General features: G+C 39.4%; 6 protein-coding genes and 1 non-coding gene across 9 annotated transcripts in view; 4 read left to right on the forward strand and 3 right to left on the reverse strand.

Moving 5' to 3' along the window:
- The first annotated feature begins 6,540 nt into the window (after positions 1–6,540).
- Positions 6,541–9,910, forward strand: LOC115037731 (alpha-1,6-mannosyl-glycoprotein 2-beta-N-acetylglucosaminyltransferase). The gene is made up of 2 exons (XM_029496436.1): positions 6,541–6,609; positions 6,728–9,910. The coding sequence occupies exon 2, from the start codon at positions 6,979–6,981 to the stop codon at positions 8,221–8,223; it is 1,245 nt and encodes a 414-aa protein (XP_029352296.1). The 5' UTR covers positions 6,541–6,609; positions 6,728–6,978; the 3' UTR covers positions 8,224–9,910.
- Positions 9,911–10,418: 508 nt separating this feature from the next.
- Positions 10,419–18,815, forward strand: brox (BRO1 domain and CAAX motif containing). The gene is made up of 13 exons (XM_029496351.1): positions 10,419–10,519; positions 11,025–11,144; positions 11,356–11,462; positions 12,897–12,993; positions 13,710–13,805; positions 14,024–14,096; positions 14,811–14,916; positions 15,401–15,490; positions 15,590–15,675; positions 15,805–15,886; positions 16,219–16,369; positions 16,917–17,076; positions 17,172–18,815. The coding sequence occupies exons 2-13, from the start codon at positions 11,044–11,046 to the stop codon at positions 17,253–17,255; spliced, it is 1,233 nt and encodes a 410-aa protein (XP_029352211.1). The 5' UTR covers positions 10,419–10,519; positions 11,025–11,043; the 3' UTR covers positions 17,256–18,815.
- Positions 18,816–19,439: 624 nt separating this feature from the next.
- Positions 19,440–20,706, forward strand: LOC115038123 (protein FAM177A1). The gene is made up of 5 exons (XM_029496972.1): positions 19,440–19,662; positions 19,915–20,073; positions 20,152–20,206; positions 20,318–20,412; positions 20,499–20,706. The coding sequence occupies exons 1-5, from the start codon at positions 19,648–19,650 to the stop codon at positions 20,688–20,690; spliced, it is 516 nt and encodes a 171-aa protein (XP_029352832.1). The 5' UTR covers positions 19,440–19,647; the 3' UTR covers positions 20,691–20,706.
- A 273-nt stretch (positions 20,707–20,979) lies between these two features.
- Positions 20,980–21,061, reverse strand: trnas-gcu (transfer RNA serine (anticodon GCU)). Its single transcript has one exon. It is a non-coding gene; the product is annotated as a tRNA-Ser (tRNA).
- Positions 21,062–22,972: 1,911 nt separating this feature from the next.
- On the forward strand, positions 22,973–39,265 carry LOC115038254 (meprin A subunit alpha-like). Its single transcript, XM_029497121.1, has 24 exons — positions 22,973–23,048; positions 25,660–25,700; positions 25,910–25,985; positions 26,205–26,322; positions 26,793–26,968; positions 27,109–27,330; positions 27,485–27,631; positions 27,725–27,940; positions 28,442–28,906; positions 29,379–29,552; positions 29,670–29,715; positions 33,011–33,027; positions 33,137–33,190; positions 33,282–33,319; positions 33,404–33,479; positions 33,569–33,686; positions 33,836–34,011; positions 34,595–34,816; positions 35,360–35,506; positions 36,200–36,415; positions 36,794–37,285; positions 37,428–37,601; positions 37,694–37,901; positions 39,118–39,265. Exons 1-24 carry the CDS (start codon positions 22,973–22,975, stop codon positions 39,263–39,265), a joined length of 3,843 nt encoding a protein of 1,280 aa, XP_029352981.1.
- A 79-nt stretch (positions 39,266–39,344) lies between these two features.
- Positions 39,345–54,834, reverse strand: LOC115038286 (adhesion G protein-coupled receptor F4-like). 3 transcript variants are annotated; one of them, XM_029497149.1, is made up of 18 exons: positions 54,682–54,834; positions 52,662–52,720; positions 52,517–52,541; positions 52,078–52,227; positions 51,082–51,234; positions 50,779–50,849; positions 50,606–50,664; positions 47,378–47,496; positions 46,436–46,666; positions 45,591–45,824; positions 45,331–45,471; positions 44,960–45,159; positions 43,844–44,029; positions 41,750–43,048; positions 41,008–41,049; positions 40,798–40,827; positions 40,636–40,722; positions 39,345–40,119 (listed from the first exon to the last, which is right to left on the reverse strand). In XM_029497149.1, exons 1-17 carry the CDS (start codon positions 54,722–54,724, stop codon positions 40,654–40,656), a joined length of 3,111 nt encoding a protein of 1,036 aa, XP_029353009.1. In that variant the 5' UTR covers positions 54,725–54,834; the 3' UTR covers positions 39,345–40,119; positions 40,636–40,653. The 3 variants fall into 3 exon arrangements, with proteins under 3 accessions (XP_029353009.1, XP_029353008.1, XP_029353010.1); XM_029497148.1 differs by having other exon boundaries at positions 39,345–40,123; XM_029497150.1 differs by lacking the exon at positions 45,331–45,471 and having other exon boundaries at positions 39,345–40,123.
- A 1,613-nt stretch (positions 54,835–56,447) lies between these two features.
- Positions 56,448–69,485, reverse strand: part of LOC115037650 (adhesion G protein-coupled receptor F5-like) — a 13,959-nt gene continuing 921 nt past the window's right edge. Inside the window, exons 2-24 of the mRNA XM_029496328.1 lie at positions 67,924–68,030; positions 66,875–66,923; positions 66,629–66,790; positions 66,383–66,556; positions 65,264–65,395; positions 65,008–65,181; positions 64,515–64,688; positions 64,250–64,432; positions 64,077–64,103; positions 63,877–63,987; positions 63,707–63,792; positions 62,661–62,722; positions 62,372–62,493; positions 62,060–62,272; positions 61,419–61,610; positions 61,129–61,254; positions 60,819–61,000; positions 60,285–60,461; positions 58,805–60,184; positions 58,630–58,671; positions 58,431–58,481; positions 58,260–58,323; positions 56,448–57,572 (exon numbers count right to left, since the gene is read on the reverse strand). Coding sequence (XP_029352188.1) covers positions 57,532–57,572; positions 58,260–58,323; positions 58,431–58,481; positions 58,630–58,671; positions 58,805–60,184; positions 60,285–60,461; positions 60,819–61,000; positions 61,129–61,254; positions 61,419–61,610; positions 62,060–62,272; positions 62,372–62,493; positions 62,661–62,722; positions 63,707–63,792; positions 63,877–63,987; positions 64,077–64,103; positions 64,250–64,432; positions 64,515–64,688; positions 65,008–65,181; positions 65,264–65,395; positions 66,383–66,556; positions 66,629–66,790; positions 66,875–66,923; positions 67,924–68,025 — 4,026 coding nt within the window. The 5' untranslated portion in view covers positions 68,026–68,030 and the 3' untranslated portion in view covers positions 56,448–57,531. The remainder of the gene's footprint in view (positions 57,573–58,259; positions 58,324–58,430; positions 58,482–58,629; positions 58,672–58,804; positions 60,185–60,284; positions 60,462–60,818; positions 61,001–61,128; positions 61,255–61,418; positions 61,611–62,059; positions 62,273–62,371; positions 62,494–62,660; positions 62,723–63,706; positions 63,793–63,876; positions 63,988–64,076; positions 64,104–64,249; positions 64,433–64,514; positions 64,689–65,007; positions 65,182–65,263; positions 65,396–66,382; positions 66,557–66,628; positions 66,791–66,874; positions 66,924–67,923; positions 68,031–69,485) is intronic.

Below are 69,485 nucleotides of genomic sequence, written 5' to 3' on the forward strand. Positions count from 1 at the left end.
TCTCTGGCAACCACAGAGATATCTTGTAACTCTTGCTTTCTCCCACATTTTTAGGTGGTCAAACTGGCAGAGCTGATGTTGAAGAATTTGGCTTTTAACTCTGCTGTGACTTCTGAAGCCAACATAATGTTCCCATTTCCAGGAAACCAAAGCACAAGCTGAATCCTACAAAGGCAGGATAAACCTCACAATAGGTTTAAATAACCTTTTTTTTTCCTAGGAAGAGGAAAAGCCCTTCCAATTCAATAAATCGACACAGAGACAGACCAAGCTGGTGGAGCAGTGACTGGAAGTTTGGTGGTAGTCTCCTGCAAGAATGTCAAATGTAAAGAAACAAGTATTTACATACGTTTCTTATGAGATTGTCATGGGTTTACTGTAGTACCAGTGTGGAAATACTCATGTCTTAGCAGTTTGTCCTCCATGCAAAAATCTTTAAAATCTTCATTTGACCAATGAGCAGCAAGAACCTACAACCAGTGACGTAAAACCTACAGCATTTCTCTTTTTGTCTGTAATCTTTAAAAAATTGATACTGTACACGTACTGTCCTCAGCTGCACCTGGTCCAGATGCAGCTTGCAGCTATACTATGTTCTGATTCAGACCTTTCAAAAAACTATTTTTGATCTGTCACAGATTTCATCAGTCGTACATCAGATTGCCGGTGTGCAAATGTCTCAGGCTCCTTCAACCGTGATACAGTCTCTGCCATCCCCCCATCATTTGGACTGAAGATGGGGACTGAAAGTTACTTCCCACCAGAGCAGAAATCAAATCTTTCTGATAATTTTTCACATCACTGGAACCTGCAGAGAAAGCCAAAGGGAGAAAAATGTGGCGTTCTTGAAAGCAAGTGATGTGTAATGTTTGATAAAATCATAAATCTCAGAGTGTTCAAATGTTATGTGATTCTTGTGAGAAATTGAAGGGCAAAGAAGTGTGGGAAGTTGGATGAGGCTCAGAGGGCTGCTGATGCCCCACAAGGGGCCCAATATGAGTAATGAGAAACCCCAACTGCAAAGGGACTAGGCAAAACCAAAGCCTGGGAAATATAGATATAATCACGTCAAACATGAATGAGTTTTTAAGTGAACCAGCTAGTTCCTGGTAGTCTGTCTACATGAGTGCATGTGTGTGGATGTGTAACACATCGATCCTTACAGAGGTATGGTGGCTCAACACAGCCACGCTGCTTTCACATATTACAAACAGCAGAGCCACTTAATTGCTGAATAATCTCTTATTGATTTCAAAGTGCTTTTACCCAAATTTGTTGGCCTTCTCCTCTCTCATGAGGTACATTAGCAATTTATGCATAGTGCTTCATACCAGATGGGTCACAAACCAGCACCTCCTGGAAACAAAATGGGTCTCAGCCTTTTTAAACCAATGGTAGTAGTTGGACAACTGAGAGGGCCACGGATATTCAAATCCAGTCTGCCTGTTAAGCCTCTGTAATAAACCAGAGCAGATATAATGCAAATGTATGTCCAGGGTCACAGTGCCAAGAAGCTGCTCTTGGGCGAGGAAAGAAGTCAAGCAATGGCCTGAAAGGCACACTGAGTCAGATAGTACTGTGGAAATGTTAATTCAGTCGTTCATTTTCAACCACTTATCTGTTTCCAGGTCATGGGGGGGAGCAGGAGTTCAGGAGCCAATCGGGGACTAGTATATATTTAGAAATATCTGTGATATTGAACTTCATGTTCATGTTCATGTTCACTTCAGATTGACACAAAGCATAAATCGTGCACTTCTATAAAAATAATTCAAGTAAAAGAATGAAATGAGCAGTCAGTACTTCAGTCGTGTTAGTGATCAGATTAATTGATCTTAATCTGTTACTGGGACAGGGAGGTTAGTCTGAGTTGGTTTATTGTAAACCAAAAAAAAAAGGAAAAACAGGGCAGGTGGTGGCTGTAGATGGCTGGCAAACAGAGGCTGCACTGGAGGCCCGAAGGAGAACAACAGCAACGGGAATAATCTGGCACAGGAGTGGAGACTTGACCAGGCTTTTATGGCAGGGATGATTCATGGATGTAAAACAAGCGAGCCTCATTACAGACCTGCACAACCAACAGGTGAGTCTTACTGCAGAGCCACACGAGCAGCCACGCCCTCCACAGCACATTCACTCTGCCTGAAAAACCGAAAGGGGAGGGGGGGGGAGAGAGAACAGAAAAACACCCACAACAAAACTACAACAATGACAGTATGTTCAGGATTTATTAGACCCATGTGATGTGCACCTCCCTATTCCAACTCTTTTATATATGTACTTATTATATATTTATAAATCAACAATAACTGAAATAAATATACTTGAAATGGGTGATTGTTCAAATGTACAACTATAGTATTAAAAGCTGGTTCTCGAAGTGCGATCAGCGAAGCCTCAAAGTTCCATGAGGAGGTTCCTGGGGTTCCCTAAACAAAAATAATTTATTTTCGCTGTAGTCCCATCTATAAGTAATGACAGGATGTGACTATTTAAGTCAAGGGTTTATAAAAAAAAACAAAAAAACATCTGAAACAGCTGAACTGTCAGATAAAGACAACTTTTTCAGTCTGAAAAACTATTTCCAATATTTATATCCTGTTCCCATGAGGAACACTATGGAAGCCAGTTGGACTCAATTGTCTGTATGTTTGTGTATATACACATGCATGCACAGATGCCAACACCAGTTTTGCATGAGAGGAAATGAATATTTATAGTACCTAACCATGTTTTCTAGTTTACAGATTATTTCTGTGAATGTTGTCTCACTCACAGGCATTTTAAACTCATGTCTGAGGCAGTGGTCATAAAATTATGAGATATCATTAAATATTCAGGTTTTGCAGAGGGGCCTTGGGTCTCATGAATGAAAAATTCACTTGGGTCATGAAGTCAGAGAAACACGTTGAAAAAAAGAATGAAATGCGCAGATTCAGAGGGGAATGACGTGCAAAAAAACTTCCTGGTTGTATTTGACCTGGACATGCAAAAGGTTAAATGGAAGTGACTAGACCTCAGAGGAACCCCAGGAAGCCCATTGTGTCTATTTGCCCTATAATTAGTCTCACAACATATTCTGTCTGAATGAATTCACAGTTATGTGTCAGTTCCTTTGTAGTAAACTATTAGGAAACAATGAGACCAATGAAGTAATGTGTTATTAATAGCCCCGTGTCTTATTTTTCAAATGTCTGCTGGGATAGACAGCTTTAGGAAACAATAGGTGTGGATCGAAAAATAGGTGCATAGTTTTGATGGTGGTTGTAATTTGCAGGAGAAGCTGACCACAATTATTTGCCCTTTTTTTACTTAATAGGTCTGTTGGTCTTGTGCTGATCACCATAGCTCATGTTAATCTGCTTTGCTGCTAACCAACCACAGGGAGGCCTCAGTTGACCCTCCCACTTCAACCCTTGACAAAGTGCACTAGAATGTCCAGTTTAGATAAAAGGCACTGATGCTTTAGGCTTTAAGTCACTGGAGAGTGTAAACGGTCAAATTACTTTCTGGTTCGATGTTCCATCTTCATTGCAAAAAAAAAAAAAAAAAAAAAAATTACAGCACAAAGCAGCGTTTAATAATTTAAACTATTTAAAGCATAAAGGTGTCAGTTAAAAGTCCAATACTATTTCATTAGAAACTTCATACGACAGTCATAAACATCTTGACAAAGCAACCACTAGCAACCCAAACAAATTTTGCAAGCCGTCCATTGATTTAACACTAAATCCCCTTCAAGTGAATCCAACTTTCTCTGCCAACAAAAACTGAGTTTCTGTATTCATCTAAAAAGATCATGCTTCCTCTTTCTACTTGTTCTTTCTTGTCTTTTAACAGTGATGTGTTCACAAGACCTAATTATTGTAGTTGTAACAAGTCAACATATAAATAGTCTAAGTTTTGTAGCCCACAGCTTGTCTGCGCTGCAGAGAGGTCATGTTGGTGGAAGTTTTCAGCAGATATCTTTGGTGTACCAGTCACCTGTAATAATCACGATCAACCAATGCATTTTTTATTTCGTTATAAAAATGTAAAAACTTGGATAACAAATTTGAATTTAACCCATTTCCTCCGTAAACATTGCATATTCATTACAGCATCCGCTTGGACTGGACAAGCTGATAAATACCGTGGGATTACAAAAACATGATAATGTGGGTGTCTTAAGAAATAGCACAGATATTCTCCAACACTACAGTGTCCTATTTGAACCTAATTCTTTCCCGTTATCTGATACCACTCCCAGGATCTCTAGTTCCTTCTCCTGTTGTAAAGTCCTCTCTGATTAGTGCTATTAAGTTCTCCAGCCGTGCAAATATTCAGGTTTAACACCCCCTGTCCTATTGTTACCTATTTGGATGAGACAACACACCCCATCCAGTCAAACCTGAACAGACAACCTGAAGGCCACAGGCTGGGGGCATGTTTTCTCATGTTTTGAGCAGTTTCTGTTGGAGTGAATTAGCAATGTAAGATATTTTCAAATCCTTGACTGAAGTAAAAGTACCAATACCCCAGCAAGAGTAATAATAGTAATAATACTAATACACATCACAACTACTAAATAATAAACAGGATAATGGTGTTAAATATTGAAAATAATGTCACGTAATACACAAAAATTATATAATAAACATATATAATAATATATAATATTATATACAGTACAGGCCAAAGGTTTGGACACACTTTCCTATTTATTTGAATGAGAAGGTGTGCCCAAAACTTTGGCCTGTACTGTATATATATTAATATTATAATACAATATATATTACATCATATACTATATAATATCTAGATCAGCATAGATAAGTCTAAACAAACATTAGTTTCATTTTGTGGAGGACAAATGCTGAAAAAACTAACTTCATAAGAATATTTGTTTAGTTTAGCAAATACTTAATGTCAACATGTAGAGTAATCACAGCTGTAGTTTTAATTAAAGTGCAGTTGTTCACACTACAATTTAACAGAAAGCATTCAAACCCTGGACTCTCTTTTGTCTGGCCTTTATAGTAGAGGTAAGATGGTGAAAGTTTGTAAAAAAGCACCTAAAATTCTCAGACTGTGAGAAACAGGGTTCTCTGGACTAATTAAATCAACATTTAACTATTAGTCCTCAACTGGTTGACCTTCTGGAGGTTTTCCCCATGTCTGGCTTATCCAGAGTGACCAATGGATGCTACTTTACTATTGAGAACATTGAATCCAGCAGAAATGTTTTTGTTTTCCTTTTCCTATCCGTGGTATAGAGATCTACACATTAACACAATCCTGTCACTCAGCTCCGCATGCAGTTCCTTCCCATTGTTTGGTTTTTGCTTGGACAGATAGTGTATGTCAGGTGAACATGCAGAAATATCTCTAAATTGAAGAAGGGAAATATGACTTCAAGTTCCATAGTTGTTCCATGATATTTCAGTATTTCATATTCACAAATGTGTGGAAGATTCAGTTACAGTGTATTAAATTGAATGTAGCATAAGGTTGCTGTTACAAAACAAAAAAAAGGTAGACGCTTCATTTATTTGGCAATTACTCATTGCATTCTAGAACATACACTTCAACAAGAAACAGCAAAGTCTGGTCGCTCTCAATTTTTATTTTATTTTATTTTTATACAACTTTATTTTTGTTGTATTTTTATTTTTTTTTTTGCCAATTGATGATGGATATTTCTGCGGGGAGAAGAGTTTACTCAAGAGAAGAGCTTCTTTCATTGAAACTGGGCAAATCTGGAGGATACCACCCAATTCCAGCTGAGACAAAGGGGTGTTTTCTTGGTTGTTTGCTGGTGCAAAGGTGAAGGCCAGGAAATGGAGATATAAGCCCTTTCTGCCAGCATTTGTCATGAGAAATGTCAACTGTCTGTCCAACTAACATGATGGAGGTATTGGTGAAGACTCAGACAGTATACCATGAGTGCAGCCTCGTGTGTTTTACTGAAACCTGGTTGAATCCACACACCTTCCTGTGTGATTGTTTTGTGGAGAGAATTCAGTCATATCATAACACTACATGTGTACATTCCACCCAAGACAACTACTGAAGTTCAATGTTAAGTTCTCCATGAAACTGTTGCCAGGATACAGACTAAACATTCTAAGGTACTTGTATCAACGTCTGCTGACTGGATTTTGTTTTTTGTTTGTTTGTTTGTTTGTTTGTTTTTTATTTTTATTTTTATTTTTATTTTTATGAGCTCCTGACGATGTGAATCTATAAAGTTCTATCTCCCTATCTATCTATCATTTCACACATATTACACTGTATATATATATATATATACTTATTTTCAAATGTGTCGCCCTGCATATATTACTCAATTACACCTCCCTATTGTGTTACATTTCTCTCTTTGTGAAACATAAACTAAATACTCATAAGGAAATGATCGTCACGGTGTATCAGAAAGTGTCTGATTTACATTTCTTTCTCGTGTTACACAGCCGCAGGTAGGACGGTGATTCGCAGAGCAGGAGCTCCGTCTCCCTCCCGTTGGCTGGACGGTACACGTCAGCAGTGAACGTGTTGCAGCCCAGATGTATCACAGCCCCGTCATCCTCTTCCTGGTGCGAGCGTGTTGACACATTACCCTTCGCCTCGGTGAGTCGATGGAAGCTAACTGCCAGTTAGCCTCAACTTTGATCACGCGAAACTTCGGTAAAATGCGCATTAACTCACTTCGCTTTTGTTCTCCCTCCACCCCTCCTCCCCTCCACAGGTGCTGAGCGACGAGCGGCCCACTCGGCAAATGAGCCGGTCTTTAAGAGGAAAAGACGACGATCCAGCGAGGGAGAGCGAGCCGTCGGAGGAGCGGCTGTCAGCCGGCGTCACGCGACGTTAGACTGTCTGAATTTGAGCGCACGTGGAAACTTGTGTTGCCGACGGGTTCGCGATGAAGACGCACGCGACAAGGTGAATGAACGCCGCCGCCACCGTCCAGTCCTCCGAGTCCGTTCGTACTCTGACAAAATGAGGTTTCGGCTGGTCAAAAAGAATCTGCTGGTCCTCCTGGGGGTTTGCATAGTGGTCTGCACTCTCCTGGCTTCTACGCGGGTGTTGATTGTTTCCGACAGCGGCGAGCGGAACGCGGCTCAGGTACACGGGCGTCCCGGCGAGGCGGTGAAGTTTAACTTTGCTTCGCCGTCAGAGCTGGCTCAGTCCGTTTACGCTGCCAACTTCAAGCAGTGGGTTCACAATGCGGACAGGTTTCCAGGGGACCCTCAGCTGGTGCTGGTTGTGCAGGTCCACAACAGGCCAGATTACCTCAGACTGCTCATCCAGTCACTGGAGAAAGCTGCGGAGGTCCACAGCTTCCTCCTGATCTTCAGCCATGACTATTTTTCAGAGGAAATCAATTCAATTGTACAAGGGATAACTTTCTGCAAGGTACTGCAAATTTATTTCCCCTTCAGCATTCAGCTGTATCCCAGCGAATTTCCTGGGCAGGATCCACGAGACTGCCCCCGGGACATATCCAAGGACAACGCTCTCAAAACAGGATGCCTGAACGCAGAACACCCTGACTCCTATGGACACTACAGGGAGGCTCACATCACTCAGACCAAACACCACTGGTGGTGGAAGTTGCACTTTGTGTGGGAGCGAGTGCACGTCATGCAGGGCTACAGTGGCTTTGCAATTTTCCTTGAGGAGGACAACTACATCTTACCAGACTTTTTCCATTTTTATAAGTCAATGATAGAGTTCAGGAAGAGCAGGTGCCCGGACTGTGACACGTTGGCATTAGGTAACCACAATGGGCTAAATGATTTTGTGAGACTGTCCAACAAAGTGTTGACCACTGGGTGGATGTCCACTAAACACAATATAGGTATGGCCATATCCAGGGAGGTGTACTATAAACTGATGGGTTGCAGTAATGAATACTGCACATATGATGACTATAACTGGGACTGGACTTTGCAGCACCTGTCTGGAACCTGCATACCAAAGCCCCTCAAAGTGCTAGTAGCACAGGGCTCCAGGGTTCTTCACACAGGAGACTGTGGTCTTCACCAGAAGGGGGACTGCAGGCCAGAATGGGCCTTGCAGAAGGTCGAGGAGGGGCTTCAAATGGTCAAGGCTAGCCTCTTCCATCAGTCTCTAGCCCTTAGTGGTGCAGAGGCAGTTGAGCACAAAGCACACATTAAGAACGGAGGATGGGGAGACATTCGAGACCATAGTCTATGCAATAACTACGCCAAACGTCTATGAATTCTACGTTCTTGGGTGTTTGCAGCTGCTTTACAAATGTGCCATCATACACAACATTGCAGGGGTTCTCAAGCTGTAATATGTTGTCTTCCAAGAAACTGAACCAAATGAAGTCCAAGCATGTTGTGTGTATGCAACTCAAGTTCAGTGTGTTTTTAAATCTTACATTTTTTAATCACCAAAGCTGCACAGGTGCCAAAGATATGGATGATATTTGTATCCATCTCTGGGTGTCTTTTACAAGCCAGTACAATAGGTTAGACTTACTGCACAGTGATGGAAAATAAGTGAATTATAAAAGCGTGCAGATAAAGACACAATGCCATTTCAATTCTTAGATGCACATACATTTCTGTGACTGGGGGCTCCACACAGTATGTCGTTTTATCACAAGCTCAGTGTGACTGGATGGTTACTTCCAATGTATTTGCTTTTAACGGTACGATTTTATGTGTAACATTCAAAAAGCACATGTAAAGTAAATTCGTATAGGTATAATCACAAAGCATATGACAACCTTAAATATAATAGAAGCTCTAGTTTTTAGAGCAGCCATTGTGCTTGGAGTTTACTGTTTTCCTGTCACCATGAATTTATACACATATTTCAATTTGTTGTAGCCAGAGGTCTTTATTCTGAGGTGAGATTAGGCCACACCATTTACTGCACCAGTCTCCTACTCTGTAGTGTATTGATCCCTGGTTGCAACAATGAGAACTTGATATGTTTGATTTTACTTTTTTTGGTTGTCAGTTTGTATTTGCTTTCTGATAAAAAGTGACCTTTTGGAGTCTTGATCAAGATTGTGTAACAAGAGTTATCTGTGACACTGCATTTTTTTTATTTGCACCTTTTTAGTTAGGGATAATTTTAGGATGTTATACACAAATTCAAATAGAATGAATTTGCAATGGGTTGTCATAAAAAGGAACAAGATGTTTCCTGCTGTGGCATTCATTCGGAACGAACCTTTTACGCCGGGAAGCAATGAGAAAGCTGACATAATCACAATAATGCTGTTATTTCCTCAAGCAAAAGTGCCTTTTGATAATTCCTTTATGTGCAGGTATGTGTTTAGATGTTAGATTTTTAAATGTGCACTGATGATATTATTTTTGACAAAGTACTTAAATAATAATAAATTTGCTAATGCTGCGGGCTAGTGTATCCTCATAGATATTCTTGATTGTGTCTTTAATCAAAGAGATGTTGAGGGAAATGTGAGTAGTAATTACAGAAAAATTCTTAATTATATACTTTGGTAAAACTGTTGCCTTACTATGCCATCTTGCTTCTACTCAAGATAAGTGCCTTAACCTGATTATAGTGTATCTCACTGTGCCTTATGGAAATTTCAATGCAACATGAAACAAAAGTGATATTGAAATAAATTAGCTTACATTTTATGGTGAAAAGCACAATACATTCTTAAAGAAGGTGGCGAGGATGACCTAATGACCTAACACAAAAATATTCTTATAGTGATGATGTTCTCTGACATGTTGTACAGTATGCTGATTGTTTGATGAGTCCTTATTTGGTCCTTATTTTGGTAAGATGTACAGTACAGTGTTTTGTTGTATTTGCTCTTGCTCCCTCTGATCGTCACTTGAAATACCTGTTTATTGTACACCTAATGTTTGCCAAATGGGAAAATAAAAGATGCTGAATGTTTGTTTAGTCGTCGATTAAAAAAACAGCTCCTTATGAATCCTCCCCTTTTTTTTACATTTAGTTCCAATTGAGAGACTTTAATTAGAAGACTTCAGCTTTTAGTCATTACATTAAGTTAGCGAAACAGAAAAAATATGTTCAACAATCTGCTATTTCAATAACGACTAGTGACCTTTTGAGGTAATTTCTCTTAAAGTGAGTGAATGCTGATAAATTCAATCCAGCAAACCAAACTCAAATAACTGTGAGAATATTTGTTAAAATCTGGACCAAATTATTGTTATTTGGAGGGAACATCCAAGAACATATTAATGTAATCACAAAACATCTTGAGAGCATTTACAGGAGGATTAGTTAGACAACTCAGCCCAGAGGTCGTACCCTGACTAGCTTGACAGCTGTTAAAAATAGATATACCATATCTTGAATCAGACACCGAAACAAAAGAAATGATGAACTGGGATCTGAGGAATTTACCGTGTGAATGTCATGTGACCACAGCGTGTCCTGTCATTGGTTAGCTTCTGTTCCCTGTTTATTTCCGGAAGTAAATTGTTGTTGGTGTCAGCCAGACTTTCCATCAGGACTATCAAACCCCAAGTCTTCAACGCCGCCACGACAGGTAAAAGTGTGCCCAACCGACCGCAGTCATTTTATTTAGCCCGATGTTCAGCCTGGCGTCTTGTCGTATCTGTTAATGTTTACGCTCGTAGATGTCGCCAGTGTTAGCCGTTAGCTGATGCTCTTTGTAGCTTACGTAATGGACTTTTTTCTTCAACAGACAAGCATAAATACATTTGGACATATATATGAACACCATTAAAACGTCATTAGTAGTAGCCGAAAGGGACATCAGAGGGTTTGTGTGAAATGTTCATTAACTTTGTGAAGGGGTAAAGGGAGTCCGGTCGGAGTGCTAATGCTGTTGCCAGCGATTTATAGCAACCGTATCGATAAAATGACGTTAGCCCAGATGACACATGAGCTAGCTAGTTACTAATGCCCTAAATAATACTTAAGTAATCTGTACTGGTCAGCCGAAGAGGCGGATCATTCCAGAGTGCACTAACAGCTAAAATAAAAGGCATTTATGAACTGCCTGTCACTGTCTTTCTGACTCTCCTCAGGAGTGCCCTCATCCACAGAATGGCACACTGGTTCCACAGAAACCCCCTGAAGGCAACAGCTCCTGTGTCATTCAATTTTTATGGAGTGGCAGGGAGCCCCGCTGCCAACAAGATATGCAAGTATGTTTATCTCCACTTAATATACAGTATTACCAATATTGTTACAATGGACAGCCTTCTTGCGCATGATGATGTCATGACCTCAACAACGGCATGCCATCACAAGTAGGCAAGCTTGTAATGGTTTGTTGGATAAAATCAGTAGGAATATTGTAATGATCTGTATAAATTAGAGCATACTTTCAAAGTTGGATTTCTTTGACACATTCAGTGACCTTAGGACAACTCGGGCACGACTGCTGGAGATGTTTACTGATGTCACCTGCAATTCCGAGATCATGAAAAATGCCACAGATGCTTACTTCTCTCTCTTACAAGGTATGTATTCTCCCCAGAAATGTAATCAATGTTTTTTCTCAAAACATGTGGTAGGATTTTAATGAACATCAGTGTTTCCCCAAGGATTTAAGTCATAATCAGCGCTGTTGTCTACCTATCCATGTGTGCAACACCAGACCTGTATTTGTGAGCATTGTTGGAGGAATAATTGGGATTTTGGGACCTCACTAGCTCTGGAGGGTCAGGGATCTGTTTGCAATGAAATCTATCAATTGTCACAAAAGGGTCTACATTATTATTGCTCAGGAATAAAAATAGCTAATATATCCAATATATTTTACAAACAACACTGGGTATTATCATTCTCAACCCAGCTGGTTGAGGCAGTCAGCCCCTTCCCCACCCCACCCCACCCACCATGACTCCAGTCCTGTCGGAGGTTTTTCACTGTGGAAGGTGAGTTTTTGCCTCTGTCACAAAGTGCTTGCTATTTATTGGAACTGTTGGGTTTCTCAATAAACTAATGTACAATCTTGGCCTTACTCTAAACAGTGCCTTGAGATCATGTATATTACTGTGTGTATGTATGAATAGGATATTAAACGTGTAATATCCTCTATAATTTTTGTTTGGATTGTGAACTGGTTGTGCTGTTCTTTGGAAATTAATCATTACATTTGAAAATATTTACCTATTATGTCAGTATCTCATTAATGAACAAAAGCCTCAAAATTGGTAATTAAATTGAACTGTGTAGCTACCAGTGACATTAATGTAAAGCAGGACAAAAGGATTAACTACTAACCAACTAGTTCGGTTTATGATAGCTGCTTCCCTTGGACCCTACTTGCCTACCTACACCAAAGTAGATATGAAAAGTGATAAGCTCTCTTAGGAGAGACAGAAGTCTACTTTGAAGTGGCCAATTTCTGCACATACACTGTTATTTGATGGAAGGATTCCTGTGTATTATTTGTGGGTGTGTTGTAGAGTCCCCTTTAACTTGCTCCTAGCATTTAGGTGCAGGTTTACAAAGTTGAGACTTTGACACAGACACTAAATAACGCAAGATGAATTTTAAAGACACATTTCTAAATGAATCTACAAAATGTGATGGAACTGTGTTTAAATATTTTGCTCTGTATGAAACATGATTATACTGTATTGGCCTCATTAAAGAATAGGCAGATAGAAAGACAGCACTGCCATCTAAAGTAATTCCTCAACCTTTTGGATACTTGAAGCAAAATCTAGATGTTTAAGGGTTAAAGTCGCTTGATTATCCTATTAGTTAACATTCATACATTTAACAAATATAAGCAGAAAATGTATTTTCATACACAAAGTTGCATGTAATTGCACTGAATTGTTCCTCTTTGTTTGTCTCAATTTTTTATTTCTTTTAAATTATTATTTTGCTTCGCACCTAACCAGCTGCTTATTTTCTTTAAACATCACTTTGACATGCATCAGGCTTTATCCTGCCCTTGGATGGAACTACACAGGAGAACAAGATGAGGTTCATTCAGAACTTCAAATGGACTGACACCTTACAAGGAAACACACCAAGGTAGAGAGTGTGCTCCATAAACAAAGATATCACAATCGTATTTGTACAATGACGTTAATACATAAGCTAAGAGCTAGCTCCCATCATTCTAAGCAAAATGCTACGCATCTTTACAGTACATGTTGCTACGTTAGGGAACTTAAGAAGAGGAATTCTGGATAGAGTTGATCATTTTCCAAAAAATCGAAAAGCATGACATCACAAGAAGGAGCAGTATTACTTTCATTATTTGTGAGTGACACCCATGTAGTTTTAAAGTAAAATTGAACATTGATAATTATTCTGAGCCCAGGACTTGTACACTTTATCCACTTTATTAGACACTGATAAAATTTAATATAATCCAATATAAATGTATGCCATAAAAGCCAATTTTTACCGATGTTCAATTTTTGTTGGGTCGTTAAGAGTGAGTTATATGTCTATTACTGAGATCAAAGGTGGTGTTATACTGGACAATATTATGCATTTACACACATGTGGGGGAGGGGGGTCACAATGTTAGACACACCACAATATAATGCTGATCAACACAACACCATCTGTGAAGTTGGTTAAAATGGGTAAATTAACACCTTGAGGACCAACAAAAGACCTCTGAAACAGAGTAAGAGCAGTAGTACAAATCTTCTAAAGGTGTCCCTAATTAATTGGACACTGTACAGTGGATAATGTTACATCAATCTGCATAACACATTGTCTTCTGTTCCTCCCAGTGCCCAGCAGGATGTAGTCTTTGAGCTGGTCTCCATTGCCTTCAATGTTGCTCTCTGGTATACCAAGTTTGCCTCGAGATTAGCAGGGAAAGAAAAGTATGTGATTTTCTATATTTTTGTATTCTTTCATGAGAAATCATATCATGTAACTTGTGCATTGCTTTGTTGTTGTTGTTATTATTATTGTTATTATTATTATTATTATTATTATTATTATTATTATTATTATTATTATTATTATTATTATTATTATTATTATTATTATTATTATTATTATTATATATCTGATATTGTCACAATTTCCTGTTTACCAGTATAACAGAGCCAGAAGCGAAAGATGTTCACCGCAGCCTGAAGGTTGCTGCTGGAATATTCAAAAACCTCAAGGTGAGGTGCCTGCCCTGGCACGCATGCCTTGTCCCAAAGTTTTTAAAGAATTGCGGGAACAAATTACTCTTGTTTTGTGCTAATATATATTATTTTTATTGAAGAACTAAGTACTCAGTTTGCTAGCATCAGTTTTGTTTTCTGTTAGAACAAACGATCACTATTGTATTCCACTGCTAATAAGAACACAAGTACACTTGAGAAACTCTAGTGACCACAACAATGATGTGCTGCTTAGCAAGTTTGTGTTTGTGTCTGTGTTTTAAAAATGTACTTCTATTTATAGCTATCATTCCGATCAGCCATTTACACCACATGGCAAAGAGTGATAAATATTTAAAAGGCCAGAAAGTCAAGAGAGTGATGGTGAATAGAAAAGTAATAACGCAATAGAACTGAGCTTCTCCTGCTTTCATTTCAGTCATGAATTCAAATGCTTGTTCTGATTAAAATAAAAACTGCTCCTGGAACATATTATTTGGCCTCTTACTGTTACGGGGTCAGATGTGAACCACGAACAGTTTTGGGTTGCACCAGAAGTTCTAAATGGTTAGGAAACACTTGATTTTAAAATGTTGGAACCAGAGGATTTATTCACATGGCCTGAAACAACAGTTCATCCTGCTGCTGTTTAATGACATCCACAGCTCCATAAAAACACAAAGGACAAGTTTTGAAGTAAAACAACTAATTTCCATGACTGTTTCCTAACAGGAGGTTCACATCCCTCGCCTCATCACCCCTGCTGAAAAGGGCAGAGACCTGGAGCCCAGAGTGATCGATGCATACATCATTCAGTGCCAAGCAGAAGCACAGGAAGGTGCAGCAGCTATATTTTCAGCCACTATAAAGCTTTAAAAATGTTTTATCCTTCAATAGAAGTAGCATGTGTCAGATATGTGTCTGTGATATTAGTATACTTATTTTTATTTCCCTGTGGAAACACAACAATAGCCATGATATCAGATATCATATAGTGTTCAAGTCCAAAGCAGAATGGCCCAATTATGTTTTCTTATCAACTGAACACACAAGATAAAACAATCCAGTTGGGATCCTCCAAGACATGACAAAGGATTGCAGATCAGGATTTAGAATACTTATATAATATAATATAATATAATATAGATACAGTACAGGCCAAAAGTTTGGACACACTTTCCTATTCATTTGAATGAGAAGGTGTGTCCAAACTTTTGGCCTGTACTGTATATATGATCTACTATAATATAAATAATAATCATGAAATTCATGCTACTGTCCAGTTTATTAATGGTTAATTTCACAATCACTCATTTCCATAGTGACGATTGCCAGAGCAATTGAACTGAAGCACAACGCCACACTCATTGCAGCGCTTTCCTTTGAAACAGCAAACTTCTATCAAAAAGCTGGTAGGTATTTCTTTTGCATTTGTGAGATTTTTGTGAATTAGGCCAGTTACGAAGACATTGACAAAACAGGCTATTAAAGTACATTCTTTCTGTTTTTAGATCACACACTGAACACTTTGGAACCAGAGTGCAGCAGCAAGTGGAGGAAGTATCTTCAGCTGAAGCAGCACTTTTACATGGCTTATGTAAGTTCACACAGTTTGCATACCTTCCTTGACGATATTAAGACCAAACTAACACAGGCCTTTTAACATAGTTTTGTATGCAAAGAGGACATTTGCATAATTGTTTGTTTATACTTATTGCGTTTGCAGGCTTACTGCTATCATGGGCAGACACTGCTGGCAAGTGACAAGTGTGGCGAGGCTATAAGATCCTTACAGGAAGCCGAAAAGTGTACGTATGTTTAAAAAAATAAATTAAAAAAAAAAATGACTTTTTTGTAATAATTGGTGCCATAAGACCAACACAACACCTCTGAGAACACACATAGAGATGGGGCAGCAAAATGGTTACTACAAACTATTTAGCATTATAGATCAAAAGCAAGTTAATTGTTGTATAATATCACATTCATTACCAACAGTTACATTTAAAGGAAATGCATTGAACCCCACAGTTCATGCAATTTCATGACAGATGTTTCCTCTGAGTTTGTTTCCTGTCTGCTGCTACAGAATTGAGAATTGAGACTTGTTTTGCATTCATACCAAGATGTTTCCCTGTAGGTTACTCCCGAGCTGAGGCACTGTGTAAAGAGTATCGTCAGACCAAAGGCCCAGGCACCACAGCCAAACCATCAGAGCAGCTGTTCTTCCTCAAACTGGGCGGCCTCATTAAAAACACACTGGAGAAATGCCAAAGAGAAAATGGCTTCATGTGAGTGAGTCAGGGCAGATGCACATGCTCACTGCTGTTGGTTGGCTGCAGGAAACCTTAACAAATTTTAACACTACACACACAACAAAACTCAAAAACAGCTGCTGGTAAGGACAATAATATCAGACAAATTGTTACTGACAAAAGTTATCTGTATTGCTTTCACCACTGGTAGTCAAGGACAACTTTGGAGTTCTGCACTTGTGCATCCAGACTACAACGCAAGCCTGGAGTTTTAGCACTATAGATAACCAGCCATAAAATGTAATAAGAGATTTTAGCAATCAATTAGTAGTAAGCAATAGTAAACGATTTTAAAATCTTAGTGTGGATGCAGCCTCAGAAATAATGCAACATGCTTTGCAATAGATGCTTACTATAAACAAAACATTATACTCCTCCACAGTTGCAACACATTTGGATGCTAAATAAATCTCTGAAACCTCTGTGATATATGCAGCAGATAGTGACATTATCAAAACTTCAATATCTCCTCCTCAACATAATTTCTCCCTTTTTGATTGAAACTCTGGATTTGCTCCTTCAGATACTTCCACAAGGTCCCAGCTGAGGCACCACAGCTGGAGTTGAAAGCGAGCTATGGCCTGGCTGAGCCAATCCTGTTCGAGCTGCCGCCCCTCAGTGAGCAGTGCACTGCTGAAGTCTATGCCACCTTTGACCTAACCAAGGGAGCCAAAAATGACAAGGTACCGTGGCTCAGCTGAAATATGAAAACAGAAACAAAATAAAGTACCCTGAATGTGTTCTTCCATATTTACTGATATTGCTGCTTTAACTTAAGGCAAAACCCAAGGAAGAAGAGGTAAAACCAATGAAGGAACCAGATCTGAAGCCTCAGAAGGACACAGGCTGCGTCATCTCCTAAACTTACTACATCAGTTCCAGCTTCATGCTTTAGTATCAATCATAATGATGGCATTCACATTTACTTCCGTTCCTTTTCCCACATCAAAATGCATTTTTTGTGTGATTAATTTCTGTTGGCTTACATTTATACGAAACTATGTATAGAAATGGGGTATAGCAGCCATTATCATTACACTTAAGCCAGAGTCAGTTAAACATCATCGTATGTGGCCACATCTACAAAAGATCTATGACATATAACACAAAAAGCATAACTATAAAATCAACCTGAGACAGATTTTTCAGGTTAGTAATTAGGTCCTGTTCATGAATAAGCCTTGTGGGTATTGTAGTTCTATTATTGACAGTGCCTTTGGCTGCAGACTGCTCACTGTCTATTGTACACAAGCGTAGCCTGATGATCGATGACTCAAACAGTGGGAATTGGCCTGTTACAACATACTGAAGCACCTCAGGATAAAGACATAGACAGATTTTTTTTCCTGGATTGAATATTTAACATCTCGGAAGAGTGAACATAAGAAGTGCAGTCACACAATCACCTTGTAAACTAAAATACTTACAGATGCTAGGGTTAAATTTTGAACTGTGTTCAGAGCTTACTTGTCAAAGAATAAAACTGCATGTGTTTTTGCTGATGCAGATTTAATTTTAGCTGTAGCAGTTTACAGTCAATAACTAATTTAGCTCGCCTGATGGATGTATTCTAGTTCTTTTTGTACATGTCAGCTGTTTTCTACTTTTACTTTATGTAAACATTATTCCTGGATAAGTCTGAATCATTCATTAACATTATGGTTTCCATTTGGGAATGTTATCCCTGATTGTTATAATTTATTTCTAGTCATTTGTAGTGATAGGTTGGTTGATAACTTACCACACTCATGACTGTAGAATTCTATGAAATTTTGGGTTATATGTTTTCGGTGATGTTGATTTTCATTATGTTTTAGTGGCTACACCAGAGCAGCCACTGTGTGTATACGATGCTTACTCCTGTAATCTGTTCTGTTGCTGAAAGTGCTGTTGTCAGTAGTAGACACAATGTATGTGCTTATGTACAAGAACTGATGTTGTTCTCGTCCTTGAAGACAACGATCGGGGCAGTATGAACTCACTGTTAAGCAGAAGTTGCTGACATTGTCAAAACTCTCCTACTTAATGCAGTTGCATCAGCTGAAGGATGACTATCAATTGCCGGAAACTGTATAAACTGCAATATAAGACTCTTACTCTTCATATATACACTACCTTACCTGAGCTATATGAGACAAAACGGACAAGCCTAACCTCCTCATTACACATATTCCACTACTGCACATTGTATTCAGTTGTGCAGGGATTTTATTTGATTGAGATCCTTCTTCTCCTTGTGGTCTGATTTGGTCTGATTTTGGTTTTAACCAACATGTTGGCTTATAAAGCCTTGAGCGGTGCATATAGAGGAGGTGGTGTCAAATCATCACCATCATTACAGTGAACGCTCCTGTAGCTCATTATACGCCCTCTAATGGTGTCCGTCATGTACAATGTATTTCAGATGGTATTAAATCATTCAAAAGAACTCCATTCTTCCTTGTCTTATTTTTTTTTGTGTGTGTATATATATATATATACACTATTATTATATATATATATATATATATATATATGCTGAGGGCCTCCACATATTTCATACATATACAGCACAGGCCAAAGGTTTGGACACACCTTCTCATTCAAATGAATAGGAAAGTGTGTCCAAACTTTTGTCCTGTACTGTACATCAGATTTAAACACTTGTAATATAAGTATACATGTATTACAATTCAAGGTCTACAATTACTGTGCATTGTGGATTTGTTTCCTGCTACAAATTGAATTATGTAAAATTGAGTTCAGATATTAATGAGCTTTCTGTTTGGTTTGAGCTAAACCTGCTACTAACAGGTTATCTTGGCCTCTGCTTGAAATTATATTTTTAAACTTTTAATCACAGCATCTGCTATAATCCTGTACAATTTCAATACAATGTAGCAGTTTTTCTTCAGTCCATATGTCTGTAGGTCATGGGATACATCCTGATACATATTTCACTGAGTACATAACTGGAGACATTATGGCTCATACACAAAGTTGGCAATAAACCTTGACATTCTACACACAGAAACAAGTCCTGCCCCTTCAGCTCAATATTGAAACTGGTTGCATTACGGGGACAAAGCAACACCTTGTGAAAAGGTTTGCTTATCTTTCTTTGGCGTCTCAGGTTTCAGGACTAATCCTGCATCCTGTAGTTGTTCCCCACAACAGAGTTAACGTGGATGGACTGACAGCACAACTGTGACATGAAAGACATAATCTACGGTGCTGCGTTGGAGTGCCAAAGGAAGACTTAAAATACCAGCAGAATGAACAACCAGGAAGTAGGTATTGTTATAATGAAGCAAGACAAACATAAATGTTATCTTTGTCAGTGTTCAGGAATACTCCAGCCAAAGGGTGCATTGACTTTTAACAGCTGTTTGTGAGACCAGTCGGTGGTAAATCTTCGCTGTGGAGCCTGATGTAGTTGGCCTATAAAAAGATAACACTCTGGACAAAGTTAATGAGCAACACAATTAACATAGCAGGTAACAAATGGAAGGAAAATAAAAGTTTACTATCTAATCTATTAGGGGACAGACACACAGGAAACAGACTTTTCCAGTCCAACCTCATCCACACAGAAGAGGATCATCCACTTTTCCAGCGGTGAAACTCTGGAGGAGGAAAACAGTGAGGAGGAAGAGGAGCAGTCATCAAGCAGACCTCCTTTCAGAGAACCTTCAGAAAAGGTGAGGTGGTGTTTTAAATGTCGTTAGTCATTCTAAATGTCAAGCAGCAGATATGTCACATTTGTTTCTCCATCTCAGCCTAGAGTTTCATTCAAGACTGTAGCTGTTCTCATTGGGAGAGTTTCACTGCTAAGTATGTTGTGTCAGATTTAAAAACATTCAAAGCATACAGATCCAATTGTGTGACTAATTTGAGTAGAATTGAGTAGATAGAAGTCTGACGAAGTTTTTCCATGTTGCTCAGCTTGTGATTTCCTTGGAGAAAGGCTGGCTGGTGCACTTGGCCTGAACACTGCCAAATATCAATATGCCATAGATCAATATAAGCACGATCACAAGGTAATGTCAAATTCAGCAGCAGTTCACCAATCATTTGTAGCCACAGACTTTTATTTCACCTCCTGTATTTCCTCTGTCTCGCTAAGAAAACAAGCCGCCAGCCCACAGATGTTCTTATGGAGGGACAGGCAGGGCTTACCCCTGGCACCCATGGGAGTCATTATGGAGCTACAGCAGAAGCAAGATGCCCTGCTGACCCTCAGGATAACACCCGCAAGAACACAATAGAAGGATACAACAACAGCAGTTATCAAGCAGACGAGCATTGTCTAAAATAAAGCTCAAAGCAGAAAAGATTGGGTGAGACGTGTGATTTAATGGGAGGCGAACATAATGCTGCTTTCAAAGTGTGGCCTGTTCAGTATGTTGACGTTCCAACATAAGCATGTGAGGAAGAGAACCCTCATCAGACAGACTGCAGAGGTCAGGGGGTGGGTGATGATGCAGTTTTACTCATTTAAATATATAGCAACTGGGATTTACAGAATGGTTTCTTAGATTAAATGTCCACGACGCTTACCGCTGTCCATCTAAAGTGTGGGAGGGGAAAAAAATGAGAAAATTTACCGACGAGGATGGGATTCGAACCCACGCGTGCAGAGCACAATGGATTAGCAGTCCATCGCCTTAACCACTCGGCCACCTCGTCTACCGTGCCATACGAAAAGATGTAATAAAATATGAATCCTATACTAATACAAACACGATTACTATAGAAGTGTACATCCAGATGTTTGGACGGCTGAACTTGCTAATGCACATTAAACAGATGATCATGTTACCGTGCTAGCTGTGCTAACAAGCCATGCTAGCACAAGGAAACTGCCAGTCCTTGGACTGATGAGGTTAACTAAGCAGCGAACTGTGTGTAGGCGCCATTATTACTCTCTTCTATATGTAACGTTAAACCTGTACGTGACGTGGCGACCGCGGTATGTTTTTCCGACGTGGCTAAAGTTAAACATCCATTTGTGCGAGGCAAGCATTACCCTTCTGTGAGTTAAAGAACGGCGTTGCCCTCCATCACGTTTACCCGTGTCCCCTGTTTGGTGGTCTGCGTGCTCAACACACAAAACACAACAAATCAAGACACAACACAACTACTTTCATGTGTCTACAAGCCTGCAATGTTTCCCCTGCATCAATATGGCAAATACCAATATTTACATTTGTTAATAGCTGCTACTTTTACCAATGTAAAATATATATGTCACTACAACTGTCATATGGAAACTGTCCCGATATATGAAGATTATAATAACATATCAAAATGTATACCCCTGTGTTATAATGTCGATATGATGATTTATTTATTTATTTTTTTTTACATTTTACAAATATACAAATATAATACAAATATTTGTATTTAATTTATATCTGCATTTTGATTAAAACACATACATTCACACTAACACACAATGTTCTTATTCATCACTTACTAATTCTACTTTCTATTTATTTTCACAATTTGATAAAGCGGTCTCAGAGTTTAGGAATCCACTGTATATAAAGTCCACATAATACTGACAGGCTTCAGGATGGATACACATTTAGAATGGAAAACTTTATCGTCTGTTCTTCAGTAAAAACAAAAAATTGTCTTCGACACGGCTTCATCACAAGTTAAAAACACACTTACAAACACAGTCACACACAACAAGAGATAGGAACATCGCAGCCTATTTTGTGCTGTTTAGGACAGTGATTGCAGAAGGGATTGATGATTTCTTGTAGTTGTGTTTCCGGGCCATTGGGGTTCTGTATCGTCTGCCTGATGGCAGCAGCATGGAGGAATGGTACAGGGGGGTGGGAAGGGTCCTCAGTGATGAGGGTGGCTTTCCTCACCACTGAGCCTGTACAGTTCAGTCAGAGGTAGTTGGGCTGTTCTGGTTATTATACTGGCCTGATTTATTATGCAGGGGAGTTTGGTTTTGGCGGTAGTAGCGAGGAAGTTTAACCAGGATGAAATTTATATAACATGTTGTATGTCCACAAGATAAGTAGACATAAACATCTCATTAATTTTGATTTATATATTGTTTGGGAGGGTTTGGGTTTGACATTTGTGGTTTATATTTTATATGCACTTATATATCATGTATGGAAATTCAATAAATGTACACATATTACATTTGTGTATGGGGAATGTTTCATTGGTTGGAAAGAGAAGCTCGCTGACACAGAACTGGGTTTTTGTGGCCATCTTGTGGTTGAATTAGGCCATTGGTAAAATAAAAGAGACCTACTTTTCACTCACTCATTCATTTTTGTTAGACTGGCAGATAATTGTAGTGGGAGCTCTCAGTCCAATTGCATTTGCATCTGTAATGCTTGACAAAAACCAGGAGAAACCCACAACCAGCACTGTGTCCAATTAAGTTTCAACTTTCTGTCTTTTCACCTTAGGTCGGTGCAGAGATGGGGACTCCAGTCGCACTTAGTTCGCACACTTCAGACTTCAGACTCGTGAATAATCATTGGGTTTGCTTTTTCTGGCGTATTAACAGTGAGGAAACGTCGACAAGTCTGACGAGCTTAATGACGCTACCTCATTTTTGTCATGCTAATAACCATATTCGGCATCGGGTGCACTCGCGCCTCGGATGACGGTAACTATGGCGACCGTCACACCTTCTGTAACGTTACCATTTGTAATTACGTTTGGATATACATTTTTCAAAAAAGATGGACGTAAAGAAGCGCAGATAGCAAAGTCTGAGGTACCAAAATTAAGGACGCTGGATCAACTTCGTGAAATTTTATCAGGCACCTGAAAACTCACTTGGATAACCTACGTTAAGTCGCATTAGCGCGCAGCTAACGTTAGCAAACATGTTTAGTTTAGCATCATCAATGTAACGTTAACTTAGTTTTCTACTAGCTCTGTAATTGAAAACTTGATTAAGAAGTTGTTTGCGTTTAGACAGAGTGGCGACACTGCCATACTCAGTTGACTCAGCTTTCTTCCGGTCTACTTCCGGGTATGCGGCCCCGTATAGTCCCACACATCATCTCCACGGCGTTGGACATCGTTCATTTGCGTTGCTGACCGTTGAGTAGCTTCTGAGGTAAGTTGATTAAATGGGTACATCTTTTGAATCGTCAACCGTATATATTTTAAAAGAGGTCCTTTATGATGCATATTATGATCATTATTTGCATATGCATAGCGTAATTATATTTTTTATCTTGGCAGAGGACCGATTGTCTGCTAGTTTGTTAGCGCCACTTTGCTAGCTGTGAAGGTATCTCTAGGGCCAGATTGATTAATTCACTTGCACTTTTTAAGTGTCTACTATTAATATTATATCAGAGGCCTTTTATGATTTATTTACTTATCTTTATTTGTATTTGTATGTATATATAAAACATTATATATAGCATCTATTCTCACCTTTTATGCTTCATGTACAGGACACAGGAAGAGGATGTCTCCACATACACACTTGTTCTTGATGTTTTCAATCATTGTGTAATAAAAAAAAAAATACAATTTAATTCATCCAAATGTAATTAGTTGTTTTTCTGTAATATGTTTGATATATAATTTCTGTATGGCTTAGTCTTAAAATTATAATTGTGTGGTCAACTCACGCCTCATCAGAAGTGGGATGGACACTAAATGCTGAATGGACTGTTGCTACTCTGCTTTCTCAATCATTATCAGACCACGGGTAAGTCAATAGGAATTACAAGCAAAATCAAGGAAATTCAATAATCCAGTTATGCAAAAAAGAGAATTTGAATCTTCTTGCATTTTGCCAACATAAACACGATGCTTTCCCTCCAAAACTTTGTAATACTTATACAGAGCTTTCAGTTGTCACCTTACCTCTCCAGATGTAAAACTGACATTTGCAAATATGGAATAATATAACAGTCAAACAAGTACTTGGATATGCGATTTTATTTATATTTGCCATGCAATGTTGCAATCACTGCTGTCTGTCCCATAGAAGAACATGACAGCGCAGCTTACATGAACTACGTGACCACCCTGTGGCGAACTGTCGCAACTCCTCTCTATCTAGGGCACTGTGTGAACTAAAGTGTGATGTTTTGCACTAATTGGAAGGATGTTAGTTACAGCATCTTTGACTGGGTGAGGTGTGACATTTTATTTTTATTATGGTCCCACTGAGCCTGCACAGTAGGGGTCAAGATATACTGCAACTGTATGTCAGTGTTGGAAGAATACAGTTTCCTTTAACGGGAAAGCTTTCAATGTGTGTTCTCTTCCTATTGCATTGCAATAGCCTGTTAAAAGTGATCATATTAAAAAAAAAAAGAAGAAAACAAGATAAAGGAGTGATAATAGTAAATGCATTGAATTTCTTAGATATAGCTGTGCAGTATTCTGAACAAACTGGATAGCAGCAGATTATAAAATGCTCATTACAACCAGAAGAGACATGAGACTTGACTTGGACTCATGACCGAAGCCTTGAGACTTGCCAAGTCTCACCCCACACGAATTTGACTTGAATTCGTGACCAAGGACTTGAGAGCTGACTTGGACTTGCAAAAAAAGACTTGTGAACATCTCTGGGTCAATGTGAAGCCCTGCACCATCATGCCAGTTATTTATTTTTTGTTTTACTACTCACATTTCACAGCTCAATGATAAGTAGTAGGGACATATCAGAATTTAACGATCCTATCAGGTTTTAAAAGAAGAGAAGAAAACATGTCAGATAACACACACAGGTGGTGTAAAAAAGCAATTCTGAGTCAAAGTCCTTTAGTCACTCTTTATGGCTGGAATAAACTTCAAACACCAAAGGTCATACCTTGTCAATGTGCACACTTAAAGCAGCAGCAAATACTTGTGACAATCAGCATGATGATGGAGCGAAGGCTATTATTGTTGGGACTGGTGGCTGTGGCCACTTCATATACTGTAAGTAAATTTATTAAATATCTGTAGCAAGCATTGCCAGTTTTTAATTGAAAGTGTGATGTCTTATGTTGGTTTTGTTTTATGCAGTTACCACTTTCACCTACAGTACATGGTATGCGAAACAATTCTTTTCAACAACTACCTTCCATTGCTAAAAATTTAAAAGACCCTAAACAGTGTCTTGGTTGGTTTTACAGAGGTTTTTGAGAATGGTGAGGATCAGAATCCCATCTTGAACCTGGGTGAGTTAAAATGCCAGTGCCAGTGACTCATAACCTGCTTATCAATACAGCGATGCTGCATTTCCCAAAATACTGACAAAGTGGTTTTTTTTTTTTTTGCTATAGGTTCAGATGCCAACCTGTTTGAGGGGGATATTTTAGTTCCAGTGAGTTGAATTTTGATTGATTTTCTTTAATGATGTTTGAGAGAAATGCTGTAGCTTCATGGTCATTGTTCCTTTATCATCACTTGTCACTAATTTATTGACTATTGGGACTGGTGGTCTCAGGTGATAATGTTGTGAGGTCTTTACTGGCCTTGAGTAGGTTTATGAGTTAAGTCAATTAATATTTGTATACTTCTTCTGTGCTACAGGAAGGGAGGAATGCCCTAAAAGACAAACGTTTCAGATGGAAAATTCCAATCCCTTACATTCTGGGCGATGATCTTGGTGAGCTTTCAATATTAACATTTACTACGGAATCTGAACACAACATTTTTAGAATTACAGAATCTCACTGTATTGTTAAGTCTGCATATTCATCTTCTCACACATTAATTTTGACCACTTTATGGTTTTGGAGTTCGTAGTATTGACAAGAATTGGTGGGATACATGTGTGGTTCAATCATACATTCACACTTTGGTGATTGTTTCTATTACTCCACAGATCTGAATGCTAAGGGCTGTGTCCACCAGGCATTTGAAATGTATCGTCTGAAGTCTTGTATTGACTTTAAGCCTTATGAGGGAGAGAAGACATATATCAAGTTTGAAAAGAGAGGGGGGTATGCCTCTAGCTTTCCTACTTGTACATTTTGCAGTACATGATATAAACAGCTGCTACAGAATATGATTCTACTTTTCTGTGTTACAGTATTTCTGTCATTTGAAATTAGCTTATGATTCAACTATAGTCAGATGTTCAAGTTCGAGTTTTCCAATGTTCCTTATTTAAGTTCTCCCCAGCCTGCATAAAAAAGTAAAATATAATTTAAAGTGAGAAGTCACTAGTTGCCAACGACCACACAAACGTCTCACAATTAACCATTTATCTCTGTTTAAGAAATTTTTGGTCTGGATACCCTAATTTAGAATTAAAAGTCAGGATTATTTAACCTCTGCATTTTTTAATTTCGACCATTCCTGTTTTTTAATCTCTCCACTGTGAGCCATCACACTTCTTGCAAATGCAGCTAAATCACTGGAATGTGTCTTGAACTTCATAATTTCCTGACTTCCGTTCTTTTTGTCACAGGTGTTTCTCAAGCGTTGGTGACCAGCAGACTGGTCAGATTCTCTCTTTGGGCTCAGGTTGTGACCACAAGGCAGTGATTGAGCATGAACTGCTCCATGCTTTGGGATTTTACCATGAACAGTCCCGCACAGACAGGGATGACTATGTTGACATTTGGTTAGATCAGGTTTCGCCAGGTATGTCTACCATCATCACAGTTGCTCATTGTCTTTCTTTTGTCATTCATGTTCCATAAAAACAATATTTTCTCTGAAGAAATGCTATAGAAATTAAATTTGCCCTATTCAAAAAGACAACAATGTACAATTCCCTGCAGGACTTGAACACAATTTCAACAAATACAATGACGACTTCATCACTGACCAAAACACGGCTTACGACTATGAGTCCGTCATGCATTACAGACCTTTCTCATTCAATAAGAACGAATCCATTCCCACCATCACCACCAAAATCCCAGAGTTCTACAACATAATTGGACAGTACCTTGACTTCAGCAAGATGGACACCCTGAGGCTCAACCGCATGTACAACTGCTGTACGTATATGATGACATAGTGGATTTCCTCAAGGAGTTTTTGATTGTAATATTGTAAAGCAGAAATATCAGTCTTTTATGAGTTGGATTCAGATCTGTGCAAAATGAGCTCAAAGCTTTGAATATTTCAAATCCTCATCATCTTCCACCCTAGCTGGGCCTCTTACTCTGCTGGACCAGTGTGCTTTTGAGTATGCCAGCATCTGTGGGATGATCCAGGCCTCCTCTGATGATGCTGACTGGGTTCGTACCAAGAGCAGTGTTGGTTCAGAGGATCACACGCTTCTGGGGCAATGCCGAGGTCAGAGTCACATGATCTTTCAAAATCCCAAGTCAACTCACAAATTAGCCTGCATGCTTTAACAGCTGGTTTCATTTTGCCTGATGTGTCTAGATGCGGGCTACTTCATGCACTTCAGCACAATGACTGGGAATCCACAGGAGTCTGCTCTGTTGGAATCTCGAACCCTTTACCCAAAGAGGAAGCTTCAGTGTCTGCAGTTCTTCTACAAGATGACGGGAAGCCCCGAAGACAGGCTGGTTATCTGGGTCAAACAGGATGATGGCACAGGCACGGTTCGAAGAATGAAGAAAATACAAACTTTTTATGGTATTTACTTATATTTTATACATGTTTATGGAAGAAACTGAATTTGTTACGAATTTCCCAGAAGCTGCTGGAGATTTGTATCTAAATGCCTTAAGAAAGAGCTGTGTATTAGTTCTTCCATGCTACATTAAGATAAGATACAATAATCATCATGTGGCTGTAATTTCATAAGTAGCATACATGAACAAAAATGTACATGTGACAGAATTGTGACCGTTTCTCGGCAGCTCCAACAATTTCCTATTTCCGGGCAACCTTGTTCAAGGCCAGCTTTCCCTATATGCTTACAGTCTTTCTGCTAGGCTAAAATAATCTCTTACTAGTTATAGATAGAGCTTTTGTGGACAAGCAGAAGCTCTATTTTTGAAAATGTGCCTTTATTCCCCTACAGTTAGTAATGCGACAAGGCCAAGGACTAATCTGTGCACTTCAGTGCCTCACAAATGCTTTTCTTAATGTGCAAATACTACCATATATCCTGTCTTTGTCTCTGTTACCCAGCTGATTCTGACCACACGTGGAAGATTGCCCATGTCCCAATGAATGTAGGAATAAAATTCCGCTACGCTTTCCAAGCTGTGCGCGGTGACCCCACTGGTTCCACCGGTGGCATCTACATTGATGACATCAGCCTGACTGAGACACGCTGCCCCAATGCTGTGTGGAGGATACAGAACTTCTCAAAGATCATGGAAACAGCTGACCCAGAGACAGTTATCGAAAGCCCTCGCTTCTACAGCCCTGAGGGCTATGCTTATGGCGTTCGTGTAATCCCTTTGTCATCTTACACTGACTACACAGGAAACTACACTGGGCTGTACTTCCACCTGGCCAGTGGGGAGAATGACATGGTGATGCAGTGGCCAGCAATAAACAGACAGGCCACCTTGGTGGTGATGGACCAAGACCCAGATATCAAGCTGAGGATGTCCACTGCTCGCAGCCTCACTACCGATATGTCGAAGAGTAAGTTTTCCTCATCTCCGTAGGGATTAAGACAAAAGGAAGCCACCCCGGTAACATCAAAAGTTTGCTTCTCAGATTAAGCATGTAATCTTGCTTTCAGGCTGCAAAAGTATTTATTGATTAGTGTTACACAAGGAAGTTTCATACCAAGTGTTTTATTATAAAAGTCTAAAAAAAGATATATATATATATATATATATATATATATATATATGACTGAGTTTCTTGGGTATTGAAGGAACCAAGTATTTTAGTTCAGGTCTTGGACAAAACCTGGGGATATATCTTATTTCTTCCTGTCGACAAGTGGTTCCCACTGATGATCTAAATTTTTAACAAAAACACTTTTCTTCTTTAGTGCCATTGTTTGGTACCATTATCAGACTCATCTTTCATTCACTGGTGTGAAACCTCCTGAAGAACCTAAAATAAATTAAAAATAAATACATTTTTTTGTATTTGTGTGCTGTAGCTCCAGATGGAAAGCTGTTTTGGGACAATCCCTCCAAGGTGGGAAATTATGACCCTTCTTGTGATTGCTACAGAGGTAGCTCAAAGGGCTGGAGGAATTTTATCAAGCACTTTGACCTCCGGCGACGTAATTATCTTAAAAATGATGACCTCATCATTTTCATCGACTTTGAAGGTTTGTGATCACTCTTCAATATTTGCATGTGAAATGACACACGTTCTGTGTCAGTTATTACCCTAATTGCTTTTGCAAGGACACACGTAAGGACTTAGACTTGATCTTTGTCCACAGACATCACATCACTGATCAAAACAGAAGTTCCTGTTAATCCAAAGGAGTAAGTATCATGGTAACTTTAATGTCATGAGGAAGTGGAGGTAAGACATTAGACACCTTCGAGAATTATATCCCATTTGTATGTACTCATAGTAATGACAATCACCTTTTCCAGCATAGCTAATGCAGCAGAGTGAGAAGGAAAACCTGTGAAGATCAAGAGAAAATCGAAGATTGATCACAATACACAGAACATCAAAACTGTAAAAACATTGAAGTCATATTTGGTAATAATAATCTGCATGTAAAAGTCCAAATATGTGTGTACAAGCTTTTTAAATGTGTTATTCTAACAACCTAATTCTTTCTTGTTGAACTCTTGTTTAAATAAAACCAAACTAAGGGCAAGCTGGCAATGTGTTTCCTTTGTTTTGTGGTGCATTAATGAACAAACCAAAGACCATTGTATCCATGACAATAGAGGGATAATGCAGTGTGTTGCCATTAAAAAAAAAAAACAAAACAAAAAAACATCAGCGTTTGTTCAAATAAGTAGGTGGAGAAACGAGTAATCTGCAGTGTTGGTATTAATGATTATCTCCATAAGAAAAGAAGTTTTGTTAATTTTAGTCATGATCCATTGACTGTGGATCTTCTACAACCACTATTTGCAAGTATAGATTCCTTTGAGAATATTTCCAATTAGGGAGTCAGGAGTTATTCAGTGCTGCCATTTGCATTAGCTAAGACTAAGAACTCACTCTGAATGAAGATGGATGCAGCCTCTGTGGCAAACAACAAGTTTATGAACTCCCAGCATGCTACACCTATGTTTTTTTTTTTTCTACACTCTGCTTTATTTTTCAGATTGAAATTTAATTCTTGGATCAATTCAAACGTTTGATAAATTTCATGATTTTATTGTGAAATTAGTCTGTGACTGTATAAAAACCTACCCTGGCCCTGAGAGCTTGGTGCACTGAAGCTTAACAAAAATCTATGCAAATGGATAAAAAAAAATAATTACGTTTTTTTTCCAACTAGACAACATAATGCACAAACCGAGCTTTGGCATTGGAGTAAATATTTGGTTTATATGTCACAAGGAAGACGTGACTCTGATGTTGCAGTTGATTTTGCTTTGTCGGACCATGTTGTGTTATTCTGATCTTTAGGTCTCTGTGGTGGAAGTGATTTGAATGATATGACATAATTAATCACCAATCTGATGTTATAATGTGAAAACTGCTTGGAATGTAAACAGCTCTATAGTCTTTGGAGGGAACTTTTTCAAGTTTGAGCAAACAAAACAATCCGTTTTAAAATCTTGCAGTCCAAACTTACGGAGCATTATAACAAAAACTAGAAAAATTCCTTGGCAGAAATTTCGAGAGTGACTCGGGGTGTGTGCTGTCGGGACTTTGACTTGGCGCAATTCCAGAAGCGCGTGTGCCTGTTTTATGTTTGTTTATGTCTCTTCTTCTGTTGCCGTGTGTAAATTTGTGCGTCAGTGGTTGTTTGTATATTTGTGCGTGTGAGCCACTGTCTCTGTGTGTCTCTCTGTATACGTGTGTGTTTGTGTCTGTGTATGTCTGTATGTACTTATGTATAGGGTCTTTGTCTGTATATTTGTGTCTCTGCATGTGCCTGGCTGTGTTTTTGTGAGCCCGTCTATCTATCTATATGTGTGTCTGTGTTTTTGTGTAGGCATGCATATGCGTGTCTATATGTATTTGTGTGTGTGTGTGTGTGTGTGTGTGTGTCCTGCAGTCTAACACAAATGTCTGCGGCAGCGGTTGTTCAGCTGCTCTCCTATCAGAGGAGTCTGATGACATCACTGACTGCAGCTGTGTGTCTGAGCTTGGATTGCGTCATCCTTCTCACAGAGCCCATTAGAAAACAGGTTCATTTCTGTCGGCGAGCCTCTCACTCTGAGACAATTTGTGACAAAACGGTAACGTCTATCAGAAAACCGAGCAGACGCTGAGCGCCACAACAGGTGTCTGAAGCTGTGTGTGTATTTTGGCGTTTGTAGGATGTAAAATGTGGACAGGGGAGCGAGTTAAAAACACATGAAAATGTGAACTCCTCTCCTTCCGGCCAGAGAAAAATACATGGGGAGTAATAGGAGAGAGGAGGGGTGAGCATGTCCTTTAGAGGGGCACAGTTCAAATGTGGTTTGTCCGACAGTTAAAGTAAAGACATTTTTCAAGAGAGAACAAGAATCTCTGCTACTTTGGAGAAAATGAGGCGCGTACCTTAAACTATGTGGCTGTGAGGGCGATTTAAAAATACATTTTTAGAGAATCTTCAGCTCACTCACGCACTCTAACTTAAGTGTCCTCCACTCTAAGCCACCAACGTTCCGTGCAATACACACACATGGGAAACAGCAGAAATGAGGTGAGACGAACATCACGCTTGAACAATCGCTGTTCGAAAAGTATAACAGATATGAGAAAGATGAAAACACCACTTGAAAGACAACAAGTCTTCCTCCGTTTTGATGGTAAAATGGACTCTGTAGCTGGACGTATGCCAAAGTATCAGGTTTGAAAAAGGTGAAGATTTTCACCGTCTCTAATAGGAAATGAATGGAGTTTTTTTTTTTTTTTTTTTTTGTTTGTTTTTGGCCACGTTTGGCCACGACTCTGTTCGGAGCCCGAGTCACTAATTATCACTTAGGAATGGAAGGAACTAGAAGTCAGGAACTCTCAGCTGATTTTGATTAAAGTTTAATCACTGCTTTTGAAATCTGAATCTCGCAAGTCCCTGAGCTTTATTCAAGTGCGATAATGAATTGTTTTGTGGACCTTTAAATCAACTAAATCTGCTGTTGAGACATCTTATACATTATAGTGCCATATTTTAAAGATAAGAACAATGAAATGGAGATTCTTATCAGGTGTGGATTGAACTGTCAGCACTCTCATAAAATATTTACTCTGTAGCCAAGAAAAATCTTCACGGCCTGATCCCGCACAATCACATGGCTCACAGATCAAACCCATAAATAGCATTACCTCCTTTATTGTGTTATTTTATTAACAAGATTGTGACTCTGTTGCCAGCTCTGTACAGGATGCTGTGATTGCCCATTTAAGTCTGAAGACACATGTGAAATGTTTGTTACTTATTAAACCTTAGACCTGATCAAAGTTCCTCTGCAGCCTCTGTCTTCACAGGCATCAGGTAAACCTGCTGCTCTTTGAACAACGCGATGGGCCTGAAGAAGATTGCTGTGCTTGTTGGACTCTTTGCAACGCTGACGGTATAGAGTTTTTTGATCTAACAGAAAAAAATCTAAATTATATCTGAGGATGGTTTAAATTCAGAACTGTCTTCTTTTGTGCCAGGTGCAAGCTCTTCCAACGTTTTCTGGTTGGTTCCTGTTCACTTCATCATAACATCAGCTCTTTGTGTTATACTTTAGCTTTAAAAACCACAACAAAATGAATAAATAAATACATTGCATCCTCCAGGTGATGATGCAGACGCGGGTGAACTGAGGGAAGATATACCTGAGATCAATAGAGGTATAAAATAAATGCTTGTGTGTGATCATGGGTCTTGTTGACTGGACTTCATACATTCATAATTGCTGATAGTTATTTCCCACATTTTCAGAGTTAACACACCTGTTTGAGGGAGACATTGCTGGTAATGTAAGTATAGACCCAGGGAGGAGATTCCATTAATCAAAAGCAGAGGAATAATACGCTTCCCTGAGTTTTTCTCGTGTCTTGCAGCCCAGCAGAAATGCAATCCTCGATGAGACAAGAAGATGGAAGTTTCCTATCCCCTACATTTTGACTGATTCTTTAGGTAAGCTGTGCACAACACGTCAAATAAGATGAAACGTGACAAATGCATAAAACACATACCGATTGAGAAATTTGTTTTTGCTACTTCAGATCTGAACGCTAAAGGAGTGATCCTCCAGGCTTTTGAGGAGTACCGTTTGAGATCTTGTGTGGACTTCAAGCCATACGAGGGAGAAAGCAGCTACATCTCCTTCGCAAAGTTCAATGGGTGAGCTGCAGTGAACCTGAGTCCCTGGGTTGTTGCGTAATTTTATGGGCCTGTAATGTCAAGTCATCAAATTTAAGGAATTACAGATTAGGAACTTCTATAATAGTGCCTGAGATTTATGGAAAAATCTTTCAATTTTATCCCCTCAGATGCTGGTCGTATGTGGGAGATGATAAAGTAGGCCAGAATGTGTCCATTGGGGCTCGGTGCGACACGAAGGCCATTGTGGAGCACGAGGTCCTCCACGCTCTGGGCTTTTACCACGAACAGTCTCGGTCAGACAGAGATGACTATGTCAAGATCTGGTGGGATCAGATTGAAGAAGGTGGGTCAAAAAAATATTTAATTGTTTTAGGCACACCAATCTACTCAGGCCTGCAGAACCCAGCTAGCCTAAGAAAATTATCAATAAACCAAAATAAAAGTGTTTTATTATGAAACATAAGGAAATATTTTTTCCCCATTCATGGTTCTGAAATTAACACTATATAGTTTTTTTTTAATCATTTATTTTGGACTTTTCTTTTGTATCACCCAGGCTGAAGCTGTCCTGTTGTCATAAGTAAACTAAATTTATGTAAATATTATGTATATATTAATGTAAATGAGGGTGGGGTGTTATTTTAAAGTCTGATCAATTTGAACAAAGAATTAATGAAACATATCTGAACAAAAAGAGGTTAGCTCTGCTAGCAGCAGGGCACTCACATTGTATTTTATTTTTTGTTTCAAACGCTTACGCCATGTTAAGGTTAAGCCTTATAATGGTCCAAAGAAAAAAAAAGAACATCAATTAAAAATGTGACAGATAAGGAAATATCACAGATTGTGGCACATTCTAAGTTTGCTGGTTTAGTCTGATGGCGATCATTTGAACTGGAGAGTGATTATTTTTCGCTCTGTCACAGGGAAGCAGCACAATTTCAATAAATATGAAGACGACTTTGTTACTGATTTGAACACGCCATATGATTACGAGTCCATCATGCACTACAGGCCGCTATCTTTCAACAAGAACGAGAGCATCCCCACCATCACCACCACCATACCATATTTTAATGACATCATTGGACAGCGGATGGACTTCAGCGCTGTTGACATCACCAGGCTCAACCGCATGTACGACTGTGGTGAGTATCTTGATATGTGGAGACTATGTCAAATATTCCATCTGAGTTAGTGCTGCACTAATCAGATTGTACTGCTAGATTGATTTGAATCTGTCTGCAGATGAGAAATGTGTCACTTGCAGCCACAAACTCCAAGAAAGACCATCTAACTTTACTTAACATAATCTAGCCGCTCCAAAGCCAGGTATTGCTTTCAGCAGCTGGCAGATATGGAAAAACGCTGGACAAGCATTGCTCTGGTAGTCAAAAATGAAAATGTCTACACTGGAAGCGGCAATGAGTCACATTATGTACACTGAGACCTGACCACCTTGTATTTGCATTTAAGCAAATGTCTGGCATTTGTAAACATACAAACTGTATTCAGTGCTGCATGAACAGCTGCATTAAACAAAACAGTTCTCACTCATGCTGTTGCTGACCATGCATGTAATGTGTAATGTGAAAGTATATGGACCTTATGGATTGTCTGTAGATCATATTTTATGGGCAGACAGTGTGTTGAGCTTTGTGGCTCAAATGTTGATAACTGTCCTCTTGCAGCCAACACACACACTCTCCTGGACCAGTGCTCCTTTGAGCAGATCAACATCTGCGGGATGATCCAGAATGAGAACGACAACGCAGACTGGGTGCAGATGTTGAGCACTCCAGATGACACTGACCACACCCTGGGGGGGCGCTGCAGAGGTACAGAGCACATTTTCTGGGTCATAAACCAGGCTATAGCATATGTAACTCAGAGTGTGAAATGAGTCCACAGGGGATAACACAGATTAAAACAATGTGACAGAACAGTACGAATCTGAACCCAAATGGACGGCTCGCGAGACAAAGTAGTAAATTAATGGATGTTTATTTACAAAGCTCAACTCTAAATCAGGGCAGGGTGTCCAGGGTGTACACCGAGTTGCTGGAGACAATCCCAAGGGCAGGGTAAACCCTGGACAGCTCACCAGTCCAACACCATCCTGACCAACAACCACTCACACTCAGAGCTACGGACATTTTAGAGTCACTAATTAACCCAAATATGAAATCTTTGGACGGTGGGAGGAAACCCACGGGGGAGAACGTGCTAAGTCCTTACAGAAAGGCCCCAGGCCGGGACTGAACCCATAACCTTCTTGTTGTGGGGGACCAGCGCTAACCACTATGCCGCCATGCTGCCCGTGTTATTGTACAGTTTTTGTTAATTTGCAGTGAAATCCACAAGCAACAGCAAAAACAAAATTATGTTCTGTATTTGATTACATATGTACTATATATATATAGTCTCATTTAGTGCCTTGCTAGGATTTTAATGAAAATCCTGTTCAGGTTGCAATTCACTGAAAGCTGAAAGGTCGGGAAAGGGCTCATTGAATGCTTTGATTTCTCCAGATTCTGGCTACTTCATGAAGTTCGACACATCTTCTGGTGTAGTCGGCAGCAGTGCCTTGCTGGAGTCACGTATCCTCTACCCCAAGAGAGATGAACAGTGCCTTCAGTTTTTCTACAAAATGAGCGGAACAGCTGGAGACAAACTGGTGATATGGATCAGGACTGATGACGGCACAGGGACTGTGCGCAGTGTCAGCAAAATTCACACCATCACTGGTATTTTCTTTAATTCATAAGTCAACCCTTCGATACACTCTTGCACTGTCTGCTGGAGAGAAGCCTACTTTAGATTTTTTTCCTAAAGGTCCCATATTTTATAAAGTGAGGTTTACATTATGGTCTTTGATGATAAATCAGGCCCAAGGTTTACATTAATACAACAAAGCAGTCACTGCCCTCATCCATGCCCTCAAATGTGCAGGAGTGTTTACCTGGGATGCTCTTTTATATTCTCAGAGAGAGATCAACACCTCCAGTAAAGTGAAATACAGGATCTTTAAATAATGTTGTAGTAATTGGGTTCATTTCATAGTGGTAAGACTCATTTTAAACACAAACTGTAGGCAACTAAATCACTTGCCTTTTGTCTGTCAGGTGATGGAGATGATGCTTGGAAAATAGCCCATGTGACTCTCAAGGTGACAAAGAAGTTCCGCTATTTCTTCCAAGGGATCAGAGGATCAAACAGCTCCTCGGGAGCTATCTTAATCGATGACATCACTCTGACGGAGACTAGTTGCCCCAGTGCTGTCTGGCAAATCCACAATTTCACCGGCCTCCTTGCCACCACCCCTGTTGGCCGTCCAGTGAAAAGCAAGTGCTTCTACAGCTCAGAGGGCTACTCATTTGGTATCAGTGTTTACCCAAGTGGAAGAGATGCTGGCTACCCAGACTATGTCGGCATGGCTTTGCACCTCTGTAGTGGGGAAAATGATGCGGTGATGCAATGGCCTGCCACGAACAGGCAGGCCACCGTTGTTGCCATGGACCAGGATCCTGATGTGAAGCTGCGGATGTCATCTACAAGAAGCTTCACCACAGGTAGGTCGCTGACAAAAAAGAAAGTTAATGTGCATTTTGTCTATTGTTTATTTCATGCCTTTAGTATTAGATAGAACAGTGTAAAGAGCAAGGAAAGGGGAAGCAAATTATGAATTGTGCCTGCCACAGTGAACGATGACATATGGATATTGTGTCGTGCATATTTTGTGTCTGTGCCCCCCCTCAGACACTAATGCCCGCTGGAACAAGCCAACACGGACTTCTGGAGCGGAGTGGGATGAAAGCTGCAAGTGCTTCCGTGGGCAAGACTATGGCTGGAGCACATTCTTGTCTCACAAACATCTGCACAGATGGAACTTGCTAAAGAGCAATGATTTCATCATCACTGCCGAATTCAATGGTGAAACATCAGCCCCTTCAAACTCATACTGTATAATTCATATTACTCAAAGATCTGAATCATTTTTTTCTATACTAAAATCTTGTTTTTAGATTTGACCCACCTGGTCAAAAGTGAGGTGCATGTCAAACCAGCTGCACCAGTTGAGAACTTTGTCGCAGAGGAGAAGCCAGTGGGTGGGGCGGAAAATGGGCCGGAAGCTCTAAAACGCAGAGAGCGACGCGCTGCCAACCCCTGTCATCCCAACCCCTGTCTTAATGGAGGAGTGTGTGTCGAGGTCGAAGGGAAAGCCTCATGCAGGTTTGTGTTTTTAGAAGAGATAACCAGAAAATGATAATTTGAAGATTGTATATTTTGTGAAATGTGCACAGAGAGAATTGAGTATTGTCTCTTGGAGAAGGTTCAGGCCAAATTTAGACACAGGCTTATGTTGAGAGTTGGCAAACACACACACACACACACACACACACACATTCTGTTTATATTGTGTCCATTTTATAAAATACACATTGTCACTTCCTTAGCAGGAGCTAAATAAGAAGCTGAAGTAATCTATTACTTCAGAGTAAATCTAACTTCTGCCCTGTTTTTTTTTTATTCTGCAACCTTTAAAGAATTTTCTGATATTTTGAGGAAGATGTAGATTTTCCTTTTTGCTAAGCGCTAGCTTGTTGTCTATGCATTAAATGGAACATTAGGATGCCCGTGGCAGAGCAGCTCACTAAGACACAGCATTCATACATCTTAGTCTGTCACTAGTCACAAGATATCATATCAGCCTGTGTCTTCATTACTCTATTTGGCCTCATGATGTCATTATTTCACGCTGACTTTACCTCTAAACTGACCAAAGATAGAAAAGAAAAATAGAATAGTTCCTGAAAATGTGAGCCCGCAGTAGCCCATACTTACATTTTAGCTTAAAAAGGGTCAGTGAAGAAGACAAAAAAAAAGAGGATGCGATCACTGACAAATTGGAGCATCTTGGAAAATGTTTTAGATATCGGCAGACTGGAACTGCAACAGAACAGGCACTTACTGTACCTTGCCAAAGATTTGTGCTGTGTGGTGGAATTGATCCTAACATCCTCAGAGGATGACAAATATTGTAGCAGCACAAGTCCGCAGAGCTGAAAAATGCTTTTTGGACATCATGCTGTCGGACAGGAGAAAACTGGTAGTTCAGTTCCTCAGTTTCTTTTTTGTTTCTAAGACGCTTGAACTCCACCATTAATGTAAAATCTTTTAAACATATCAACTGTTTCAGATCAACTAAATCTTTCACCCATTATTGTGCTCATTCTAGCTTTATTGTCCAAAGATAGAAAGTAGTATCAATATTTCAAAATAGAAAAACAATCCTCCAAATTTCTATGCCTTTAAACTTCTATAGGGTAGGATTTCAGGCAAACCTCCTGCCTTCCAGCTGAGCGATGAAAAGTGTGGAATGTGTGAGCACCATTCTTCTTGCATTGTGTAATTATTTTCCGTAATTTGTCTGCATTTGTCTTTTCAGGTGTGCAACAACCCAGACCAGCTACTACAATGGTAAAAATTGTGAGAAGCTGAACCTGGACAGAGGAATTCTGGGAGCTCTGATTGGTGGCGCTGCTGGGATGGTTGTTCTGACACTGGCCATCTTCACCGTCATAAGGAGAGCTTAGTAAAACTGTGTTCAGCAAGCCTGGGCCAAACCTCGAGGGCTGTATGCTAATATGTCCTGGGTGAATCTCATGTACACAGTAAAGGGTTTGTAGTTTTTATTCTTTGAACAGAGCCTAAGGCAGAGGCCGCCAACATTTCAAATCCAAAAGAATACATTATTATGAAATCATATTGGTAAATTAAGACCTCAGCCAGCAACATGGATGACACTCAGACTTTTATTGAGGAAGCTAAAGCTGTTGAACTCTCCCACACTAACAAAATCAGCATTGGTAGCTCTGTGTCCCCAAGTGTTTATTTATATGATAAAACTAATCACATGTAATCTGAAAATTATCTCTTATTAAAATGTCAATTTACACAGATTTAGCTACATTGCACATGGTGTGATGAACAATTAAAAAAAAACAAAAAAAAAAAAAAACACTTTACATTCTGTGTCTCTCATTACATATTTGCACACGCGCGCACACATGTTGTGATTCAGATCAAACATTTACAGACTAATTGTCAAACCAAAGCAGACACATTAAACATCATGTAATTTGTTCTCTATATAATCAGGACTTAACATTAGCTAGAACACAACATATTGAAAGGATCACTGCTCTATACAACAAGCCTATAACTAAGAATCAAGCTCTTTGTTTTTACAGCGGTTATACACCCTAACCCATTCCGGCTATCCGGCCAACAACTGAATCGAAAGCAACTGGATTTAGGACTTAGTTTTGTCAAAAATGTTTCGCCTCTTATCCAAGGGGCTTCATCAGTTCGTAACGCATCAGTCTAAATTGTGTTCTCTTGTCATCTCCAAGTGGATCTGAGGACACGTGCATGTAAGCTGTTGTCTCTGTCTGAAACATAGAAACCACACACAAAAGGGATATTTTGTCAGTTAAACCCGTTTCGTGCTACTTGGCAGAAAGAGGTACAAAGCTGGTTGTTGCAGCATAATGCTTTGGAAAATTCCTGACTGACTGACTTCTGTCCCATGCTGATTTTCCCATTAACCTCTACACAAAAGGCCACAATCAGGAGAGGCAAACACCCTCGGGCCCTCAAGTAGAAAAGGGGAATAGTATGAACCCAATAAGATGCTACACAAAGAACACTCCTGATGTTTTGTGCTGTAGCTGTGTCCCACTGCTTGCATGATTCACCACTTTAGCTGTACTTTGTTTGGTGTGTTTGCAGCACCACAGATTAAACTGCTTTGGTGATCAAGGAGAACACTATAGCTGCTGAATATCAACACTGGCATTGTGAGCATGTGTGCATGGCGATGTTTGGATTCAAGTCAAAACATTGCTTTTACATCCACGATGCTTCACACAAATAGCTTTCAGGCCTGAAATCTAATACATACAGTGAAGGACTGACGTCTTCAGTGTTCTTTTGTGCATGTGCTCGAGGTCAAATTCTTCATGCTGTCACTCTTTCTTTGTGATTTAGCCTGAGCAGCAAAAACAAACATTACTCGTATGATGCACATTTTTGTCAATTTGAAGAGCAGTATTGCTTCGCTTACCATTAGGATCCTGACCAGTTCCTCCCGAACCTGGTAGTAATAACACAACCCACAAATGACCACAAACAGGATTATTGACAGGTGTTTTGGGTCCTAATACACAAACACCACATTATGACACAGGCCATCCAGTCATGGAGCCCTGCGCATGATTGGATAGCGCTCACTATAATTCAGGCACATCTTCCCATGATGAAGTGAAAAACTTACCTTCTGCTCTGTAAAACACCCAGTTATCAAAATGAAAAAGCCCTAAAAGAGAGAAAATAGATTACATAACATAATTGTCTGACAATTCATGGTATTAAAGGTAGGATTTAAATCTACAGATATGGATGAGATTGCTGCTACTGTACCACTTTAAAAAAGAAACAGTTGAAATTAAACTCAAGTCTATTTTATTAAATTCATTCGTGTATAGAAACAAAAATATATAAAATATATATATATCTTGGGAATTGCCATCAAATGTTTTGCAGCATTTTGAGGTGTATGCTGCTCTTCAAAAGCTTTTCGTTGCTCTTAATGAGACTCCGTTTGGCTGGACTGTTTCTGAACAAACCACTCCACTCAGGTCATGATAAAATGGTATGTATGACCAAAGAGTTTTTAAAAATTTTTCATGAAAGACAGAATTATTTAAATGAAGTGTAGGGTGCAGTTTTAGCCACATGATGTCACAATGTGTATTGACTGACAGTAAAACTCCAACAACCAAAAACTTGGTCTGAGACTGCAAAATGTATGTAGCCTTGCACGGCTTGCTTCAAAACTGTGGTGTTCAGAGGCCACTAATGCTGATGTCAATTAAAAATGACATAAATGGTTGATTGGAAAACGGCAGAGCACTGGCACTGGATTAGGAACCTAAACTTGACATATAGTCACTGGGATTGAAAAGACAGTTTGGTATATTGGCAATATCAAGATTACTCAATTGCTTTAAAATTACCTGGAAGGAATTTAGGATGGTGAAACTGTAGTTGACAAATTCATAGCTAGCATGGTGAGAGTCTAGTATGAGCAAAAAGAATCCAATGGCCCATGTTACTCCAAAAACAGGTGTCAGGAAGATGACTACTTTGAGGATGCTTTTCACTGTCTCTTTCTCGCTTGACTTGCCATCTGGGACTGAGGTCTTCATCAGCGTAAGTATGACCACCACCATGGAAAAGAGATTTGTAAAGATAACAGTTCCCACTGGGAGAAAGAAAGCATGAATAGAACCTTCCAAGAGTTTTTCAAAATATAACCAGCATGTCTCCTTATTGTGGTAGGGCTTGTCTGTGTATTTGGAGTATATATAGCTGCATCCCACTATAAGGACCGGGCAAACATAGCCGACAATGCTGGAGAGGAACATGAAGACCCTTTTCCTGAGTGGACTGAAGACAAAGATGAGTTGGTGGACGAGCATGACACTCATGCACAGCATCCAGCTGAACATGGCTAGGAAAAACAAGTGTTTGCATATGGTCAGAACCAGGCACCAGAAGTCACCGATTAGCTTAGGAGAGACAGAAGCCAAAAAAGAGCAGTCAGCCAGCAGGAGGAACACGGCTATGTTCACCATCGCTGTGTGACGGAAATGCGAAAGGTTGCTCTTGACCACAGCAGACCACACCATAAACTCGATAATGAGGAATATGACCAATGAGCAGATGGACACGCCCAGTCCCACGTAGGTAATCAAATCTAGGGCTTTTGTAGATACGTCAGTCTTGGCCATGAGGACAGAGAACGAGGTCAGATGGTTGCACTCACAGACCGTGCGGTTATCATCCCTAGTTTTGAGCGTGCATCCTTCTTCTAACCAAATCTCTGCACTGGTGTTCCAGAAAACGCAGTAAGGTTTAGTGGACTTCTGCCGTTCAATGGGGAATTCCAGTGAAATGTTTATATTAGAATTGCTTTCGTTCAGTGTGGCTGATAGTAAGAGGTTGGTATGGTTTGTTCCTTTAAAGTTGTTTCTCAGTTTTTCCATGAGATTTTTCACAGCAACAGTTTTCATGATTCCTGTGGGCATGTTCAGGTTCACGCCGATGCCAAACACTGAAACTCTACACTGGTCCTCTGAGCAGAATTTGAGGTCTAGGTTTTCGCTGGAGAAACTATCGGAATTGTTCACTCTGATATTTTGCACCAGACCCTCCACTGAATGAAGGTAATTTGATGCCATATTGTGAACAATCGATGAGTTGGGCGCTTTCCAGGTGTCTTGCAGCATGTTGCTTGCTGCGGCAACAAAATCCTGAAAGAGAACAATTAGAAAGAGAATTTTTCCATCGGATAATACCTTTGTTATAATTGCTTCAAACTGCTAATCCTTTAAAGTTGAATACACTGTGCACGTTTCAAAACCTTGCTTACAAACGGCCAAAATCAAAAGAAGGCTTTTGGACGCGATTTTCCCCCATCTCTATGGTCAATCTATCTATTCACAGTCAGTGTTGTGACCAGCCTGAGGTCTGGGGTTCAGAGATCAGAGGCCACATTCACTTTTCCTCTTTGTGCCTCATTCCAGGCACCAACAGAGAAGTTGTGGTGTTGAATAATATGTTGTGCTCTAATTATTCGTGTCCCCTATTATGCTCTCTGTGTAAGCGCCTGCCTTGATTTTATGACTACTGATCTCTGGGAGTGGTTCCAAACTGGCTTCATGGCATCCTAGGCTGCCTTGAAAACAAGCCAAGCTTTTGATATGGCAGTTTTATTTTTCAACAGACCTTAATGTAATCCAGCTACATTTTAGCCCACAAGACAGTTGGAGATTTTAGGTTCTCATGCGAGTCAGGGAACAAACGTCATACGTGACAAGTGGAGAACCAAATATACCTTGAGAAACAATGCAGTTGTCAGGCCACTGTTTGCCTTCGACCTGTTTTCACATGACTGAAATTTCATACGTGATTGATATGACCATTTAAGTGATGATCCTCTACCCAGATAATCCAACTGCTCAGGTGGGACTTTCGTTTAGAAGTTTCTGGGGCTAAAAATTTCCCATGTATAATAGTGAAAGTAACAACAGTCATTGGGGACTTACAGGAAAGATATCCTCTTGTAAGGCAACGTTTGCTGATCCTTCGGCCATGGCACTTAATATGTTGATGGAAGCACTAATGTCCGCCGTTCTGTCATTGGGATTGGAGTCATTTGTGGGGTTGTTCCTCAGTCCTTCAAATATAGCCTTGGCCACACTCTGGGTAGCTCCTAGTCCTTTTTTGAACATCTAGATTTATTTATATTATTAAAAAAAAAAACAGTGCATGTGATTTTTCATTTCATAATGTCATTTACATTCCTACACAAACTGTTCATGGAATGGAAGTTCCATCTTTACCTGAATGGTTTTGAAATTATTAATGTTAGAAACAAAGCAAATGAAAACCAATGTTTTTTTTATATATATATATATATATATATAATGAATTAAAAAAGCTATTTTGCTTATTTGCTAACTTTTGGTCTCCTTTCTGCTTGTAACTAAAATTCATGATAAAAAAAAAAAAAAGTGTCCATACACTTAATTATTGTTTTGTTTTTTCGCCTGGACAACTCTAATGTTGTCAGACTGCATATTGCTTAGATGATCACAGTGTTTGCTGGAGCACAGACAATAATGCTATACAGACATGAAGCCATCCACCAGTGCTCCAGAGTTACCATCACCTAAAATAAAAAAACGTCCCAAACAAAACAAAACACCAAGCATTTGCATACATGCCATTCACAATATTTTAAAACCATTTTAAAATGTACAATAATTCTTCAATTTTTCCACCAACACTTACTGCAGCCCCAAAGGATTTGAGTTGCATACCCTCTTCAGGGATCATTGGCTGAGCACAGCTTTTCATGATGCTATATTGTTCACAAAGAGTCTACTGCATAGGGTATAATATATATGATGAGTGGTTTTGGGATCATCATATATTTATGGGTAGCTGTCTTTTTTTGAAGAAAGTTGCAAATGAGTTCTGCAAAGTCTCTAAATGTGGCAACAGTTTAGTTAAATCAGCATCCTTATGAAGCAATATTTGAAGGATTCGAGCAAATTTCAGAAATATTATGGTAAAGAAATCATTCTTGGCAAAAATAAAAGATAGAAATGTATTATTCTAAGGCCACATAGTGCTGTGAGATGTAAAGATACACTTACATCTGCTTCACCAAAGAGCTTCTTTAACTTTTGGTTGACACAGTTGAAGAACACTGGCTGCCATGCTGTGTCAATACAGGTGCGGGACTTATAGCCAACCCTGCCGTTTGGACATTCTTGATTTACCACTGTATCTCCAGCTGGGCATTTTGGCCAAATATCTCCATCCATTTCTTCCTGACTGCAAAACCTTTCATTTGCTTGGAGAAAAATGTAGAAAATCATTAGATAATGCAAGAACATTCAGATGAATGCAACGCAAATGACAAAATAAGATTATATTGTAATATAAAGTTAAATTGAAGAAAGTTCTATTGTGAGCAAAAAATGTTAGTTTAATAATAAAAAAAACAAAAAACAAAAAAAGGTACCATATATTACTGGGATGGCCACGTTAGCCATTTTAGTTTGTTGTTGGTCATTTTTAAAAGTGACATTTACATATTGTCCTTGACTCGATTTCTTACAGTTGACAGGACTCTTGAAAGAATAGACCAGGTTATCATTGACAGCTGTAAGAAAAGACAGATATAAATTTAGCCTATTATCACGATATAGGGCATTTAAAACTGTTGGTGTTTTAGCAAAAACAGGGACAGGCAGTTTTGAGGCACTGTAGGTTTGTTCTTACGCATTCCTTTGGAATGACTTGACTCCCCCTCCCTGGGGCTCCACGAAATTGTATACTGTTCTGTGGTGTTTGGGATAATGGCCTGGACTTCAACTTCCTTGTCTTTTCCATCAGAGCAGTCCACAGTAAGGGGATTAATTTTTAAGGTGATCTCTTCAGGCAGACTTGCCACACTCATATTTGCCTTTGCTGTGTGCCTGACAGCCCCCTGTGTGAATCCGCACTCATATGTACCTGCAGAAAACATGGAGCTAAATTTGCATGCTTCAAGTGAAACATCTGAAAATGAATTTGTCCTCTTAGATGAATCAGACCACCGGCTGATTCTTTTCTTGGAGAGAAAACCACAGAAAACACAACAGAAATTTTTGTGCAAGGGGAAAAAAAAAAAAAAAAAAAAAAAAAAAAAAATCCATAGCAGTATAGAGCTCTGTCGGCAATTTATGTAGCTTGCTGAACAGAATAATTCTGCCAAACATCAGTTTTTTTTAAACAAATCCTAATACTATTTCTAAGTAATCATAAATAAAAATCACATGAAATCTATGGGTGATGTCATCGAGGCTACATCTATCCCTGAATACAGTCTAATGTGAAAAACACATAGTGTGCAGTCCTTTGCTAATCACACATGTGCTGTGTAAAACTCTGTTATTCTGTTCATGTTGCAAAAAAAAAAATTACAAAACAGAGGGTTTAGATTGCAAGACTAATTAATTTCCTTTACTTGTCCCAGAGTGAGGAAATTGCAAATCAACAAATAACTTAGCAACAGCTAAAACATTTGTAATATTGTCTTATTTATACTGCAGCAAAAAAGGTTTTGGAAAAACCGCTGTACTTGCCTGACCAGATTCCTGTCACATTTTTGAGCATTATGTTGACACAGGAAAGGAAGTCCATATTTTTACAGCCATAATACACTTCCACCACAGTGCCATTGTTGAGCTCAAAGCGTTCATTTGGCTTGCTCATGTTCCAGCCAGCGCTGCTCGTTTCCTCCTCAAATGAGCAAGCCAACTTTGGGCTGGAATTGTATTTCACTATAGTGTTTGGGGCTTCAATGTCGACCATACCTACAGTATGTGAAGAGGGATGGATGAATTTTAGTGTCAGAAAGTGCACTGGTTCATGAGGAGCTATTTGTCTATTTTTCCAAGACTTGGGTCCAAAGCAAGATACCTAGACACCTTCCGAGCAGACCTTGTATGCATACTGGCGTGTCCCAAAGGATGACTGGAAATCATTTTAGTTTATCTTCAAAACCAAAGGATGGATGACACTGAGTATTGGCCAATCCTTTCCCATTTCTGGAACAGCATTAGGATCAACTCTACCCTCGTATTATTAATTTTGTGGACTTGCAGTGTAAAATCCCAACCACCCAATCCCAACAGCAAATTCCTCTGCCCATGCTCTGCCCTGCGTTGTGAAGTGTGAACAGTCAGACAAATGTGCATCAAATTTTTGCAGATGTAGTGGTTGATCCCATAATGCTGTATTTTTTTTTACCTGGTTTCCTTCCAAGAATAAAGCTGTTCTTCCGGTTCTTTGTGTTGGTTTTATAAATGCAGAATTTGAGAAGAGCTGTTTTGGCCGGATTTAACTCTAATCCTAAACATCTGAATTCTAATGATGATGTGAAGGTTATGAAGGGCATGAGGAAATGTGACAGTAACAGCAAATCAAACGAGAGAAACCTGTTCTGATGATTCATATAATCAAAGAACACAGCAAGGCAAAAAAACAGAATTAGGATGATTAAGTAAAACTGTTATTGTACTAACCTTGAGTGTCAACTAGAACCACAGCATCAAGAGCATTTTCCAGACTTTCCACTATACTTTGGAGTTTTTTAGTATTGAGTTTGACACTGACAGCTGCCACAAAGTCAGCACCACCAGTCCTAAAAGAATTTAAAAGAAGGATTAATGAAGACAAGAGACAGACAGACAACCACTAACACTCAGACCTGCGGACAAGTCACCAGTGAACCCAAACATGATGTCTTTGGATGGAGGGAGGAAACCGGAGTACCTGGAGGAAACCCACGCAGGCTCGGGGAGAACACACAAACTCCACACTGAAACTGAACCTGCTACCTTTTTATTGTGGGAAGACAGACGTGTTGCCTGTATCTATCAATTATAGGTAAAATTATTATTATTGAAAACTTTGGACTACACAACAACAACTTGCATCAAACTGTGGTCACAAATATTGCTTTGTCTCAAGTGATTTGTAGTCTTTGCAGCCTACATTTTTTCAAATTTTCATCTTTCAAAGTTAGCATTTACTCCCTCCTAAATTCTTTTTCATAATATTTTTCACCTTTAGCAGGCCAGGACAAATAAACCATTATTATTAAGTGTTTGTGGTTATTTTGAGACAACCCTCTACAAGTAATAACGGTGTATTCAAACACTAGCTGTGTCCCAATTCAGGGTCATTGGCTGAAATGAGGCCTACTGTATGGATGATTTTTGCTTTGCATCAACACCTTTCTGTGTCCTTACTGTTGCATGGCAGGGCAATGGCAGTACTAAAGGTTTTTTGGTTTTAGCAGTTGCTCTGGCAGCAAAACTCCATAAATCCCAGTTACCTATGCTTTGTTTTGTGGGCAATCTTGGTCAATATGCTGGCATTTAGAAAAAAAACACAAGAAACTGGACCAGACTCATTGATGAACTCCCTAACTACAAACTTTCGCCCCGCCCTATGTGCCCTAAAGATAATATCCAACTAGGCCAGTGAGCAGTGATAGCTAACATGTCTTTGGTGCCATCAGGTGGGAACCTCCTTTCACCAGTGTTTCCTCTCGTTAGGCCCACGACACCTCCAGGAGGCTAGACAGTGAACACTGGCGTCCCTGAGTCACCCCCTAATGCCAGACATCACTGCTCCTCACACAAAGACAACTATCTCACACAGCACCACTGCCAACTACTCTGACCTCTCACCAACTGCACCACTGAAAGCGGGGTGGGGATACAGACCCTGGTTCGGGAAAGGGGCATGAAAGTGTAGAGGGTGCAGGAGGTGGAGGACAAGCTACACTAGCAGATTCAGCAAACAAACTTACCTGAACAGTCCTACGATCAGAGAGAGAGCACAATTCAATTCAAACCAACACAGGCCAACTCACCTGGACTAACCACATGGTGTCAAAGAGGCTCAAACAGGCCACACCCTCCACCTAAATACACTTCCTCTTCCTGGATTTCTTCCTCTGCTTCTCCTTAGAGTCTGTCTGTCTTCAGAGCTCCCCCTGCTGGGCCCCCAGCTACTATTACTTCTTCTAATCCAAATCCACTGACTTGATCTTGCTGCCTCATCTGACATTTCCTTCACTGTTTTCCTCACCCTCTGTCCCCTTCCTCCTAACTCCCTCAACAAAACAACAACAGATCTGGCTACAAACCCTCTACAACTGGACAAATCCTAACCTTCCATCCTCGCTGCTCAGCATCCTTACCTAGATCTGCATATCTGAGCTTTTTCCTTTCCTTTGCTTCTCCAACTGAATCCTCTCACGGCACAGTCAGCTCTATGAAATATACTCTCATTCTACTCCTCGACCAAAAAATTATATCAGGCCTTAGCTTTGTGCAGGCTACTTCCTGGGGAACAACCAGCTTTCCTCCTAAATCCACCTGCATCTCCCAGTCTCTGGCATCCTCTAAGCTGCCTTGTCTCCTTATTATCTTATTAACTTTCCCTCCTTCTTGAACAAACTGAATTGCTACTCTCTTTGTCTTAGACCCTCCTAAATTTGCCTTCCTCTGTATATCTTCAATGCCAGCAGCTAAGCTTTTTAAAGCTTGGTTATGTCGCCACGTATACTGTACTTGTGACAGACTGACTTTACAACCGGACAAGATGTGCTTTAGAGTTGCAGTACCTGAACACAACAAACACAGCGGGTCTCCATTTACCCAGAGTTTTAGGTTCTGGGGAGTTGGCAATACATCATATGTTGCCCCAATCAAAAATAATACTAATCCTACTTTCCTCCATACTCCACAGCTCTTTCCAACTAAGCTTTTCTTCTCTACACCTTCCCAGTTCAGCCACTGTCCCTCCTTAGCCTGAGCCACTGCCCTCGCACTCCTTAATATTTCCTCCTGTTTACGAACCTGCTCCACAAGTAGCTTCCTCCTCTCTTTGGGACCTGCTCTACTCCACACCGGTTTGCCTGGGCCAAGCCCCAAGCCTCCCCGGCCTGGGTAATCTGTACATTACCCACAATCTCTGTATGCCTAAGAGCTGGTTTTGCTTCCTGCACTGCCATTCTTGGATTCCATTTTCTCCCCTTGGTTGGGTTTTGAACCACCTTACTAACAACAGCAATTTTACCCAGAGTAAAGTCTTTCAACTAAATATTGGATGGACTGATGGCAACATTTGTACAGGGGTTATTTATGACTTTGTTGATTTCATGGATATTCGCCTCTCCCATTTGTGGCCTAAAATGTCTGTGGACGGCATCATCCGGCAAAAAATTGCCATCTGTCTGACCATACTCACCAGTGCTGTGGACCAAGTGCTTACCAAACTTGTGATATTCCCATCAGCCTTAGCTGTACACTGGCACTGGCAGTGATTAGTCAATATTAGTCAAACTAACTTTAAAGTTGCATTGAAGTGCACTGAAGCATAAAAACCTGAGACAAATCACCCACTCAAGTTAAAACCTTCTCAGCTCATTTGGAGATCCTGACTGGTTCCACGACTATCTTTGCATGGACTATATTAAACCTCCCTACATCCGAAACACGCTTTGCATTTCATTGGAACAAGCCTTACGATAATCTCTGCAGGCGGGTTGGCGCTAGCCTCCTTATCACTCCTTAAATAAAGACATTAGCAGGATCATTTCCTATAGCTGAACTGAATTTTAAAATGAGCCTTTCTGTGAGAAGTCGCTCTTTCTTTGAAATATTTTTTTCAGCTCAAAAATCTGACAACCATTTTCTTTCAGTTTTCCAAACCCAGAACTTTTCAATGTACAATACCTTTTATTAATGATATTTATGAACTCAAGGCCGTTCAGCGCTGCAAACGCACTCTCAACCTTTGAAAAGAAGATAAAGAAAGATCATTCAAGTAATAAATGTCAGCTTCCATCTTCTACCCAACTGTCATAAGGAATCTACAGGTATAATTTTGTCAGGACAGCAAAATATACCATTTTAGTGCTGGAGTCACCCCACAGATTTGAAGATGTGGCCAGTGTAACTGATCCATTGAAGCCAACATCTGAATGAAAACACAATTGTTATATTCAGTTATGATCTCTATATGAATATTTATGCATAGCAGAAATGTCTGCCATGACCTGCAGTGTCGCAACATAGTAGTATGTACAACACAACTTGAGATTAGAGTGACCCTTATTCCATTATAATACATTTCTTAAAAAAATGCAACCTTTTATTTAAAATGCTTAAAAAAAAAAAGAAAAAAAGAGAGAGAACATCACAAGTAATACCTTTGACTTTGGAGATGCAGAGTGGCGTGATATGGGAGACATTTGCAAAGCAAGTGGTCTCTCTGCAGCAGTTAAAATTGTAGCACACTGTGTTGCTCCAAATGAATCCAGCAGAGCAGTTGCAATTAAATTTATCTTCAACTATCAGGCAGCCTGGGAAGTGAAATGTCGTATTCAGATCATGAAATGTTTCAATCTTGGTTGACCAGGATGGACAGACTGTTACATAAATACATAAGCCAAAAGCTCCATATCTCACCCCTCCAATTAAATTCAGTGTTAGAAACCTCATTTAGATAGAAAGTCTAAACTGAGTTCACGTGTTTCCAAAAAATGCACATTGCCAATCCTCGTCAGTCAGAGTGAGGCAGCAAAAAACTTTAAGGTTTGACAAAGAATATGGTTTTTGCTGAAGAGGCTAGTTCTAAGTTTTCCCCATTTTTCAGCCATTGGTGTATTTACAAGACTAGAGCACATACCGCCCAACTGTCAGGCACCATACAAGCATAAATATAACAATTCTATGTTTTTCTTATGTAACTACATGTCTATCCTACCCTTTCTTTTTACATATGAAACAAACTCATATTCTAACAACTGGCATGCATATTTTCTACATATGTTCCGCTATTTTATATCATATACTGTATATGTTGTGTACAGATTGAATATACGTACATATATTACGTTTATTGGAATTCAAACAATTTCATATAATACTATATATAACAATATGCTATATTATATGTCTATTGTTCTAGATTTGTTGAAGTAGTTTAAGACTGACTGTTTGCTTCAACCCTGCCGCCAGTTTGCGTTAATGTCAAATAAATCTAATAAACTCATCTAGTCTCCCATTAGGATGTTTGTGTAGTTGTCATGTTTGCAGTGCGTCCTGCCATGTATTCTTTTAGGTCCTGAAATGACCACAGGAAAAAAGACTGTCGCCCCCTGTGAAGAATGTACCGGGTAATCTTAATTTCTGGAGCACGATACCTGCTGACAGTTCACTGTCTGAGATGACGACGTTGTGGGACTCTCCGTTTTCAGTGCTCACTGTTATGCTTTTTGTCGCATTCAGCATTTCCAGGATTTCCTTGGCTTCCAGTGTGACAGTACTCTCCACCATCAGCTCGGCAATGTACTCTAATAGCCGAACAGGAGAGAAATAGTCGTGAAATTAACCAAAACAGAACAGATAACTGTGATAACAGAAAATAAAGAAAAAAAGAAGTCCCATCAGCATCGGCATGAATAAATATTACTAGATTTTTACACATTACACGTTTACATTCCTCCGGGGTTGTGCAGGTTTGTGCATTCACTTTCAAATACTCACAAATTCAGTTTAAGCTTTGTCCATCCAGATATATTATATATTTATTTACATTTTTTACAACAAATTGTGTTGGCTTGTGGATATTAAAGACTTTACCTTGGGCATTGGAAGGTTGAAAGACCTGCAATGGCACAAACACCAGGTTGAACATGCTCGTCCAATTAAAACTAATATGAACGTGTGAAATGAACAGCACTCTCATCATGTCCAAAGACTTTCAAAGGGTGAGGTGAGTCTTTACCTGATGGTAGATGTAAACCAATCCAATTAGAAACTTGAACACCCTGGAGCACATTGTTGCTATGTGGGAAAGAAAACAAAACAAAACAAAAAAAAAAAAAAAATAGCATTAATTAGACCAACAATACTTTTGTTCCACATTCATAAATAGACAAGATCTATTGACCCACAAACACTGAATTTGAAACACAATCAGACAATCATACGGCAGAAGAACAATCCCAAAAATTCTTGACGATAGAGTAAACCCAAAGCAAAGTGAAGACACACGCAATCAAAGTGGCTTTAACTGTTGCATATCTGTAGGTGTGTTGGAGTGTTTCTGAAATGTTCGACAAACCCACCTTTAGGATTGACAGAGGCCGGATGGCTGAAGCTAACTGACCACTTTTTAGAACTATGGAGAGTAGAAAAGCTTCTCATGATGGAGTACAAAGGGAGCAAAAGAACACATCAGGTTTTGTCTTTCCTGTCAGCCAAGAATCAGACTTTTGAGCAGTTGAGACAAACTCACAAACACTCCAGCTGAACACTAGAAACTGTGGCCTGCTCTGATGTTGTTCGTCGTTGTTTTACTGTAGTTACCGCTTAATGTCCCCAGTCACTCACTAAGGTGCAGAATAAACTGTTATGCGTTATTATTATTTTTTTTTTGCAGTTCAGGTTTGATTGTAAATTATGTGCTGCACAGATTTGGCAGCAGATCTGGCTAATCCAAAAATGGCCCAAAAGACGGGTTGATGTACAATAATCCAGAATGTGGTATTGGTTTCTTGGTTGTCATGTGACGCAATGATGCAGCACTTTACTTAAATAAAATGAAATCATATGCGTGATAAGAGAATTCATCCTCGGTGACGGCAGTCCAGGCTGGGGGTGACGGTGGTCGTAGTTTGTGTGGGGAATGATTTGTTGGCAACACTTTTGGGTCCTTAACACCAACACTGTAGCTCATTGTTTGAAAGCTACAGCCTCTCACTGTATTCCATGAACTTTGGTCACACTGTCTGGCATTTGATCTAAATTCTCTGTAAAGATTCATTTGACTTTATGTCTCTTCACACTGCTATAAATCTCACCGGACACCGGAAGAACATACAAACTCCACACTGCTACGGTCAGCTCACATTTTACAATGTTAAGCTTGTTTGCATCACTTTGCATTTGATAGCATGACTACAAACAAAGGGGTCATAGTTTTTAAAAGTTCCGACAGTGTACAGTTTTTTTCTGGCCACATCAGTGGTGGCGTATAACAACTGTGGAACTTCTCCTACCCACCTCATTTTGTTATTGCAGCCGGCCCAACGCTTTCCTTCAGCCATTGTTATAGTGTTGTTATGAAAGTTATGTTATTAAACTCTTGGCACATGAATGGTACAAACAGTGGGAGTCCAAAAGTCTGAGACCACTATGAGTCATGGATATACACTTGCTGGCTGGCAGGAATTAGCATCAAGCTGGATGGTAAAAACACATATAAATAAAAATAATAATGACACTTGTTGAAGCTCAGAATGGCTGTTAAAAGCCATTGCTGAAAACATTGCTGAGGTTTCCATTTTTATTTTTTTTTCCAGCCGATTGTTTGAAATACAAATTGATGCAACTCAAGCTTTGCAGAAGTGGAATCCCTACATTCTATAAAGTCTTCAAAAGCGTTAATCAAGACATTGTCTCTGCATTTGGAAACAGGCAGTGCATCAGCATGAATCAGCGTGTTTTTCAGACTACAGGCTACTCATACAAACCATTTCCTCAGTTAAACTGAAAACAAGTCAGTCCAATAGGCCATGCACATCACAGCTGTAAATGAACCTCTTGTTATTTCATGCTGATAGACATCCTTTCCACAGAAATACTGGCTGAACTGTTCTTGTTACAGGAGTAGCTTATAAAACAAATCAGTTTTGAATGGCAAAAGATTTCGACGACAAAGCTGAAGTTTTCTAACTTTTTTAAAGATACCTCAAAAGGCACGATTGTAAAATGTTTGGACAAAGATTGTAGAAAGCTCTTACCTTGGCTTTTAGCAGACGATTGGCCTTTCTTTGCTGCATTCATTAAATAAAAAGTCTACTATGCTGACTGTCTTTCAGGCACACATCTGAATAATGGCTACACACTAAGTGCATCTGTCAGAAAGATTAGGTTAGACTGGTCAGAGTGTGTTGATGGTGATGCATTTGTGTGTATGTGTTGGGTAAAGATGGAGGGCGGCCCTTACTTTGACTTGAAAGAGCATTTGCATTAATGGCATGTCTCGGTGCCAGCTCATCTACTCAGGATGTCCTTTGACTTTCCATGGGTATTTGTTTAGCAAATTAGACTCCCTCCTTCCAGAGGTCACACAAAAGTTGCCTATCTGAGGAAACCAATTGTCCTCTGGTCAATGCAGTAATCTGTATTCTGGCCAAGGAGGACAGCTGACTGATCAAGAAGGCTTCGGTCAACCTTATTTGGACCAAAGAAGGTTTAGGGTTAGGAACCAGGGCCTTTTTAATGTATTCCTGGGCAGGTTGTTATCTTCTTCCATGCAATTGGGGAGTAAAAGTTTGTGTTTTTATATCAGATGTGTGATTAACTGGTGAATGAGACTATCCACAGACTTTTCAGAAATGTGAAAATTCCAGTTGTGCAAATGATGGTGGATTGAGTGAAATGATGATGGTTTATAAATTCTATAATGAACAAAAGAGGTATGTGAATAGTTTGGTGTGTTTTTACTTTTTTTTATATGAAATAAATGACCAAAATGTGAATAAAATGTTTTAAGAGCTGGTCTTAACGCTAAGCTCTGCTAACTGTAGATGTTGGAGAGAAAAAGAGGCAGACTATAAATCAAGTCAATGCTCTCCTGGCTTCAAAACTTCAAAAGTAAACCTGCAAGCAGCGTAAAGGGAATATATTCACAGAAGGAGTCAGAGTTTCTTTGTTTACTTACTGTACAGACTACTGAAATAGATTCAACCTCACATGCTCTGTTTCTCTGGTATTTGTTTTTTATAGCTGCAACATATAATGTCCAGTTTTATTTACCAGCTAGTGCTGTTTGGAAATGGCAAATGCAAATCCAAAAACCTGCTTCGGGATAAAAACAACCACAGGCCAACCAAAACAGCTAAGTTAGGCTCTTGCTACTTGCCAAGTTTGTTAAATTTTATATGCACATTTTTCAAGGAGTTGGTGACATGTTCAATCGGCTGGACAATATGATTTTGAATTTTTAACTAATGAAATATATTTTTAACAAAACAGTGAATAAAATAAGTTTTTCTATGAATACTATGAAATACTCTTTTTTTTTTTTATTACCTCCAAGTCTTCTAGAATAGAAGGCCGTCTCGTCTTTTCAGAACCTTTTTTTGCACTCACAACAGCTGGACGTCAGGACGACACACACACGTACACTGTGGAGCCTGATGTGCAACTTTTACATCAAGACTCAAGCATATAAAAGCAAACTAATTTCAAATTTCTGTCCACTGTAGTGAGCACAATCTTTGAAAGGGCCATGATACAACCCCAGTTACTTTTAGCCTCACTCATCATGTCTGAAATCAAGAGCTCTGTAAGATTTAACAGAGATTTTACCTAGTCCTAAACCGTCGGTTAGGATAAAGAGTCGAAAGGAGTTGCAAAGAAGGAATTGGAAAAATTGTTAGATAGGATGAGTTTAATTTTAATCACTAATCATTTTTTCATAATCAGAAGCACATCATGTATTATTCATGTATTATTCATACAATAATCATATTGTATTACAATTTGATTTTTTTGGGGGGGAAATATACAGAATGCAACAAACAAAATCATACATTATCTTAATGACACTTTTAATTATAAAGGATATCTACTTTGACCTGAAATTTTTTTTTTTTACATAAAAAGCACAGTGGCTTTAAGCAATCCTATTTGCTGCCTCCGTTGTGTTCTTTTGTTTTTCTATTTACAAGCTACAAAAACCTGCAGGCAACATACATCTAATCAAAACAAACAGACCTCATGTTAATCACTGAACACTGGCCTTACTCCTCCTGAGGAAACAAATGTAAAAAATGTGCAGTTGTGACTTCTGTCCACTATAAATTAAAAAGAACTAATGTTTAAAATACATACTCAATATCAAGTAATACGCTTGCAGACACACACAATCTTTTGGGAACATCACACGCTGTAGGATGCATTCATTTCCTGGAAAAGTATCTTAACATGGCCTTGGTCTAATGTTTACTGAGCCAAAACATCCTCAGTGAGGCCGTCTAAAACTCATATTGGTCCGCAAAAAAGTGACACAAACATTGCAAGTAAGAGTTTTCTTTCTTTTTCTAAGCATGTTGAAAGGAGCATCTTAGAGCATCCTACTTTTCTCCTTGTGTGTATTTGGAACTACATTTGCTTTATAGCCCTGACCAAGTCAATTTGTCAATGTGATGGTATAAAGTATGCTGGCTTTGTGCAGCTGATTTGATTGGCAAACCAAAACAAGAATCTTTTTGCATCTACTTTGCTGTTCCTTACATAGGTAAAATATTTTACCTGTCTAAACAAACGCACAAATGCGCACTCATGCACAAGCTTGTTGTCCGCATGTCTCCCAAATGTGTCAGTATAAACCGATGAAGGTCTCCACACGAATTGGAATACCTGGGCCACACACACACACACACACACACACACACACACACACTCACATTCATAAAAAGTTTCTCTGATAGGTAGATTGGATTGTTTACAGTACAAATTTAAACTTCTATCAAAAATTATTTAAAAAAATAGATATTCAATGCAAGCACCAGTACAGATACCAAACTATGATCTGCCCATGTGATTTCTTCGCTGGTTGTAATTCCAACTGACTGCAAAGCTCATCAGTTGTTGCTGGAGGTCTGAGCTGACACATTGTAACCATCTGAAAAAATACAAACCAAACAATATGACTGAGTTTTAGGGAAAATATTATGATGGAAAGAAACAAGTGGCATAGTGGTTAGTGCTGTTGCCCCACAAGAAGAAGGTGGTGGTTTTGGTCCCCGGTTGTTGGTGTGGGTCTGTCTCTGTGTGCTGGCCCTGTGATAGACTGGCGACCTGCCCAGGGGGATCCCGACCCTCACCCAGCACGAGCTGGGATAGTCTCCAGCACCCCCTAATTGTTAACTAGGAAGGTGCCAATACATTTTTTTCTGTCCCGATACAAATACCTGAACTTGTGATTGTGATTTATGCTATTAGCCTTGTATGGATTTAATGTAATTACTATTATTGTATGCTTCAATTCCTGAATAAAAACTTGACTGCAGCCACATTTTAGGTAATTTGTGTAAATTCCCATAAAGGATGTGGTTTTAAAGTATGGAAGAAGAATTGATTTCTGTATAGTGTTATGTTAGCCTGAACATGGGCTATTTCAGTAATTACTAAGGTAACCTGGGTATTTTTGGTATGAGTATCAGAATGAATACAACAATCATGCAAATATACTAACAATGTCTGCAGAATGGGCTGGATACAACAGGCAGTCCTTATTATTTGGAGAGCTAAAACAGTGTGGGGCAAAAACTTGTTGAAGCTTGTTTTTCTTTTGTAACTGGTGTCATACCTCTTCCTCTTCGCCACCTCCTGAAAAATCCCAGTCCACCTGATAATGTTGCAGTGCTGGTGTCCTGTAAGAATATTTGAAAAAGGAGGATTCACTACAATATTTGGGAAAGACCGCTGCGCTACTAATGAGAAAATAAATAAGAGATATGACCTCTAAAACTGTTCTTACCCTTGTCCCGCCACTGGATGTCTGAGACCTGATTATGATTTCTGACCTCACCTGAAAAGTTAATTCTCAAAAATTAGCACATGCATATAAAAAGTTTGCCTCTAATGAAATATGTTTTTATGAAGTTCAAATAGAGATTCATTTACATTTCGCTTTCAAATGACAGCCAATTGTTTTTGGAATATTGATTCATACGTACTTTTTTGTCCAACAGTGTTCCAAACACCAATATGAAGAAGCCCTTTATAAAGGTAAGTAGTAGTAGAGGACTTTGATGAAAAAATTGCAAGACAATATATATATATATATATATATATATAGATATAATATGCCACAGAATAATGGTAACAATGTATTAGTGCCATTGTATATACCTGCAGTGAATTGAAGAAGGCAAATGAAATATGGATCCCTTCGTTGGTTGGGCTGGTCACAGTTCCAACTCCCAGAGCCCAGGTTAATCCAAAAAATGGTGTGAGGACTGCCAAACTTCTTGCAATGTCCACCAGAACATGCCTCTCATTGGCTTGTGCAGAGTCTCTCACCACCCTTCTCCGCAGGATTTTGTATATGACCACACACAGGATGAACATGTTTATAAACACTATTGTAAGTGCTGGAATAACAAATGCCAGGAGAGCTTTGGACTCTTCCCAGTTGAGCCAGCAGGCCCCACTACCCTGGATGTACTGTTGATTTGGTGCAGTTACAGCTATGGTAATGACTGCAATGATGAGAGGTGCTCCGTAGCCTAGTGTGAATCCGATAGCTAACATGGCCGATTTTGACAGCCCGTTGTCGAAGACATTGACTGTGCGGTAGAGTAACAGCAGACCTGAAGCTAACATCCAGAAAAACAGGGCGAGGTAGAAGAAATGGATAAAGAAGGTGGCTGCAGAGCATGCTGATGTGTTTTTGGATTCTGCCTCTGAGATGGCTGCACCAATAATAAACCAAATGTTTGCAATCAGGAGAGAAACAGCAATGTTAACTATGGATACGTGACGCAAGTACGATGTGTTGTTCCGTCTTATTTTTCTCCATATGACAGCTTCAATGATGAGGCATATAACCAAGGACGCCATGGATATGCCCACTCCGATGTAGGTTATGATTGCCAGTGTCAAGCTGTTAGGAGCAAAAGGGGACATAAGGATAGAGAATGAGGTCAGATGTGTGCAGCTGCAGGTGAAGGTTTCGTCTGTGCTGGCTATCAGCTCGCAGCCCTCGTCATCCCATCCTCCGAGATTACTGAAGAGGCTGAAGTTCCAGAAGACACACTTAGGGTTTCTCAGAGTGGTGTTACTGATGTCAAACGCAAAGGAAACATTACTGATGTTGCTGTTGGACTGAACCAGCACAACCCTCCCATTGATGACATTGGACGTTGAATTCTCCTCATCTCTGGCAGGAAGCACGTTATCCATTGAGAAAAATGTTATCACGGTGAGCGACTTTCTTCCTGTGCCGGCCTCCGGTATGTCTATCTCCACTGAGGAATTGAAGTCCCCATTGAAATTGTCAGTGAAAGTCGTTTTGTTCAACAGAATGAAATCTGTCACTATGTCAAAGGAATCAGTAAGAAGGTTAGTGGTTATAGTTTCAATAGACAGTAATAATGAGGAGCTGGGACTTCGAGCTTCAGGTATGGTGGTTCTCAATTGCACAACATTTGCGTTTGCCTCGTTCCTCAGAATTTCCCATGAATCCCTAGCCCCATCAGATGTGAGGATCCCTGCAGTTAATAAGACATCCTAAATGGAAAGGAAAGCAGTTCATTTGATAATGTGAAATGTAGCACATAATGTGTACATGTGATTCATTCAGGATGCCCCAGCAGACAAATCCACATACCTCCATTGCAGATTTTCCTATCGAGATATTCAGTGACAATGTTGTGTTTGCCACATTTCGGAGTATCTCAACAGTGGCATTAATGTTGGCAGGCGATTCAATGACTTCCTGACTCAAGTTGAGAATGGTGCTGCTGAGTTGTTCCAAGAATGCTGGCAGTGAATTCTCAGTTAAGAACTGTAAAAAAAAAGGTAAGTAATATTAGCATTTGACTCAAAATAAAGTGAATATATGAGAGGTGTTGTTCACTCGGAGCATCTCTGACATCTTGAGCATTAGTTTATTCTAGAAAACAAGACTATCCTGCTGGAATTTTGAAGTTAATTCTCAAGTGGCAAGTCCTGTTTGCGAGGCCATGCAGGTAGTTTACCACTGACTACATCAAAGCAATTTTGAGGATGAAACCAGGAGCAGTGTGCAATAATGGCCATTTATAACTGGATGCCAAATCATTATTCCTGATTTTCCAGCTCATTGAAAACATTCCTGGTGATGCTATCCTGGTGCCCCAAAACAGCTGGAGAGCAACGTCACCTCAGACTGGATGAGAAGGTCGTTAATTTTTCGCAGGACGCAGTTTCTTTCCCTGACTTCCCAGGTGCCATTTTCCTTACAAATTGCCCTTATTTCTCCCACCTCGTCTTCTCCGCAGGATTTTACACCCTCGTCATTAACATTTCCAGATCCAAAGTCAGGATGATCGATGCAAGTGAAATCTGAAGAGAAAGGAGCGAGTTTTGTCATCAGTACTTGGCTACGGGAAAGTGTATGAAGTAACCTGAAAAACTAACAAAACGTGAAAATTGTTTGAGCAAGCATTTCATTTGTTTCCGAGAGCACTTACCCTCATTGGAGAAACTCACTGTTATGTTTTCACTAAAATTGTTGAAGTTACGCACTTGACAAGTAAACGTCTGGGGTGGACAGTCGGCGGAAATTGTGAACACATGTGTGATTGCACGACTTGGGTCTAAACATAAAAAAAAAACAAACAAACAAACAAAAATATGACAGCAACAACAACACCACTACAAAAGTAGTCAATATAATAATGAGGAATCTAAATCAAGAGATAAGGAGAAGTGATATCCCACAGAGCTGTCTGACTGCTTTATTTTTGTACTTCAGGCTTACCTGTGACACCTTTAAACTCAACAGTGTAGGGGCTGTTGACCGAGCAATTTACGGTCACTTGCACACCTGCCTCACACCTTTTCTTGAAGTTTTTGGGGCTTACACGGATCAAAGGTTTTTCTCTGGAGGTAAGAGATCCATTGGATCTCTCTCTGAAAATACCTCTGTCGCGAATCCTGCATTCATAATTTCCTGAAATGACAGGTGAATTGAAGGTGATCAGTCAAATAAATGCGCGGGAAGTGTTGCCAAAACTAAAGCAAAAATATGTTGGACAACAGTGCCATCCTGTGACAAGGCAGCAAAACAACAAGTCATCTGGTGCTGTGCACTCAGGGCGTCCCCTCCCCCCTCACTCCTGCACAGCCGCCTAACCCCTCCCACCCATTTACACACCTCTATATGACAAATCCTGCCTGTTTGGCTCACAGGTTCACACCTGTTTTCCTGTTTACTGGCATTCTTGCCAGCACTGCCTTTAACTCAGGTCTCTCTTCAGCCATTTCACTGTTCCTGCCTGTTTTCTATTTGTTTCAATCTTTCCTCCTGTCTGTTTCTGCCCCACTACAGAACGCACTGAACTAATAAACAGAACCTGAAGAGCTTTAATGATTTACCACAACATTGACTCGATTTCTTACCGTCATCAGTGAAAAAAAACTTGGACACTGTTAAAGTAGATCTTCTGCCATCTCTTGAAAAACTGTGTTGACTATCCTCAACAACCTCCTCATTGTCGCGTGTCCACTTTGCAGTCCAGCTGTTGCTGAAGTTGAGAGCCCTAGGAGGAGGCCCGCAAGTCAAGGTCACGCCTTCCCCCAAAAATGGTTGCGGAAATGTTAAACTTTTTCCACCTGCAAAAGAATGGAGCCGAAACTATAAAAATAATCTGTACACAATTATTAGCTATATAGCAAACATTACATCTGTCAGAATGTGTAAAAATGACTTACTGTCAAATATCATGGTATATATGGCTGACAGATCTGTAAATAGGCCAGCTTTTAAGTTGTCAATCTCATTTTGTTGAAAAGCAGTTGCTCTGACAGTGTAATCACCAATGGTGCTTCCACTCCTGTAATACAAAGTAAAATACCAATGGCAATGTACTCATGACTTGGTAGAACACAATTAATTTAGGGCCATATTACTTATACTAAAAATGTTTTCCATGCCCCTAACCTGATTAAAAATAATGTGAAAAATTCTGATTATCAAAGTGACAGATCAGATTTGACCTACCTGAACCCAGTTAGCTCTGCTGACACGAGGTTTGAGATGAAATTCCCACTTTGTCTTTTAATCTATGAGAAAGTGATGATCACAGTCAAATGACTGACAGAACTACAACAGTGTATCAAGGTCAGGGTTAGGGTTGGTTAAAAATCTAAATGCATAATTGCAGAGTGGGGAGCGAAGTAAAACGTAAAATAGCAAGTCCAAGATAAAGTTAATATTTAAAAGTTAAAACCTGGATAAAGTGACTGAATAAATTCCACACACAGGTTTGGGACATATGTGTTAATTTTTCATTGTTACTATCTCTTTGAACGCAATGTGAGCCTCATGACAAATAAGTGATGTATGATGTTTGAATTACAAAATTATTCACGCTTAGAATTGCAATTCAGTCCTGACATACAGGCCCCTGAACTGTTGCTCTTTAAAATGGGGCTTTACATATGTTGACTCCAACCTTTACATCACCGAACAACATCATCCACGTTCATACACGCTCACAGTCCCATCAGGAAATTTCATATTTGAAAAATAGGGAAATGCATTACAAGCTGTGCCTTTGGGATGAAAATGGAACACTTCCTGTCTCCTCACTGACAAGCGTCTGGTGTGACATTTTAGCATCAGCCCTCTTAAAAGTCAACTGGACCTGGTACACAGCCTGCGCTTCATCCAATCAGTCAGATTGGATGACAACCCTGGTCCCACCCAGATCTTCATGATAACCTCCTATAAACCAATTTCAAATGTGATAATAATAATAAGAATAAAATTCTAGCCTCAACTAGCCTCAACTTAAAATCTGTTTTACTGGCAGAGAGTATGCAAGTTTTCAAATAGTTTTAAAGTCATAGTTAAGTCATGGGTTGCTTGTTATTACAAAAAAACTGACTGAAAGGAGTTACCCCCCCCCATTAATTACTATATTGTAATATTTCCCCCATCTCCCAGCGTTGTGAAGTATTTTCCTTTTTCTTTTTATGTAAAAGAACCCAACTGCATTGTAAAAAAGGCAATGGAACAGGCTATGAGGCAACGTGGGTACTTACAGCTTCACGGACATTTATATTAACGTCATTCTCTGGGTCCGCGAATGCCTCGTTAAAAGGGATGTCAATGACAAGTGACAAACTCTCTACAACAGAAAGCATTGTCATCATATGGAGATAATTTCACGAGAGACACAAACATATAATTCTTTATAATTAAAATGTAATACCGCTTGTCGTTTGCGGCGTTGGTGTTATCTCTGTTGGAGTTGTTGCAGTCTCTGTTGTAGTCGTCATATTCTCTGTTGTAGTCGTCATATTCTCTGTTGTAGTTGTCATATCTATTTAAGAGAAAAAAGTTTTTCTTATTTTCCAGCAAATATGTTCACCCATTAGAAACGTGTTGCTAAACAAGGCATGCTTCTCTTACCAGGTGTTGGGGTTGGACATGTGATATCTGTGGAGTAATATTAGAGGTTAAATAATTACCCTACCGGGTTTATGTGAACACTTTTAGCACATTCAGACTGATAAAGCAGATATTTATCGCATCTTTTGATAGTGTTCTTTTTAATTACAAAGCTATAAGGCAGCAGTACTGACTTGTGACTGGTTCACAGAACTCTGCCCTTCCTTCCTCTCCAGAAGGAAGGGCATTGATGCATCCACAGGTTTGTGTGGTGGTGGTGAAATCACAAACACCAAACATGGAACACTTCTCACACGGCCAAGCAAAACCTTCCTCACACTGACACTGCAGACCTCCAATTGAGTTTGGATGGCACACTGTGAAGAAATTTCTAAATTCATGAAGTCACAGTATAAAAGTCCCGCACTACTGACTGTGAAAGAAATAAACTGTGCTTACCTGTGGTCAATGTTAAGGCCGTTACAGTTAGAAAATCATTGATGACAAGGGGGAGAATGATAGACCTCAGAACTTCCCTCGGCCACAGAATGAATCCTTCAAGGTCAAATGCCTCGAAATTCATGCTGAAGCCTGAAATGATCAACTCAAGGACTATTTCAGTTTCCACTGGGTCTGAAGAGGGGGAACAGAGAAAATCCATCACTTAAGTCTAACCATTATACAGAAGAATTCAGGCAAGGAAAGAGGGCATCAACAAAAATATTTAGCATTTTTCATACATACCCAGTACTCAAAGTTTACTGAGTAACTAATGAATTAATGCGTTTGGATTTTTTGTGTACATGAAAATAACTCATCAGTAGTACTTGAAAACCAAAGAAAGAGTTTCTCCTACCAGGAGCTGGAAATGAACATTGACTGGTATTAACTGGTTATTAAACACAACCCTAACCGTGTTTATGTGAAAAAGCTTTATAAAGTTATTACTGACTTGTGACTGGTTCACAGAACTCTCCATCAGAAGGAAGGGCATTGATGCATCCACAGGTTTGTGTGGTGGTGGTGAAATCACTATCACCAAACATGGAACACTTCTCACACGGCCAAGCAAAACCTTCCTCACACTGACACACTGGCAGACCTTCAATTGAGTTTGGATGGCACACTGTGAAGAAATTTCTAAATTAATGAAGTCACAGTATAAAAGTCCCGCACTACTGACTGTGAAAGAAATAAACTGTGCTTACCTGTGGTGAATGTTAAGGCCGTTACATTTAGAGAATCATTGATGACAAGGGGGAGAATGATAGACCTCAGAACTTCCCTAGCCTGCAGAACTGGAATTTGCAATTCAAGGACTAAATCAACCTCAACTTGTCCTGAGGGTAGAGAACAAGAAACATGTTTTAATAACATTATTCTTTTTATTATTATTGTTGTTGTTATTTATTTATTATTATGCACATACACAGATGATCTACTTTGTAGACACTTTCACTCTGTAAACATTGCTTACAGCCAAGCGTAATGTCTTCAATCTCAAATCAAATCCAATTTTTCAATATAATTTTTCAAGTACGCACTGTTAGTATTTCCAAACTTGGAAACTTGCACTATGGCTAAAGAGACAGTTTTTGTCTCGTGATGCAAATCATACTAGCGGGGAGGTGCTCCATTGGAAAAGAAAAATGTGCTATCCATTGAACCTAGCAGAAACCTGTGGTTTGCATAGTCTTCAATGTTAAGTTTCACCAGGTTTATGTTCTCTTTAGCTTTCATTACTCAGAAGAACAAAACCAATGCCCAAAGTGAGCTGATTCTCATGAAAAGAACAGTACACTAAAAGAGCCACAATTTAGCCACACTATCTGATGAATGCATGTAACTGCCTGACCATCCTGATTTATTGTCATCTGTATTTTTTATGACTAGTTGGATTAAGTGTACCCAGAATGATAGGGCAACAACTAATATTTATATATAACAGGAATCGGGCTCAGTTGGACCTTACTTTAGTCAGATTGACAAAACAGTGAATGGAAACTAGTGGAGGGAGAATGACAGAAACATTGACATTCAGAAAAATCTCAATTCTAAATGAAAGTCATCTCAAGCGATATTTGGTCATATACTATAACCTTTTTCAGTGTTGTATTATTCAAAATAAAACTACCAGGACTACTTACAGATTAATGTGTGGCCCTTTCATTTTCAAAACCCCACTTCAGCAAAACAACACAGCTTCTCTGATTCAATATATTGATATATATATTAATATATTATATAATATAGCAAATGAATGTTAAAGTCTTGCATTTAAAATCTTCCTGAATTTTACAGATGAGCACAGAATCCACATGGTGTACCTGGCGGAATGGTGTTTAGCTGGCAGTACTGGCCGTCAACTGGAAGGTTATTAATGCATCCACAAGTCTGATGAACAATGGTGTCACAGGACCCATAGATTACACACTGGTAAAATAACCAAGAAAAGTTCTCCTCACATCTGCACTGGTATCCGATCTCAGTCAATGAACACACTGTGTGAAGAAACAGCATCAAGGTTTAATGGCACACAAACGATGGGCCTACTGCAAAGAAAGTTGTTCTACCTGTTGTGATCTGAATGCTGGTAATAGACAAATTGTTGGTGATGGGAAGTGTTAAACTATTCTCGCGCAAAAGGAGTCTGAGGTGTTCCAGCTCTGTGGTGTCTATTTCCACTTCGATGGCATAGTCGTACGTGGAGGAAACTGGCGAAGCTTGTGTATGTACTAAGAAAGGACATACACAAATTAAGACCAGAGTCAGTGTTGTCAGTTGTAATGAGCACACAAACATTTCAATAGTTGACTTACTCTCACTTTCTCTCGTGTGAATGTGTGATGCTTTTTCACCCATCAGATCCTGGAAAAATCAATACCCATCCAATTACGTCAACTCTGCAGTCTGTCTCTCCACGTAGAGCAGTTACTGTAAAGCCTACATATAAAAACACTACTGATCCAATTTAAATTGACATTATGCTTATTCAAGACACATCTTCTGCATTTCAGCGGGAATATATACTCTTTGGATGAAAACATATACATATATTAACCCTTATTTTTAAACTGCTAAACTTTTTGGATGGTGGTGTCTGGTGGACTGTTGCCTGTGTTAAGTGGGTAGAAAGCAAATAAGTAAATAAACACAATGGTGAGATTTATGTTGTGACTCTTCGGTCAAGGCCAGTCAAGCTCCGCTGCAGTGAAAGTGAAACCTCAATCAGCTCTAAGTGCTAATTTGTTTTTATGCTTTGAAGCTGTTGTGTTTTGATTTTTTAAAAATGTATTACAGTCCAAATACTTCAACATTTCATACTTTGGTAAGATTCTGTTATGATACTTTTATTTGTGGAGGACTTTAAATGTGTGAATACTTTCTATCTATCTGAGATACAGTGGACTTCTTTTTAATTGCATTATTGGTAATTTTACTTAACTTCCCATATTTTAACCAATTCATATGCTATTCTAACTTTATATCCTGAAGAAGATATGCTTGTGGTCTCAAAAACCTAAACCTGACTGTTTTCTGAGATTGGCTGATTGTTGTCAAAGCAAACACACCCTGCAAGGCTGAATGATGAGTCTAGGTGGGTAGGAACTGCTCTGTTGTTTCGTTGTGACATAATGCAAGTCATGAAAACTGGTTTTAAAGCTCAGTTTCTGAATGCAGGTTATGGGGGGGAAAGAGACATTTAGTCTTTATAGGACCTTTAAGTAAGAAGAATTCTTCCTGGTGATGCTACAGTAATATATTTTTTGCTTACTATAACAGAGGGCTCCCACTCATCATACCACATGTTTACAACCTGACAAGTGCTGCTTCATTCTTATTAATAATTATATTTAATTATTCTTACCTCAAAGAATGTTTTCAGGTACTGTTTGTGTCCCTGATCCTGCAGGGTGTAGATTAATGCCAGAAGAACCACAATGAGTCCCACTGCCTTTGGCAATGCCATCCCAACTGGAGAGAGAACAGTCAACATTCAGTCAACCTGAAGAAATGCATACTTGTATTTACTGTTAATGAAACAAGGTGTTGTCAAAGTCTGTGAAGGAACAAATTTCTAGTGAAGTTCTTCCAGGATGTAAAACATAAAAAAAAAAAAAGTACCTTCCTGATTACTGGTATGACATTTTTTTTCACTATGTAAGCAAACAAGGGCCAAAGCAATTGCTAACAAGTTGCAACACTGTGAGGCCTTTCTCTACTAATTCTCACACACTTTAATTTCATGAGTTAATCAACCTAAAAACTGAGGGTCCAATTCTAAAACAAATATTTAACCAAGATCAAATGAACATTAATCTATAACCCTAACCCTAATATATATATATATATATATATATATATATATATTATATACATCTATATATATATAGATATATATGTAGTACAGGCCAAAAATTTGGACACACTTTCCTATTCATTTGAATGAGAAGGTGTGTCCAAACTTTTGGCCTGTACTTAGTGTGTAAAACAATAAAACCTTCATAGAAAACATCAAACATTACATAGTTTTTCCTTAACTGGACAAATCCATTAATTAACTTAATTCAACATTTTGGAAGCCCATTACACCCGTAAAAGAAAGCAAACTCTTCTCAGAATTTGGAGAGAACGGCCTGTAAACTCATAGGAAACTACAGGGACACCTTGCTCTCTAATTACACTCTTTGTGTAATTAGTACACTCATCTGGGTGGAAACAAAATTTATTTTACTGAATTAATTGGCTTGGCATGAAACCAAAAAGAGAATCATTTCCTGACAGTAAATGATAGAAACAAAGGGAGTGACAGATTAATGTATTATGCGAACATACATGCATACACGCTCTGTGAGGATGATCAAAAATCCACAGTGTCAATCTGCCATATCTTTATTATATAGTCTGCCCTGCAGCAGAGTCAGAAACCTAAGACTGGGTCAAAGCCTAGCACACAGGTTTGACCATAGACAGTCCTGTCAAATCCTGATTTTATATACAGTACAGTCCAAAAGTTTGGACACGCCTTCTCATTCAAATGAATAGGAAAGTGTGTCCAAACTTTTGGCCTGTACTGTAACTGCAGTATCACTTGACAAAGCCACCAAAAGCATGAACCAAAGACGAACAATGTGCTGTGATTTCACTTGTATTTACTATAAAATGTTAAGTGGAGGTTTGGTGTGTAGGAAGCACTTTTCTGCTTCCTTGCAGTTTGGGGTGACTGGAAAACCAGAATGCTCCTGGACACTGTCTGCCATAAGGGGCCCACAACTAAGCCCCTAGCTAGCATCCATTTTCTTAGGATTTCAACCTTTGTTTGGCCAAAAATACTAATTGAGATTACAGAGCTCGTTTTCCAGGGAGTCCTGCACAAGACGATACACTTTCACAAAAAAATCCTCACATCCTCACACAATACAAGCACAG

Source organism: Echeneis naucrates, chromosome 24, assembly GCF_900963305.1.
Source record: "Echeneis naucrates chromosome 24, fEcheNa1.1, whole genome shotgun sequence".
In the NCBI taxonomy this organism is placed as follows: Eukaryota; Metazoa; Chordata; class Actinopteri; order Carangiformes; family Echeneidae; genus Echeneis; species Echeneis naucrates.

What these genes read in the sequence shown, in the direction of transcription:
- LOC115037731 (XM_029496436.1), top strand. Translation starts at nt 6,979, where the DNA reads ATGAGGTTTCGGCTGGTCAAAAAGAATCTGCTGGTCCTCCTGGGGGTT.
- brox (XM_029496351.1), top strand. Translation starts at nt 11,044, where the DNA reads ATGGCACACTGGTTCCACAGAAACCCCCTGAAGGCAACAGCTCCTGTG. An exon ending in AAACTTCTATCAAAAAGCTG is followed by an intron (nt 15,491 to 15,589) that starts GTAGGTATTTCT and finishes TTCTGTTTTTAG; the next exon opens with ATCACACACTGAACACTTTG. An exon ending in CAAAGAGAAAATGGCTTCAT is followed by an intron (nt 16,370 to 16,916) that starts GTGAGTGAGTCA and finishes TTGCTCCTTCAG; the next exon opens with ATACTTCCACAAGGTCCCAG.
- LOC115038123 (XM_029496972.1), top strand. An exon ending in TCAGAGAACCTTCAGAAAAG is followed by an intron (nt 20,074 to 20,151) that starts GTGAGGTGGTGT and finishes TCTCCATCTCAG; the next exon opens with CCTAGAGTTTCATTCAAGAC. An exon ending in AATATAAGCACGATCACAAG is followed by an intron (nt 20,413 to 20,498) that starts GTAATGTCAAAT and finishes TGTCTCGCTAAG; the next exon opens with AAAACAAGCCGCCAGCCCAC.
- LOC115038254 (XM_029497121.1), top strand. Translation starts at nt 22,973, where the DNA reads ATGCTAATAACCATATTCGGCATCGGGTGCACTCGCGCCTCGGATGAC. An exon ending in CAAAATTCACACCATCACTG is followed by an intron (nt 36,416 to 36,793) that starts GTATTTTCTTTA and finishes TTTGTCTGTCAG; the next exon opens with GTGATGGAGATGATGCTTGG. An exon ending in CATCACTGCCGAATTCAATG is followed by an intron (nt 37,602 to 37,693) that starts GTGAAACATCAG and finishes TCTTGTTTTTAG; the next exon opens with ATTTGACCCACCTGGTCAAA.
- LOC115038286 (XM_029497149.1), bottom strand. Translation starts at nt 54,724, where the DNA reads ATGAATGCAGCAAAGAAAGGCCAATCGTCTGCTAAAAGCCAAG. An exon ending in AGACAGTGAACTGTCAGCAG is followed by an intron (nt 51,235 to 52,077) that starts GTATCGTGCTCC and finishes TTCACTTCCCAG; the next exon opens with GCTGCCTGATAGTTGAAGAT. An exon ending in AAGTCATTCCAAAGGAATGC is followed by an intron (nt 45,472 to 45,590) that starts GTAAGAACAAAC and finishes CTTTTCTTACAG; the next exon opens with CTGTCAATGATAACCTGGTC.